We start from the raw sequence: 60,948 nt of genomic DNA, 5'->3' as shown, positions 1-60,948 counted from the left end.
CCCTTCTGCTTGTGATGTTTTCCTGCCTCTTTCCTGCTATTTTTCCCAGTAAGACTTCTGGCGTTATGTCAGTGGAAAACAAGCAAACAAATAATCAAACTTAAATCAAATTTAGCTTCAATTTAAACAGGCTATTTGTACTGAAACATTAACCATTAAACAATGAGAGAATATAGATCTGGGTAATTCAAGTCATGATGAGTCTAAAATGACGCACCAGTTGTCTTATTGACTACATTGTTTAACTTCCTTTCTGACTTGATATTGAATTACTTCACCCACATGACTATGGAATATTACAGTATTACAGTGGATGTTTGACTGGAAAAGTTTAGTCACACCATACCCATTATTGACCACCACAAGCTCTTACACCTGTGCTGTGGCTGCATGTGAACCACAGCTGCATGTGAAGTCCAAAGACTACACACAGAGGAGAGCAGAATTTGGAGAGGATCACCGTGTGATTGAGGGAGGGACTAAAAGTGTGCATAATATTCCTTCCTCTGCGGGACTCGCTGCGAGGCAGGTACAGCATCTCTGCAGTCCACCGCTCAGCTGTCACACTCAGCTGCCCAGGCGCTTCCAGTTTAAAGGAAACTTCTCACACCGCAGTCGGTAAGTGCAAAGTTTTATTGTACCAAAAAATGAACTGTAAACCTAATATGATAAGAGGATGTGTGATATTATCGGTGCTCGGCGCTTCTTTGATGCATCAGGGTGAAAGTGTTGGCTTTAAAGTTTCTCTTTCTCCCGTCAGGAATTCTCATAAAGCGTGCAGCGCGCTTTTTTTTTTAATTGAGATGCGCTGCTTTCGACCTGTTTCATCTCTTGCTTATTTTTGCGACCTTGCATTCGCGCGTAAAACGTCCCAAAAAGCAAAGCAAAGTTGCACGTACATTTTAATCTCTTTTAAAAATGAACTTTACCCCAATATTGTTTCATGTTTCCTCACTTTGTGGGCTTGAAGCTGCCTTCAAGTGGAGCACTCCAAATATAAAATGTGTAAGCAGAATCTATTTATGTAGCAAAAAATGCACAGTTGATTGCTTTGCTCTTTTATGTTGCATTGATTTCTTGTTTTGTTTCCCCTCCACCAAATCAATGACATTTAAGTAAAAGCCTAAAGGTAGTGCATGCATTTGAATGACAGAACTGATTTGCACATTATTCACTTTGTGTATGGGGACTTTTTTTCCCCCTGAAACAAGAGCATCTGAATCGTTTTGAGCTGATGAACATCTGCAAGCATTGAGCAGTGGCACATCTCCCCTCAGTCTGTCAGCAGCTGCCACAAGCTAGATATGCCAAATTGCTTAACATATGAATGTGAGGAGGATGGGACATGCCACTGCCCATATACACCATTCCTCCTCTAATGTAATCCTTCAGCTCAGTTTCCAGTCTCTTTTGTTGATGCTGCTCCAAGTAAACAATGTTAAGTGATAAGCAAAGTGTGTAGGAGGGGAGGAAGGAGAGGAAGAGGAAGGAGAAGAGGAGGAGAAAGAGGAGGAGGAAGAGGTGAGGCAGATGAGAGGAGGAGGCAGGGATTCTTTTGCATAAGGAGAGGGGAGTGATACGGTGAGAGAGAGACGAGATGGAAATGTTGACAAGTCTCAGGATGGATGGATTTGCTTCAGCTCATTTTTCCCCTCATAAATATCAGCAGTTTTTGATTTAAAAGAAATACATCAAAACACTCCTGTAAGCCCGAAAACCTGAATCAGATAAAGATTGTCTTGGGTGACGTGTTTTTAAAAAGCCCCAAAGCACAGTTTTCCTTCTAAACTGTGGAGCTGATGTTGCAGGTTATTAAAACCCGGCTCAAATGTCTCACTCTCCCTCCCCTTTCTCTTTCTGACCCCTGTCTCTCTCCCCTCTTCTTTCTCTCCTCACTCATGCACCTACATGTCCACACACACACGCACAGCATATGCCACACACTTGCATGCAAAGTGTAAACAGCTTGTGATAGATAGGTGGGTCCACCCTGCCCCGTCTGTTTGTGTGTTGATCCCTTCAGCAGGCCCTGCTTCTCCTGTCCACAGCGTCAGTGATGAGTTACTACATGGATCCAGTTTCTTCCTACCCGGCCCTTCACCCCTGTGACCGTCTGGGCGCAATGGTAAGACCTCCCTCGTAAATTACCTCCGTGTTAGGGCTGCCTCAGCTACCTGCCACACAGCCGGCCAGCAGTGTGAGGGAATGAGTGTGTGTCTGTGTGTGTGTGTGTGTGTGTGTGTTAGCTGCACTGCAGGAATGTATGCAGGAGCATATGAGCAGTATGTGTGTGAGCAACTCTGGATTCCATCACCTCGCAGGAGCACGCTCTATCTGAACATTTTCCTGTTGAGTTTAGTCCACCAGAGTTGCACTGATAGTGCTTGTATCTGTACACGCTGTTCCGTATGATTTTGTCCGAAGTTAGGAAACAGAACTGTTGAACAAGACAATTTTCGTCAAGGCTGTGAAATCGCCCTTTTGAACTCCCCTGTGTTGCACAACCACCCCGCCTCAAAGATGCACTTCTCTTTAGCAAGTAATATTGTAAATATCATGACCTGTAGGCCTCCAACCTTGCCACTAACTGATCAAATTGGAGTCAGACCATCCCCACTGAATAACATTTCTCTCAGCTGACAGATCTTTGCAGCAGTCTGTTTGCAAGAACACCAAGGCTCTTAACGCTTTCCAAATGAGAGAGCTGAATACAGAGTCAGAGACAGTGGTAGTCGGGAACATTGGGATTCCTGTCAGATGAGCATTTGAAGGGTGAAGGCCAATGAGCGGCAAAATAAATGCCTCCATTTGTATGCAGAGCGCCAGCATATTAGGATAAGAGACTGAGGTTATATGCAAATGGCAACCCCACCCTGGCCTGATAGAGAACATAGAAGGATACAGCTCTCTGGGTCCTAATTGGCTCAGGTGCTGGGGCTTGCCTTTGAAATTGAGACTACTGTATACTGGGGCAGACTTGGTCAAAAGGTGAGCCCGGATCACCTCGGTAGCTCTATTCTCTTAAATTTACATGAATTATCAGCAAAAGGCAGCACGGCCTGGTGTGTTTTCTTGTCTGTGTTTACACTTTAGTGATTGCCAGTGTGTTAGGCTTCACAAAGACTGTGTGCAGAGAACGCTGGGAGAAAAATCAAGGCTCCCAAGCAGGCGGTAGCAATTAGGAAGAAAATGCCAGAAGCCACTTCACTACTAAGGTGATCTTTGTTTATAAGAAATTATACAACACAGTGTGAGGCTTCCCCACTGTAGTACAAGTAACATAAGCAACACATTTTTAGCAGAGCGCTCTTGGTTATGCATGTTTGGCATGACACACTGTCCACCCTCTGGTTTAGTTTTTTCTCTTAAAAATGTTCTAATATAAATACAAACAGCATCATAGCACTCCTCATAGGTGTGCAGTGCGAAGAGAGGCAGCAGGTGACTAAGACTGTGGTCATTATCGCTCCTTAGTTTGCTCACTCATTATCTCCTACAGTGACACTCGGTAGGTTACTTTAACGTAAGTAGGAGTAAATTATTATTTGACATTTATGAATCATCATCATATTGCGTCATCACTAAACTAAGCATGCAAATATACTGCACTACATGGTAAGTAGAGTGTGATTTTAGACACTACACTGGCCTTTTTTTATGGCAGATATTTAACTTTGTCATCGCAGAAAAAGCACAGGTGTCACTCATAAAACTAACGACAGAAAGCTCAGTTTCATAGTGAGTCTGAGCCGCTTCAGAGCCCTGATGTAATTATTATCATTAATCACACCTGTCCTTCTATTTTTTTTTTACCTGTACGCTAACTGTAGACACTGCACTTCCGTCTTAGAACCATTAGGGGGCATTAAAATAAACACGAGACAATGAATGAATACTCTAAATTCATGCAACGTGGCATGAGATCAGTGAGTCACAAACGTCAGAATTAAAAATGGTTTCATATTCCATTTTATGTTTCTTTTTTTATGCACACTCAATTCACAAATACTTTTGTGTGTGGTGTCACTTAAAGCCTCAGTGGCATTTAAGGCCATGCTGTTGTCTGTATTTTGCTTTTTTCACTGTCGCAGTCGAGGTTAGAAATGAACAAACAACAACAACAAGAAAAAGCATGCCGATAAAATAGAATAAATAAATGACACTATTTGCCCAAGATGAAGGTCAAAGTTTAATGTTAATATGATTCAAATATCTAGCTGATTTATACTGCAAATGCTTATTTATGGACAGTATTCATACTATTAGTTCAAATTGAAAAAAAACATTCAAGGCTCTTTAGGTTGTCGCTAACTGTCCCTGCTCATTTTTTCAAATTATAAGAACAGCCTCTGCATCAAAACTTACAGTTGAACTGATCAAATAGTGTTATGGTGTCACTGCTATCTCCGCTGTTATCTATGTCAGTCTCTCTGTCTAATCCATAAATCATCCGTGGGTCTCCCTCCATGCCTATCTAACTTTCCCCCCGTACTGACGGGATTGATAGGAGAAGGCAGCGTCCCACGCAGACCTCTAAAGAACCTCATAAACTGGCCTCCACGATCCTCTGGTCATGTTTGCCATCCATAAAGCTAGCCGGCTACTGATAAATGCTGCAGTGCTTAAAATGGGGCTGCTTATCAGATCAGCAGTCACTCTGTCAGCCAGTCTCTCAGTTACACATATGATGTATAGCATATGACAGTCTAACGTACCTCTTAGTGGAGGATACGTTGACGGGACTGACTGAAGCATTGCTTTCAGTGAGAATGAATTATTGCTCTTTAAATGACTTTTGTGAAATGATCAAATAAATGCAGATTACACAGTGGGTACACACATGAGGATAATACATCACTCTAGTTAGAAAAAGCACTTTACAACTAGTTAGACACACTCTTGTGAGAAACATGCCAATCCCCTGTTCACATCACTTTCACACAGAAAGGTCCAACAATATCTATTGAGTTTTTTTGTTTTTTTGCCACATAAAGGCTTTGATATGCTTAAAATGACCAAGGGGCTATCTTCCTCCCCACTATCTCTCATATCCTTATAGAATTTCATATCTCTCCTGGCTCCCCTGTCAAGTGCTGACTTTAGACTTCCCTTTTGGTGGACCTCTTACGTGAACGCTGCTCTGATAAGCGGGATAAATCAACACGGCAAAGATAAACGAAATGAGTCAAATTTAGCCACGAGGGTTATCTGTGCAGGAAAACAATGGGGGAAAAAAAAAGTTTTTCAGCTTAATCTTTGTACGTAAATAAATGTTTTTCTGTGTAAACAGATAAAACTTATTTGTGACGTGAAAACACATGCTGATTTGTTTTCAGAACAGTAAAAACTCAAGCAAGTTGCACTGGAACTGAGATTCAGCTTTATTCAAGCTATTTGAAGCATAGATTTTCCCAGCTTGAATTCAGGTCCGCATTCAAGTCTTTGTTTTGTCACTTTCACATCTATGAGGTGTGCAAAACTGCTCTTCAACAGCACTGTTACGCAGATAAAACCAAGCAAATAGAGGTAAATAAACTGTGTAATAATATACAGTATCTATTCATGCACCTCACTGCATTGTCGCTAAACCTTACTGTGTGTTTTTTGTCTCTAGAGGCATAGTGGCGGGGTGGCAGTGGGCCCTCAGACCCACCTCCCAGGTGTGGTTCACCCTCAGCAGCAGTACTACCCATCACAGCCTCTTTACATCCAGGACATACCCCTGCAGGAGGTGCCCAACGGACACGACTTGTGCCCTGCAGGTAAGAAATGGACACAGACAATCTGACCTTAAATATGGTGTGAGGTACTGGAAGACGAGGCAAAATGCACATTCATTCATAGTTAATAGTTACAGATATATCTATAAAGATTTTTAAGTGTTAATCTATAATAAAAGAACACACCTGGCTTCTTTTTTACTTGTACTGTACGTGCCTCAATAAATAATGGTTAAAAAATAGTCAGTAGTCCATTGTGAAAACACAGCTTAGAGCAAACAAAAGACTTTGTGTTAACTGGATTTTAAATGGGCAATCATTCACACTCTTGCATTCATGTCTGCAATGTTGACGCACACATCGAAACTTGCTCATTTCGTTTGCTAGAACAAACACACACACGTGGTGTCGACTTGGCCTGTTGCCCTGCTTCCACTGCGCAAGGGATGTTGAAGATGCTAACCCCGAGGGCAATGCCTTTACCAGATTCACCCCTCTATTCACTTTTTCTCTCTGTGTCATTCCCTCTTTTTTCCTGGAGACAAACAAATGCTCTGCATTCTTCTTCTTCCAATCCTCTCTTTCTATTTTTTCCTTTCTCTCTTTTTTTATATGGGTTTTATTTTAAACTGGAACATTCTTTCCAGAGCATTTGCCTGTGTTTGACTTTGGCCTCTTCTCGTCCTCAAAAGTGATTGATGCTGGCGGACTGGGACGCACGCCACGGGAGTAGGGTAGGGGTGCTGGGGGGCACAAGCTTTCTTCCGTCACCTCCCTGAGCTGGATGCAGGGGGCAAGACAGGGGGCCAAAGGGCGGCCATCTTTTTCCCAAGCCTCTGGTTTGGTCTCTGGAGAGGTGGAGGGGGCCTGGGTGTGCATATGTGTGTGTGTGTGTGTGTGTGTGTGTGTGTGTGTGTTTGTGTGTGTGTGTGAGGGAGTCAGGATTTGATGGGATTTGCTGATGTTTGTTGCCAGAGACACACTCCTTTGGAGCCTTCACTTCATTGCTCCCAGCGCTAAACCGTTGACATAAACATTGCTGAGTGGAAAAAAATGACCGAGCCTTGACCTTTTTTTTTCTCATCCTCCTCCTAAGTCCTACACTATGCAGACCACAGGTCTAAGAGCATTCTCGCCACCTGGAGATGTTCTTAGAGTCATTTAGCCCTTGTTGGTAGTGTCTTAAAGAGCCTCTGAGGTTTTTGTGCAACCAGTATATGGCATTATGAGTCTGTGCTAATTTTAAAAGCAGCCAAATAACCTCTGACACAGTCTCCACACCCTGCACACCCTGCAGCCGTTGCTTTGACTCATATCTGTCAAACTGAAAACACGGCTTCCCCTTGAATATATTGCACTTGCAATTTCAGAACGCTCATTCAATTTGTATATAATTAGGAATGGAGGCACAAACTATTTCAACTTCCCCCTGCTGTTTAAGTGATTTGGCACCTCGGAGATTTCTACTTTGAAGTCACATGTGCGCACCAGTCATTTTTCTAACCACTGAGGTTGTACCAGTTTTTAATTATAATTATTTGCTCATTAATTAAAAGTGAACAAGTGTTTTATTTAACCAACCAGGAAGCATGTATTTCAATCAACTGAAGATTTGTTGGCATGTAATGGAATATAATGACTTGTAGGGCACCCTTTTTAAGTTTACTCTGTTTGATTTAGGTGTGTAAAGGTAAAACTGTCATCAGCAGCAGTGCATTCATGAAAACAAATATGTGTAAATACAAACTGATCGTACTCTTTCCCTTAAAGCTGCCATAACTGATTTTTTTGGCCACCTGGGGGCAGTGGAAACCAGTTATGAACACAACATTGACATGTGATCGCCTTGATACTGCCTTAATACTAATCGATACTGTAAACTTCTTAGCAAACAGTTTCTCATTTACACATCCAGTAGTTTCTCTTTTGAAGTTGTGTTTCAACTTCAAAAGACTTGTGTACATCATGGATGTATAAAGAGAACTGGATACAGAGCTCAGGGCAGGTCCCCATTTATGTCTATGAAAGTTGCTCAGTGGGGCATGGAAAAACGTCCGTAGACTGTCGCGAGCTGAGTGGCTGCAGTCCACTACATAAATTGGCTTCAAAGCCTGATGCACCTCCTGGGGGCGTGGTGTGAGTCAAATATTCACCCTGTTTTAGCTTTGTTTTTGGTCTCCACCAACTCCTGGGGAAAATATCTGTGTCTTTGGCTGCTAAATGCTCAGCTGTGCTCACCAGCTAGTTTCTAAAGGAGTCTACCTGCTGTTTACTGCTGAATGGGTAGTATACAGTAGGCTTTTAGTGCGTTTTCACTGACAACAGCTATCTGCTGTGAGCAAAAATGTCACTATGAGAGCAGTGAGAATGAACCTAAACAGTAAAGTTGTGGGCCAGAAAGCTAAATCAGGATCTTAAAATCAGCTATAAAGCTTTGTAAATTGGAGGGGAGCTGCAGATTAGATTCAGGTGGTAAGTCTTCCTTGTTATTGAGAACAACCTCCCCTCCCCAAAATATAAACGTGAAAGTAGGAGGGACAACATTAAAAGCATTTCCATCTTCAATTGATAAATTGATGTAAAAAAAGGCAAAAAATGGTCCACAAAAACTCACCAGAGTGCAGGAAAGTGAATTTTTGAAGCTCAAAATTTCCAGGGGGATGAGCCCCAATCCTCCAGTTTCATTTGTCTCCTCTCTCCCAATGTTGAAATGAAATCTTCGCCCTTCCATTACTTACATATAGATGCTTATTATAGCCACTCTTAGTTTTCAGTGAAAGTAGACCGAAATTAAAATTCTAACAAGATTTGTCAGCCATTTCAACATCATATATTAGCGCAATATTTAAAAGGTGATAACCACATAATTAGAAAACCAGTTACTTTGTTAAGTACCACAAGTCAGTTAGCTGACAACATTCCCAGCTATTTCACAAGCTAAAATCCACTTTCATCTGTATATATGTTGATATAGTTTATTTAACTTTTATAGTGAATATGTTACATTGGATTTTACAACTCAAGTCACTTCTTGGAGAATGGATTGGGTGTTGTTAAAATGAAATGTGTTAGTGTGAGAAAGAAAGAGAACAGAGCAGATGTGAGGCGGGGATGTTGGATGTTACGGGACCATCGCATGTTTGGCCCAGAGCCCAATGTCACACACACTGCTTCCTGACAACAGCCATGCCATGGTGATGTTTACACTAAACCAGCTCTACTCTTCACTATCCAACACTCACACCACAGGGTCTGCTGTAAACTCCCATCATTGTGGAAATTCACTATTTGTGTGTGTGTGTGTGTGTGTGTGTGTGTGTGGGAAAAAAAGGAGTGACTGTGCGATCTCATTGAAATCCGGGCGCAGATATCACACACATGCATACGCACTCCACCAACATCCTGCAGTGATGCACACTCCACATATTCATTCATTAAATTCACACCCTGCACTCTGGTGTGTATTGTATTACAGCATCCTCTCATTCAGTAAAGCAGGCACATACGCACGCACAAACACAACACAGATACACACACATACACACGCTCTCACACACTCACACACATCCACTCCCAGCACTCATGAGTTCACTGTACATTTAAACATGCCCTCCCATTTAGTACACGCAGACACAGCTGTGATCTGGCACTCAGGGACCATTGGCCTGTGTTTTATTTGATGTGATTTGACAGCTGGACATTTGGAAGAGGAGGGGAACGGGGTGGAAAGCAAAGGAGAGTGGGCGGAATACAGTTTGAGGAGAGAAGACGGATAAGGAGAGGGATAAGTCACAGGACTGGGACTGGGGTTGGTGGGAGAGGAGGAGACAAGGGGTGGGGAGAAAGATCTGGAGCCTTGAGGGGGGGAGTCGTGGGGTTTTGCCTCTGATGAGGGGCACGTCCTCACGGGCGCAGGCCCATTTTTTATTTCTAAAAGTAAACAGGCAGCCTGCGGGGGTCTGGGGGGTTATGGGAAAGGAGGAAACAGTGATGCTAATCAGGCCGGCGCACACTTCCCCCTCCAACAATAAAACAAAACAAGAGTGGAAACACGGAAAAGCGACAGACAACTGTGGAGGAATGGGCTACACCACCGCCATGGTCCTAGATTTAAACTGCAAAGTGTGATGATAGTTCTGAGGCAAGAGGTGTTAGTCAATAAACAGCGGAAAGAGGTAATCTGTTACAACTACACCGTACATTTGTGGGTTTTGAAGTATTTTTAGAAATCTGAACTATTTGGGTTTCCACATCAGGCTTCTGAGAAGTGGTTGCATTGTGCATTGAAATCGGGCATTTACAGTAGAGTCACTCTGGAATTTCTAACTCATAACTCAAAGTGCTGCTTTGCTGAACTAAAAAAAGAAACAATCTCAGTGAATGATATCTGGTGAATATACTTATCCTTTTGATGAGCCATTTATTTGAGTGTTTTTTGAAATAAATGCATTTGACCTTAAGAAATGTCTGGATATTTTCCCTCACTATAAGCTACTGGCTATGTGCCCTGCTTGAAGATACACCTCTTACTCTCTCGTTAGCTTTTTTAAAGATTTTCAAAGACGCTCTGTTTTAAACTATCAGCCAAATACCCGACTGTTAAACTTCCCTTTCCCGGAGTTCTACGAGTTTTATTTCTAGGAAATATTATTGTGGTAAGTTCCTCTCAATAGTGTGGTGACTAATTACAAACCACTTCAGTTGGAGAACATGCAGTTCTGAAACGCCTGCAATCACTGATGGCTGATGATGCAACAGATGCCAGCTCATCAGGAAAGGTGGCGCTTTAATGAATCCTAAGAGAGACCTCCTATTGTTTAATGTTTATATCATGAACTTAGCAATATTCACACACTGTTAACTACAATGAGTGTACACCGGTAATGGTAAGAGTGAATACCTCTTGCTGTGTCTCGTAATGTGCGTTCATAGTAGAACTGAGTCCATCCTAACATAGGTAAAGGAAAATCCTTCTCTATTATCACTTAATATAAAGAACATTTATTCAACAATTAACAAACTACAACAACCAGCAGCTGTATTATCACAGCCAGATCACCATCGTTCCTACTTATTATAATGTATAAATATTATTTGTTCAACGAGAGATGAATTTAAAACCACAGACTGGCATATTTTTGCCTCAGCTTCAGGCACTAGTGGAGCTTTATCTGAGAGCATGGTGGTAACAGAGAGGAGGGAGGGCGAGACGAGAAGAGGGAGGTCTGGGAGGCAGAGAGACTCGGAGGGGGGTGGGGATAATTGAATTATCTGCACAATGGAGTGATGGGGGGCACGTGGTGCTGCTAATGGAGGAAGAGATGTCCTTTTTAGCGAAGCTAATTGTTCAGAAAAGAGCTGAGCCTTTGTTCAGGGAGGCCCTGCTACTTTCCCAGTGCACTTACATGCACACAATTTAGCAGAGCGCACACACGTAGACACATGCACTCGCTGACACACTCGCACACACGCGGTCTCAGAAGACACTTCGGAATGCGAGGCGCAAGAGAAAGATGCACACAAGTACAGTACACATGCATGAGCACACACACAGGGATACACCACTTCTGTCCCAGCTAACCCTCTGATCTCAGCAGGAGTGCATCCAGCCTGTGGCACCTCAGACAGCATTCACCGCAGATAGAGCTGAGACTGAGCTGCTAGACAGAGGCCACAAGGACCCCACTGTTTTACTGTCTGCTCTGTGTGTATGTGTGTGTGTGTGTGTGTGTGTGTGTGTGTCCATCACCCCTCTGTGTGTGCGCTTAAGTGTCTGTAAATGAGTGACTGATTGATTACACGCTTAATGCCGTCTATTCACACAACATACCAAACCTGTCAGGCCACATCCATTGTCTGAAACATTTTATACGTAGTCAAGTCATTATTTCAGATTTTATGTTTGTAAAAGTGAAAGAAAAGTATAGTGTTGAAATCTAAATACTCTTGTGCTCCTGCTGTGAGGGCACCGACATCAAAGACAAATATCACTTGACAGCTGTATGGATTGCTCTAAATCGAATAACCTTTCAGTTAACTCTGAGAAAAGTAGCAGGTGCAACGGTTACATTGAGGGATTATAGACGGGCAGACAACACAGATGTGCCAGCGAGACACAGACAGCGAGCAGGAGAGGGGAGGCTGCTTTAGCTAGGGGTGCTATGCTGCAATGCAAAATGAGTGAAGCCAGCTAACTGTCAAAACCATGGCAACAGCATTTACCACGTGAAGAGAAGAGACACTGAAGGCAAAACTTGTTTGATCTGGGACATATCTCCTCGAGAGTACTGGTACACACGCTGTGTGGTTGTTTTATGAGTGCAAGACAATTAACAATCTCTTTGTCTAAATAGGAAATTACGTAGTTTGTTTCAACAATAGTTGTTTTGTTGCGTTTGTATTGTGCAAAACTTTGACACAAGCAGTTCCACAGTTGATATGGAGATCTTGATTAAGATTAACTGAATGTTTAGCATTTCTTTCTGTTTTTTCTAATGGAAACCATTTTCCTCATGTCAGTGTCCTGTTCATGAAAATGTGTTTGTCTTCAAGGTCATTGCACACCAGGCTGTGTAAGGGTAATAGAAATGGTCATTGCTCTGAGAGACAGATCAGTAACACAGTGTTCTAAGATACAAGAACAGAAATATTCACGTTTCCTAGAAACAACTGCCCTCTTACAAGTACAATTTTACTTTTATAGTTCAGTTTTTATCATAAAATGAATTAGTAAAAATAAATAAATGTTTTATTATAGTACTAAAAATATTGGATACAAAGAAGTAAAGACCGGCAGAAGAAAACCCCAAACTGAAATGGGCAAAGTGACGCCAGCCCAGATATTAGTCAGCAACACCATTAAACCCCTAATGGCTGCCCTCAGGCACCAGCGACCCGGGCTGTCCTTTTAAGAACAGATACGAGGGACTTCATTAACAGAAAACAAAGAGATCCAGTCAAAGAGAGACTGACTGAGTGACTGAGATGAAGTGAGAGGTACTGTTCCCCCTTCCATTCTTCTCCTCCATCACCCCCCTCTACTCTGCCCCTGGTGAGGCAACTCCTCTCACCGCAGAACCCACCAGCACTCTTCCCAGACGAGGCTCCTATCAGGCCAATGAAACCTGATCCGAGGCTGCTAATGGAGCCGGCGAAGTACCACCGGTTGAAAAATCCATGTGTGATCAATATCCCTGGCTCCCCAGCCTCCATACATGCATGCGTACAGTACATGCAAAAGTATTGTATCGATGTGCATAGTAGGTTGCGCCATATGACTCACTCTAACAAGATTGCTCATGATGTGGTTGGATGTATGGGAAAAGAGGGCTAATGCTTTAGAGAAAAACCATTTACATTGTTTCATTGATGAACAAAAGACCTTACCATCCCTTCAGTACTTCTTGCCGGAGCTCAATTTTCTTGCATTTGTTTAAAAGCAGCAGGTTCCAGAGGAACTAGTGTGAGAATCACGTTTATAATTTGTTATTACTCTCTCCGTTGCCATGGGAGGTGTTCCCTAATGGCAGTGGTTTGCTCCGAGTGGAGCCTTACTGTGGGTAAAAAGCCCAATCTTTCTCTTGTCTTTGTTCTTTTCCAGTGGCAGAACAAATTCTTGATTCAATTTCCAGTCAGGCATGGCCATTGTTCCTGATTATTGTAGATAAGAAAGTACAAAAGTATAAAAAAAAACAATGCAAACTGAAAAATAGAACGGACAGTTTGTCCTGTTCAAATTGAATTTTCATCGAGGGTCTTTGTGACAGCAGACACACTTTGATTGATTTTGTATCCGCACAACTAAACTATTTTTAAACCATATACTCTATACCTATAGTTTCCATGTAATTTTGTACCTATTTGTGAAGACACACTGATACCTGATGCAACTGTGTAAAGAAAGAAAAAGACATGTTGCTTTTTATTGATCAGTACGAGGTGAACAGGAAATACTCTGAGGTGTTTATGAGGGTGAGTTACAAGTTATGAGGGAGCCTGGTCCTGCAGAATATAGGACACAGACAGGCTGGACTCTCCTTTTAGCTCCCTTTTAGTGAACAGTTCTGCACACATACACTACAGCTAAACTGTATGTAGCTGTTTTAAGATCTAAAGACAGCCTTGAAAGAAAGATACATTTGTTTCTTAGCTTAATGAATCAATATACTGCTCCTAAAATGGTCACCATGCTGTTTTTGTCCCATGTAGTTATGCTTGTAACATTTCAGTACAGTTCATTGAGTGTTATATAATTTAATGGTATTTTAAAAACCTGTTTAATTTTTCTCATGAATTTATTATTTTGGGAAGTGATATGGTTGAGCATTAGGCTACTACAGCTCTTTATCAGGCTTCTCAGCAGCTCTCACAGCTCCAGAGGGTTTCTCATCCCAGTAAAACGGGAGTAATTTGCGGGAACATGAAGACTCCTAACTGCGTCTGATGACGTGAAGGGGTCTTGGTAGGTTCTCACAGAGACACGGGGGAGGTGGTAGTAGTGTGTGCGTGCGTGTGTGAGTGTGTGTGAGTGTGTGTGTTAGGGGCATTGTAATTGAATTGTGAATCAACTGGCAAGTCAGCCCCAAACACCGCCCCCTTCAGCTGTCGTCGCACTCCAGCTCTTGCAATGCAACGCCCATAGCCAGAGATAGAGAGGAAGAAGTGAGTGAGTGTGTGAGCGAGTAAGAAAGAACGAGGAAAAGAGGGAGTGTGTGTACATGTACCGAAGAGGGAGATAGGGAAAGAGAAAAGATAAGTTAGGAGTGAGAGAAACTGAATCTCATTTCAGTGTGAGGGCAGAGGTAATAAATAATAATTTACCGGCGCGCCAAAGGAAGAGAAGATTTTCCCGTATATTGTGTTTTTTTGGAGCTGTTAGAATAAAAGAGGGGACGCGGCGTTTTTAAGACACGCTGATCTGATGATCATGACGGCAGCTGTCGATATGAAACCGACGTTAACAATCATAAAGGCTGAAAAGATGGACGGTGAGTAATACAACTCTTCTGTGAGCGCTTGACAGTTAACACGAGACTAACATTACTCCTGAATGTTTCCTTGTAACGCAACCGGCTGCTGGCAGATTACGTTGATGTTGATAGTGAGAATTCTCGGTAATAAGATGCGCTCAGAGGGACACAACGTCCTGAACGTATTTCAGTGTGAAGACGCTGCTGGTTGCTCAATATTGGACAACACGCAACACTTGAGAACATTGCAATCACGCCAGAGGCTACAGTCTATACAACCGGTGTGTGTTTCGTATTTTTGTTGAATGAATCACACCGGCGTGCCTTCATAATTAACATATGATGATGTGTGTGTGTGAAACAAGGGGACAATATGGAAAAGTTATTTTTTATATATTTGTAGACACATCACAAAAGTAGACAGGAAGAATAAATTGTCACACAACATATATGTATATAATGTTTTCCAGTGGCATACTTTCACAAAGTCAGCTTTGTTTTGACATGTACCCTTACACACTTGGGTGAGTTAAGTTTGGTCATATTCTGCTCAGGAGGTGTGTTGCTCAATTGACTATCTGTACATGCTTTGTAGTTTTGATTTCTTCCTGCTTTGATCTCACTGGGGATCTTTCTCCATCTCTCCCTCTCTCCCATCTAAACACCCATCTCTAACCCTATATTCAATGCCATAATGGGAGAGCCAGGGCACTCTGCCCAGCCGGCATGGGAGACAGGCAGTAGTGCCTAATCACTGCCCTCCCCACCAACCCCACTGTCTCCTCTCTACCTCCCCCTCCCCTCCCCTCCTTCTGTACCCCCCCCCCCCCCCCTTCTGCGGTGGTTGAAACTGACTTTCCAGAGGGAAGGAGAGGCAGGCTGAGGTGATGAATCTGCAGTGCTGAGGCTTGCCTCTCTGACCCCGCTGCCTGGAAGACTTGGCTTGCTCCAGGGGTAGTCCAGGGCACGTACAGGGAAGCCCACAACTGTGAGCTGTGTTTGGGTTTAAACGTTTGTGTGGTTTCACTTCTTCTTCTTTTTTTTTTTTTTGCTTTTGCACAGAGTGGTGTTACACATGGTGGCATGTTTGGGTGATTTGCATTTAGCAGCTTTTCACATTAACAAATCCCCTGTGCTTTTGCAGCTCAGGTGGCATTGAGCCTGTTCTTAGAGCAGCAAGCAGCACTGGTGCATCATGGAAATTTAATACTAATTGCATGTGTTGACCCACTAAGGGGCTGTGACTCACCACATTAACCACCTTCCCCTCGCTGTCAGTACCTGCAGAGCGTAGATTCCCTCATACACATCTCACAAACTCACAAGAAAAGTGCTGACAGCTGCAGTTAAGTTGCCAAAGCGTAGCGCTATCTTGCAAAACCGTTTCGCAATGCTCGCTCCCGCTTACCCTTACTTGGGTGCACTTGGGTCAGGCTGAGACTGCCAAGGAGCAGCTCACAACTTCATACAAACACATCTTTTCTCCACCTCGCTCTCTCTCACGCACACACAGACACGCTGTTCTGTTCACTCCTTGTTATTACCATGCCTACGAGATAAGAGTACTACCACTGTCCAAGGCTGCTCCTGATCTTAACAAGACACAACAGTGATGTTCAGCGTTGCAAGCATGTAAAGGCCCACGACAGACTCTTTGCTTACAGACACAAGTGCTACATACAAAGCCAGAATGCATTTATTGATTTGTTGGATTTGAGAAAGCAGCAGCTGTCCCAATGGGCATGGCTGCTCGGCTTTTCACAAGCAAGCTCAGAGCTATTGCATCGTGGTAACAACAGTCTTTTTTTTTTTTTTTCTTTCTCCAGACACCTGCAACCACATAATGTACATACATACATACCCCACTAACCAGCTTAAGTGGCTTCTACCCACCTTGCTATATTGTTTGTTTTCCTTTGCAATGGAAGTGCTGCCGGTCTCAGCTTACCCAAGGCCTGTCCTCCATCTCTCTCCCTCCAGTGGAGATAATTCCTTTTAAACTCACACTGTGCCAGGGTCAGAGGTGCACCCAAACAAGACATCTAAAGTTCCACAAAGCTTTTATTCCTCTGTTCAGTAATAGTAGTCAATTCCTGACACAGCATACTTACTTCTATGTAACCCAGACTATGATAGCTTATTATTGAAGACGTCATGTAGCCATAACAAGACTGTCAGTTCCACAGAAACGAGTTCTGAAAGATAGTGAGGGCATTGCTCAACCGGGAAGGTGTTTGATTGTGAAATACATACATGAAAGTCCAAGTGCTCTTGTGTAGCTTAAGTTCTTTTTGAGTGTCAAGGTATACTCATGTAACATTGCTCTGAGGTTACCCAAGTAGTACTCAAGATTTAATATTCCTGAGAGTTGTCAATCATTTACAATAGAAAGATTTGTCCGCTTTGGACTTGAGTGAGTCGTCCCCCTTTTGCTTTCTCTCACTGTTCATCAGGCCTGAAGTGTCAGGGTTCACTGACTGACAGGCATGTTTGTGAGCATGCCCTGCTGGGTGGCATGCATAGAGGCATAGTGGGAGCTTGAGTGGGAGGCTCACTTTTTATCTGATCAAAAACTCTGCTGTTTGTTATAACTGGCGTGCCTGGTGCTTCTTTTAAGAGCCCTTATAAGGCATCTCCTTTCAGCGCCCGCTACATGCACTATGCATACAGGCCATGCCACACGGATGACTCTTCAAAGCTTCACTGATTTTTTTATTTTTTTCCAAGGTGCCTCCCATGTTGGTAGGGTGTGGAGAGGGGCAGCATTTGTCAGAACAGAGGGTGTTACATAAGCCTAAGGTTTTTGCTTCGGTGTGTTTGTGTCAGCACTCCTTCAGTAGCGCAGTGTAATATATGCCAATGTTTGAGTGTGCGTGGCTGCCTGGCAGCTGTGCAAACACTGTTTGGGTGATCCAGGCTTCTCTTGATGTGGTCTGTCAATGAATCGGGCCAAACAGAGCAGACCGGTCCGTTTTTTCATCTGATGTGTGCCGTGTCAAACTGAGGACGATATGGTTAGCAGGATCAAAATTTGATTAGTAAGTCCAGTGTTCTCTTCAACACCCAAATGTCATTAGTTAGTGTTTGACCAGGCCATGTCTGTGCCTAGAAGGTAACTGATACCAGCTTGCTCAATGGGTGTCCCTGTGCTGGTCAGAGATGTCATCAGACTGGGCGGATACCTATGAAGTAGCTGTGAGTTTCCACAATGACCTTGTTTTTCTTTCTTTCCCGCGTTTCTCAGTGATGCCACTTTGTTACATCCAGTTACCCCCCCTCCTTCTGTTCGGTCGGCATTTCATTCATTGCTCCTTCATTCAGCCTGTCATCTGCTGTGTTGCCCATATAAACATAAAACCATTATACTGTGTGGGTCCTATCTCGACGCTTCCCTGGTGACTACACGCCTTAATCTTTGCTTATAAAGCTTAGTCATAAAGCAAGGCGTGTTAGCACCAGATACAGCATTCTGCTAAATAGTAAGCATATGGTGTATGTGTGTGTAAGAGAGAGGGGGTGGGTGTTTGAGGGATGGAAGAAGAAAGGCCTTCCAAGGTGTGGCCGATATGATGGTTGAGAATAGTCCTTGTTAAGCTAAACAAGATTTAGAGATCAGAATGATTGGAGCACTTCTCCTCGCGATCAGTCTTCAACAGCTTCTCGTTTTACTTGCATTCCACAAAAAGCCAACAACCAAAACAAAGGAAAATATGTTCCTTGGCTGGGGAAGTAAGGCATTAGCAAGCTTTTTTCGTAACAGACAACTCTTTTTCAATCATCTACCCGCCCACTCGCACAATTCCTCCTCAAGTGTTCCTCCCCCTCCTTTCCCTTTCTTCCTCTGTTTCCAGTGTCTTTCTGTTAGCCACATGGGTTTCTCTCACGACACCTTGATGTGGTGTGTAGTGAGTTCCTGGGGAGTGCACTTTGTACCATCACCAGTCATTCCTTGCTTGTAATCCCTGAGTCATGGCAATAGACGCCTGCTGCACCACACGCCACTGGCTGTCCGACTGTGCGTCTGCTTGGCTCGCTTACTGGTTTCTGCCACCACAGGCCTACATTACCAGTCTGGCTGTGAACCCGAATTGGCCTGAAGCTGCCTCAAAATGGTTCCACAACCTCCCACGCATCTCAACATTGTCCTGAATGCTTTAGAACTTTTTTTGTCCTCTTGCTCTGTTGCTGTTTCTGTTTTATGGTTCCACATTTAGGAGCTGTGTTTCCTATAATGGGATGGAAACTGAGCTGGTTTAGAAACACGCCTGCTTTGAGAATCAGTCTACTGTCCTGAAAGGCAGCAGGTTTTTTTTTCACCACGGATGTTCAGCTGTCCTCAACGAGGCCATGTCACTCATTTTGTTCAGTGTATGTTCCAGATTTTCTTCCCTTGTTTTCTGTTTTGTCTGCGTTTGCTGCACACCACCTGTTTTTGGAGTCAGCATGCGTTGCGTGCTGCTTTTGTAATCAGGTGAACAAATGGGGCACAGCCGCAGACTTTGTGTGTATCAGACCTACAGCATCAGACCTGTATTGATTGATTGGCCTGCCAAAGCAAAGGAAGATAAAACAGGGTGTGTTTGCGTGGGTGGCTGGCTTTGCTGTGTAGGTGCGACTCAGTGGCGCTCATGATGAGCTGGGCCTCAGTGACGCAGTCAAATGGGAGGCACATGTGTTCTGGCAGCCATGGAGGAGGTCGAGGAATGGGACTCTGTGTAAGTTTTTAGACTGCCTCTGGAGTTTAACTATGAGAGTAGAAGCAGCTGGATTCCATTGTCTGCCTAGCCTGAGCTCCCTCGTATCTACATGTTTTACACACTGAAGTGAGTTGCCCTTTCTGACAACATCTGCTGTAGGCCCACATATTCAGAACATAATGAGAACTTGACTTTGGCAGCAGTCGGTTTCAGAAATGCCATTGTGTTGGTGGAAAATGATCTTTTGGCTTCACAGAAATGCTCATTAGAGGTGCTCTGTTTGTTGCCCATAACATCTTTGTTCTACACATAGTTACAGAATAGCTATGACAAATTTTGAGTCACTGAGCAGGAATTTTACAAGATATGGTCACTGCTTTCATCATGACCAGTCACATTGTCAGTTGAAGCAGCACGATATCCCCTGAAGTCCAGTCATTCTTTGATGGAGTGAGTCACGGTCTGTCTGTGCGTGCTTATGTTTGTGTGAGTGTGTGCCTGAGTGAAAGAAAGAGAAACTGAGAGAGGCAGATAAAGAACACAAGGTGATCATGAGTTTACACATCTGCGATGATATGCGCATGCATTTGAAATCACTTCCATCTCCTATTGCAAAACACTGAGTTGTAACTTTCCAGTTATCAAACCGCAGTTAACATTTTTTTAAGCAGCCAAGTCAGCCAAAGCTGAGGTGCTTCACAGCGTCATGAAAAACAACACCCATATCTTAAAAAAAGATAAAGAAGGAGGAGATGTTGCCAAATGTTTGATGTTTTATGCTTCTATTAGCTATGGAGCCTACGCTGAGCCTAAAATAGAAGGATAATTCATCATCTTGAGCTGAAACCATTTTGCCACTCAGACCACAAGTCATTTTTGGTCGCATTAGAGGAAAACAAGAAAGCTGTGAGAAGCACATTAGCGATTGTAAAACAGAGGTGGAATGTGAGGCACGCAACATGAAAACACTGCGGTCTGGGGGGAATTTATTTATCAAGTATCCATCTGTTGCCCATAGCTTGCCTTCAAACAAGCAACAAGCGCTTATATATGTTTGATTATATAATCAAATCCAGCCACTACAAGACCTCCATGTGTATGCGTTGCACAAAAGAACGGTTGAATGGCGAACAATTCCATCGGTGTGTGTGCGTGAATGTGTGGCTGTGCCACATAATTCACACTTAGATCAGGAACCTGGTTGTGGAATGTATCAGTTTGGACTAAAAATGGGGGAAGGCATAATGTTTTGTGGAAAAAATGCAACACAGAGAGTAAACTGTTTGTCAGATATGTCGTGTGTTTGGTTTAACGCCTAAACAGTTCCCCCAGAGCATCCCCTGTGTGTTTACAACAGGGACGGAGCCTGGGAGGCAGCTAGCCTGGATACAGCTAAGCTAGCACCACCTGCACTCTCCAATGCTGTGCTTGCCTGTCAGTTCCCTTTTCTCGCCACCATGCCTAACACTGGTGGATAAAACAAAACAGTCAAATCCTTTTGGACTAAGTAGTACTTTCATTATAAATATTTAACATGTATGGAGGTCATGGAAAACCTGCAAGTTGTGTGAGATTTGTCAGATTGCTTCTGTTTGTGTAGTGCTTTAGTGCATGCTGGGTTTTTCCCCCAATATTATCCTCAAAGTAATAGAGAACTTGAAAGTTGTGCAATGGGCTGTTGTAAGAAATACATTACTGTTGCTCAACCATTAATACTTGAAGCATACCCAAAAAAACAGGCCTTTTCTCACTGTTAAAGATCACAGAGCAACAAGGCTTGTAGGCAGTTAAATAAGCAACATGGAGCCAAATCCTGCTGAAAGCGCCTCGTCTCTGTTTCCCTCGTTCTTCTCGAAAGGAGAGAATTTCCATCAAGCTTTTAGCAAAAATATGTTTAGCGTCTGTTGGCGATGGCGCGTATCATTTCAAACTCGGAGGTAATGTCATATCAAGCACTGAGACTTTGGCATAAACAGTAGAGTTAATGCACTTTTACATCACAAGCTAATATGATTTCAGAGATGGAGGGAGTGGAGGAAAGAAAGACGGCAAGGCAGCTATGGGGTATTAGTCTCACTTATTGTCTGCTTCAGTAGCCAGTATGTCTGTGGTGGTGATGATCCTGGACAACTCTAGCTTCATGGCCAAAGACAGATGTCAGCAGTAGTGGCCTCGTCCCGTACAGCTGCTTTACACCACCACAGGCTTGTGCTTCAGGAGGGCAGCCAGAAGCCAGTGGTGGAGACCTAAGAATAAAACTAGTGTTTCAGCACTGTTGTCTGTGATGATGGGATGGTACTGGTTTGTGCATTGGATCTCTTGCAGTTAACACTGTCCTGTGCTGCAGTAGGCTTGGGTCTAGGTCGGGTCTGGCTTCTTCAGTTTGGCTTGAGCCAGGCCTACTCATCTATTTCTGGTCCCTGGCATTGGGATGGAAATCTAAACAGCGGGGCGGCTGGCTGAACAAGCGGCCCTCTCAAAACCAGACTGCCACCCCGTCCTCCTCCTCTTGCTCCACTGCAGCCCTCAGCCACCACTTTATCACCCCGTGGTGCTGAATGGGCCCCCTTCATGTTAGTCGGGTTTATGACCCTGCATTCTCAGACCAGGGGTTCAGATACGGATCTCCATCAAAGGCTCTCTCAGATACTACTGTCACCTCTGGTCTGCTGTGGGTAGACTGGTCTGCCTTAAAGAGACGATTATAAGCCCTTGGCAAGTAGCCAAGACTTCCTCCCTTTTTCTCTGCACTGTGTCATGACCCCACTGACATGTACCTGTATGCATGTTGGAATATTCAGGAAGGGTATGACCCTCACCTGAACCCACAGCTCACCTCACTTCCCACAGGAAGTGGCAACTTAGCCACAGGAAATGGACTCTTTTGCTGATTTAAATAAAGCCCACCATACACTCTGCCACAGAGGGGCATAGAGAGGGAGACATGATGCTTTGATACTCATATAAATAAATGACCATTTGACCCTAAAGTGTTTAACATTTAAAAAGCTCAGCCCTGAATAGCCTTTTTGATGTCATCCTATTTTTTTTTTTAAATCACTGACGACTCTCTTTTCCTCACGCCAACACACACCCACTCACTGGATAAACTCTATAGGGCTATTTATAGCTCAATCGCATGATGGAAAGCATATTGTCCATTATTTGTTGGGTCTGGTTGCCTGCTTTGCTTGTATCGTTGCATCATTCTGAGAGGAGGCAGCAGCCCAGGCTTTATGAATGAAGCAAGTCTCCGCCAGAGGCTGGAGATGGCACTGATCCCACTGTGATGTCACTCCAGAGACAAGGAGAAGAGAGGGAGCATTATGAGACCTCCCATTCATTCTTCTGTCTCCCTCTCTCTCCCCGCCGTGCCCACCCCTGGTTCTCTTGTCCTGTGATGGGTTCATATTACAGGCTGGTGACTCACCCCCCCCCCCCCAACTCAGTCACCCCTCACCCACCCGGGATGCTCCCTTGTTATCTTCCCCTGCCCTGCCCTGCCCAGCCTTGCTTGTTCCAGCCCCATAGACTTTGGCCCCACTCGCAAGAATCCCAATTTCACGCCCACGCTCTGGCGCACAGGCGAAGAAGGCTGCTAATTTAGTTCATGTGTGTGTATGTGTGTTCATGTGAGAGTCAGTTTAACAGCCTAAGGTGCCGAACAGAACCTCCATCTAAGGTTGGGGGCTTGGTCGTAGGGGCAGGCCAGTGAAGGTGCACAGTCTGTCAGTGAGAATCCCTTGGGAGGAAATCTGGTCGTCGCACTCTGCAGCCTGTCCATTACTCATATCATGGCAAGCGCTGAGTGGCTAATCAATACCTTTTACTGTACATGCAGACTAAACATCAGTCTCACTTCATCAGTAAATCTTAGAATAGATGGACTTATTGTTCCTTCTACATCATTAGCAGAAATTGGTTTCATTTCATACTTTTCACCCCAGACACTCTTTTTACTCTTGTTAGCGAAATGCCATAATGTTGCCTGTGATTTACACCCACTCCCACATTTCGTGAGCTAAGTGGATGGGACTCATTTTGCGGACAGACCCACACCGTCTAATGTGGAAAGTGATGACTTGTGGATGCTCTAACTCTCAATACACACTGACCATTCTGTATCTAATGGGACTCGCAGGCATTGAAATCCTATCAGGACTTCATCATTTACTAGAGATTGGCTAGATCCAAGCTTGCCTCTCTTTCGCTAATGGATGCACACTGTACATTAGCTCTGCCGCAGATAACTTTCATATGGATCACTCACCATGGAGGCTGTGCTATTATCATTGCACTTTTAGGTCTTTTGTTTGCCTTTCAGCCTTGCTGTGCCCTCTGCTTCATGTCTTTGAGATTTCAATTCACAAAAATGCAACACTGCAACGTGCCTAGATATAACAACATCCTACTAGGAAGGTTTTGTTGAAAGTGCAGTTTGTCTTTGTAGATTGTTGCACTGTGACCAGTCTAAACTTAGAAGATATTTGTTGTGCTTTGAATTGTTGCAACATGGTAAACAAAAACCCACTTCAGACTCATTTTATAGGAGAAATGAGTAATCAAAATAAAACACAATAGAAATCACACAAATTGCAGTTCACATTTTAATTTGCTCTATAATCATGGTTCACATATTTCTCTCCTTAGAGTGCCTAATGGTAGTTCTCATGCACGATGGTGTTGAATGTCTTTGATGGAGGATTTAGTGCTAAAGTGGATTCAAGTCTGTGTGGGCAAGCGCAGGCTGGGGCCGGGTTGATAAAAGCGATGGAGAGGGAGGGGCGTAAGCGGTTCGAAAGTGCAGACAAACTCCACTCGATCCAGCTTAAATAAACTGCCACATTTCGCCCCTGCCTTCACATCAAAGCGCAGACTGTCTGAGCCCCAGTCCCATCTCAGTTTGCAGCCGTTTGCAACATGTACGTTTTTGCACTACCAACACTACTTAAAAGAGAAATGAGCTCAGCAGAGGCCTAGTCAACCCTTCTGTCAGGGGCAACTTGTATACAAAGACAGCTCGCTCAGGTCTTACTTTCATTGTGAAACTGCACAGTTTATTTTGATGTGCGAACTGCGTCTGACAATAGTTAAACTGAGGTCTTATGTGAGCCTGTAAAACAATGTTTATTCTCAGCTCTTCTACCTTGCCTCTTCTTCCAACTTGAATGAACAACTTTCTGTTTGTTCACCAGTGTAACAGAGAGCAATATATTATTATAGGCCTAATTGAATCACATGAAGAACCAAAGAGCTCTTGTCTGTCCTCTGTCTTGGGCCGGTTGTGAGATTTCTTTCTTTAGAAAGAGGGAAAAACAAGAGCCAAAGAGAGAAAAAAGAAACTGGGAGACCTAATTTTACAAACAGCCAGACAGACATTGGTTACATGGGCGAAGGAGGGACAGCTGCTGTGCATTCCAGACGAGGTCGAGACGTCAGCGAGTGGTGAAAACAAGCGTGAACTGTATGTTGCCCCAGTGTACTGCTGGCAGATATAACCGCCAAGCCAGTGGAGATGCCAGAACATCTAGGTCCGACGTATGGTGGCGCTGTGAGAGGAGTGACACAACTTTTCCTTTATCATGGTTTTGCCTTCGGGACATGCCTTTTGTGATCTGGTTTTTAATGGTTTTAATTGACGCGCAACAGAGACAGACAAGAGGGATGAGCTAAAGGGAAAGACATGCTGTAAAAATCAAAGTCCGATTGAACTCTTGATTTTATGTGCACCTTAACGCCCCAAGATGTTCAAGTTTTGCCTCACGCACTTTACCCCCCCAAATTGATTAGATAAGATAATGCTTTTATGTCATGCTGCAGACTCTAACAGATCATGATATATGTCTGTCTTTGTTGTGCAAATGAGTGTGGGCGCTTTGTAGAATGAATGATAAAGGCATGTCAGTTAATTGGATTCCTATAAGGGCCCTTTTTATGATCTACAAGTCATTTGTTGAGTCTAGGCCAGATTAGTTTTTAGTCTATTCTAGTGTTAGTGGCCCCGGGGTCTTTCCCCTTCTCCCCTTATCATTTCCCCTGCTTTGCCCCCTCATCCCACACTTCTGCAGCTTGGTCAATCTAATTAGATCAGTGCGAGTCATCAGGCACTGTTTAAAGCCATCAAAGGGAGCTCTGTTCAGAACTGGGTGCCCACTGGCTGTGAGCAGAGAACAGTAAGTCTAGTGTGTGACTGAGACCCTTGAGACAGCCCACCCCCAACTCTCCTAGCCACCCGCCAGCAGCCGCGGTGACATCATCACCTCATCCCTCGACCCTTGACCTCTCAGAATGTTTGACCCCATGCTCGGTCCGGTGACAGTAGGCCCACTGTGTAAGGGCAACATGGTAGGAGGGCTAGCAGGGGTCACGGTGTCACTGATGGGCACCAGGCACTGCTCTCCCACCCAGGATGTGTGTGTGGGGCAGCGGTTAGTGTTTGTAGTATTTGCAAATAAACTTGTGTGTTTATTTTAATGCAGAGTGCCAGGCTAGTGGGATTTGCCGTATAGGACCCTGCCTGGAATACCAGAAACTGTACTCAATTGTAATAAAAACAAAACAAAACATACAAAAAAGGAGTTGAAAGCCACATGTGTGACATATTCTGAACCGTCCCCACTCAGTGCATGAAACTCTATGGGTGCTACTCAGGTTAGTGAAACCTGCACACGTGTCTCATAATGCAATAGTAGTGCACGTGCAGTGTTACCTCCATTTGTAAGCAGTTCAGATCCAGCAGTGTGACAGCTCCTGTTTAAATAGATTGGATCTGATGCGGAGACAGTGACTGTCTAGACGGGATGTAATTGTTGAGCCATGTTGTTGATCACGGTCAGATACAACTGTTGATTTTGTTTGTGTGTGTGTGTGTGTGTGTGTGTGTGTGTGTGGGGTAGGGGGCATATGTGTGTGTCTGTGTGAATATCTAACTGAACCACATTCACAAGTCCGTCTTTCCCGCCCCCTTCTCTGTCTCAATTTAATTTTCCATTCAGTAAGCTTTATCAGCATGAAATACAATACAGGATGCATTGCCGTAGCTCAGGTTGTCAATACCAATTAAAGCAGTATATAATATTAGCATATTAGTAATTGCAATCCCAAATGAAATAGATATTGATACTTCTCAAAGTAGCATCATAATCAATGGTCTTTGTCATTTGTGATCGGCAGATCCGGAGTGTGGAGATGTGCCCTTGCTAACTCCAGGAAGTAAAGAGATGATGTCCCAGGCTCTGAAGGCCACCTTCAGTGGCTTCACGAAGGAACAGCAGCGGCTGGGTATTCCCAAAGGTAAGACTGTCAGCTGCTTGTATTCTTATTAACCCCTGTTAACATTTTCATTGGGAAAAGGAAATCTTATCAGGAAAGCATGAGCCCTAGAAAACACCTCACAGTCTCACATGTCAGGCATGCACACTCATTAGATCACTTCACATTATAGCCTGCTTTAGATCAGTCAGTCAAGGCATCTCTTAGAAGGACTGAAAACAGGGAGACACCCAGTTATTCCACAAGTGGCCTTACATTACATACATTTCAGTCCAGGCAGACTGTCTGACTGCAGTATCCAGAGAATCTAGACACAGACAGTAAAATAATGAGTTAGCTTCTTAAATGGATGCTGACCAGAGGCTCGTCATGCTGTTTGGAAGCAGCAGGGCTCGACAGTATCTGTCTGTGTAATCGCACTATATCTGCAAACCATGGTTTGGGCTTGTCATTACCACAGCTGTTTACATCCACTGCTGAGTCCCTGTTTGTTTTTGATTGACTTGCTATGGGTAGATATATTTACCACAGAGGCGGTGTGAAAGTTGGTGGCATAACCAGAGATAGGAGTTTTCTCACAGTGAAAACGGAGCATACAACAGAATGTGCGGCAGCTCATAGCGCATGTTTAGTATAAGCACCTCAGTCTGAATACACATCATGTAACTTTAACAGGAGGATTCAACACATTGCATAAATGTGAACAGTGAAACAGTGAATATAACAATTGTGATCCTCTTCAGATCCCAGGCAGTGGACAGAAAACCACGTGGCTGAGTGGCTAACGTGGACAGTGAACGAGTTCAGTCTGAAGAATGTTGACTTTGACAAATTCTGCATGAATGGAGCCAGTTTGTGTGCGATGGGGAAGGAGCGCTTCCTGGACTTAGCGCCTGACTTTGTGGGTGACATCCTTTGGGAACATTTAGAAATGCTTCAGAAAGGTGAGGCCACATTCATGTTGATTGTTTATCATACTTTTTGCATCATTAGATAGTATTAGAAGCCTACACAGAGAATGTGGGTGACATCACTGCTCGCACCTATTTAGAATGCTGTTGGTATTTGCCATAGTAACAGGAGCCAAACAGGAAGACGCAATTTAGCTCATGTCATTAATTTTTGATAATGCTGGATGCAGTTACACGATACGTGAAATCAATGGCGAGGTCACTGACGCTCGTTCTCTATCTATTTTTCATGAAGAGGATGCAAAGCATTACCCCATCAATGGACTGACCTCCAACTTCCAGGAATCCCGTTATACCTCAGACTACTTTGTCAGTAAGTACTCATCACACTCAATCACTCTGTGTAATAGCATGAGATGTGTGCCTGAAATCTGAATGGAAAAAGAGGAGGGGTTTGGTGTTGTGAATAAAGGAGAACAATTGATCTTTTCCAATTCAACATTTGGATTTAGATGTCTCTGTGCGTTGACTGCATATCATAGGGAATAATCACTGCAGGTTTTTGCTAAAGTTAGGTACATGTCTAATCGATAATCTTGCCTCAAATGTAAAACTCATCTCATGTACTCAGAGCTGTGTTTTATTATGGGCTATTCACACAAAGCATTTGGGCAGCAGTTCAGCACAAGATGGATAATGACTCCGCTCTCCTAAGATTGATCTTCCTCCTCTGCTTTGCTCCTTGCTTTCCATCTCTGTTTTCTATCCACACTCATTTCCCTTTGTGTCTCCAGGCTACGGTGTTGAGCATGCTCAATGTGTCCCTCCTTCTGAATACTCAGAGCCCGGCTTCATCACAGAGTCTTACCAGACACTTCATCCCATCAGCTCGGAGGAATTGCTGACGCTCAAGTATGAGAGTGAATACCCTTCTGTCATCCTACGGGACACGCCCCTCAACCCGCTGCAAGGGGACTACTTCACTGTCAAGCAGGAGGTGGTATCCCCTGACAACATGTGTGTGGGACGCCTTAGCAGAGGTGAGGGGTCACACACCAGATATGAGGAGTATAGCTGAGGTTTAAGCAGAGCGTTGCAGGGAAGAATGTGATGCATTTCTGTTTTAATCAACAGTCTGTTTGGATTGACTGTTGTGATAAATGTGTCCACATGCGTGTGTGAGTGCATGTAAATGCTTGCGTGGGTGTCAATGTGCGTGTGATTGTGCTGAGGCTACCAGAATCTTGTCATGCCACATCAGCGTGCATGTATTAGAAGAGAAGAAAAGCAGGCCCTCTGGTTGGTTTGTGGTTTAAGCAAACCCGCCTCATACACTCTAGACTGGGTTGGGAAAAAAAGAAAACTCTATTGTTTTTGTCAGTGTGATACACGAACCAAAGCCACAACGTGTTCTCTTCTCGCCGCCCGTCCTTTATGTAAAACAGTTCAAGTGGTGTAACCTTCAAGAAAGTTTTTGTTTTCTTTCTTGTTGCTGTTGGCCTCTTTTCCTCGACTTCTGGGTAAGGAGATAGAGGTGTCATCCTCAGCTAGCGCGCATGGGGGTTTTCTCATGAAACTGTTTGCTTTTCTGAATGCGCAGGCTTGTTTTCTCTCCCAGTGATAGTTTACAAAGGAATTAGCAGCATGGTTTACATTTATAGCCATAAAGCTAGGATTTTCTTCTCACAAATCCCCAGCTGTATAAATGAATAGCATGTGCCATGTACACTATGTAAGCCTCCCTGCCAGTGCTTCAAGCATTTGCCTGCAAGGTATGAGGTCCAATCCTCATGCATCACACATACCAAGCTTTTCGAGCGTTGCGTTGTGCCCTCTCGACATGGGAAAGTATTTTGCAGCACAACTGATGTCCACATGTGGCTTCAATTTCAACAGTTGAAGATTTCGGCATCAATCGAGGGGCTGCATTATCTGTCATTTGATAATGACTTGCCATTGAAAGGCTCCTCTTATCTTTCCCAAGTCCAAAAATAGCAAGGCAATTTGTGAGATTGTCTTCCATTTAAAATCAAATCCAAATGGTGGTTGTAAAAGGGAAATGAGGTGTGAAATGGAGAGAGATGTGGCGCCGTACAGCACAATATAGCTTAGTGAGAAGGAACATAATTTACTGCTAAGGTGTTGTTTATGTCACTTTTATAAATGTTTCTCTTTTGTCAGATTCTACAAACATGCAATAACAATTAACATTCTTATGCAGTGAAGTATCAAAAGCAAAGCAGAGAAAAGCAGAGTGAGAAAGTCAGACATAATACAAATTTAACCTCTCTTGGAGTTTTAATAATGTAATATGCTATAAAATTTTACAGTTTGCTCCTTTGTGACAATTTTATTTCTCTCTTTCTCTTGCTGCTACCCTCTCAGGTAAGCTCGGCGGCCAGGACTCCTTCGAGAGCATTGAGAGTTTCGAAAGCTGTGACCGATTGACCCAGTCGTGGAGCAGCCAGTCCTCATTCAGCAGCCTGCAGCGGGTACCTTCGTACGACAGCTTTGACTCAGAAGACTACCCTACTGCCTTGCATAGCCACAAGCCCAAGGGCACTTTCAAAGACTATGTGAGGGAGCGCTCAGACCTCAGCAAGGATAAACCCGTCATCCCAGCGGCTGCACTGGCAGGATACACAGGTAAGATGTCTAAAGGCCAAAGTTTATACATTATAATTTTATACAGAGTTGAAAAGTGCTGGAGCTTTTTATAGACCGCTCTCACAGCAGACATTTTTTAAATGTCAAAGCAGGGAAAGCAAGAGTAACCAGCAACATTAATCAAAGCTCTGTTCCACTGAGGTGTGCCAGTAAGCTGGCAAGCATGCACAATCCCAGGGCTGTGACACAGGTACACATAAAAAGAATCCATCTGTCATTAATTTTAATACTTAAAGAATGTAACAATATGTAGAAGTATATTATTCACTTATATATAATCATATTATTATTAACTATACATATGCAAGTGAGCTTAAACATGGTAAGAGGTAAAGTGAAAGCATCATATTGGTGTCATATTGTGTCTGTATGCCATCAGTAGACTTGAAGTCTCATAAGGAATAAGATTCAGTGCAGCTATAACATACTTGTTGATGCTCTGCAAAAGCCCCAGATGTGTGATGTGTGCTTTTAGAACAAAAAAAAAAAGAAAAACACCTTTTACCCTGGCAGCTCGCGTCATGCACATTACAGGAAGCAAAATAGATTTTGCTCGTACCTTCTTCTCTTTCTGTCTCTCCTCTCTGTGTGTCTGGCACTCTTTTGTTCTGTCTTCACTTCTCATCTACCTCCTTGTTATCTGCAGCCCGCATCTCAACCTATTTTTTCCAGGTCGTCCTAGCAACGCCGCTGAAACATAGAAATTATACCTGCTCCTACACATAGCACCAGAGAAAGAAAAACACAATCTCTTCATCTCATGAGGCATCTTCATACTTGTACACGCTCAAAGAGCCGGCTTACGTATGTTCTCCAAGCTCAATAAGATGTGGAGATATGTGCAGCCTCTTCTAAAGCTGGTTGTTGGTCTGAAAAGGGTACATGAAAAGACGGCAACTGTTACTACTTTTAACAGTTTACTTGGATGTGTTCGGATGCCTTCCAAATCTTGTATTGCATAAGAAAATACACAACCTTTGCAGTCATCAGTAGACGGTTTAGATCTTCATGACATACACTGCTGTTTAAAAATTGGATTGCAGGGACAGCTGAATTGCTTCTCACACCAAAGTGTTTGGGACTTTTTCAGCCATGTTTAAATTATAGTCACAAGGCTGCGAGTTTGCCAGCATTTGAAAAGGGGAAATCCAAGCAAATTTCTCAACGTCACTAACAGTGCATACATGAGATCTCAACAGACTGTCCTAAAGTTGGTATGCACAAGTTAAACGGTCATCTATATGGTTATCAGTTCAAAAGCCACTTACAGAACAATGAGTCATTCACTTGTAATGATGTTGGAAGATGTCGTAATGCACACTTAGTCGAATAACGAAGAGCCAAAAAGCCCCTCTAGTAGCCATTAGAGGCTGCGTTGCTCCATGTGCCGTGTTTGACTCAAGTGAACCAAGAAACTACAAATAAATAGATAAAAATAAATATGATGCATCATCTGATATGACAGCAACTACCTTTTATATAATGAGCTTTGACAAAAATCTGTATGATATCAAAATGCGAACCTAAGCATGTCGAAATATCTTCTTTGGAAACCTTTTTAAATGTACACACCAGCATTCGGACTCCATTCAATCTTGTATGTGCATCAGATGTTACGACAGGATAGATGACTCCAAAGAGCTCGTGTGTGAAAGCCTGGTTGAGTGTGTGCAGCCTATTGCGTAGTGATGTACTCTCGCTAAAGAGAACGTGCTTCCTTTGAGCTTTTTCGCGACGGAAAAGGGGAAAGATGAAAAAAAAAAATCAGGCTAAAATACCCCAATTTTCCTGAAAGAGAAAAAATGTCAAGCAGCCTGCAGTCCAAGCTGTTATTAGGAGAGTGTAGTCCTTCAAAGATGGAAGCTTTTTTTTTTTTTTTTTTTTTGAGTGTACATGTGTGTGCGGGCCCATGCGTGTAGGTGTGGGTGGAAGAAGAAATAGAGGAGAGAGACGAGAAAAGACAGAGAGAGAAACCACAACCAAAAAAAAAGAAAAAAATTTGTAAGATTCCAAATTGATGTTTATGACAGCTTGCTCTGCTCGGCTTCCTGTCTCAGTCATGGGGTGACAGGTGACACTTGACAGAGGGCCTGATAAGGCTGCAGAGAGATAAGTGAAGCTCCAGTTGTCATCTTAGCGGTTTCCTGTGACAATTTGCCATTTACACCTCTGTCTACAGTAACACCAGGCAGCCATACAAAACGATGAACTCTTTACTTTGTTGTCTCTCTCAGACTCCCTGTCTCGCAAGTACAAAAATGCAAATGCACAGAGGCATAGGTGTACGCTACCTAAATACCTAGCTACCAGAAATTTTAACAAACAAACAGGAATTCCTTCAAAAAGGTTAAATAATAAAACCAGTAAAAAAAAGTAATGTAAGCTAGCATAAAGATTCTAAAATGACCCCAAAACGTGCATGCGCCTATCAATAATGCTTTCTTTTTGTCCAAATCGTCTTTATTCTCTTTCTTCGAACTTGACAACACATATGAGCCGTTAAAGTCCAGGGGTTTATGAATAAAGTTAAAGGTGCTGTATGTAAGAATGTGGCCAAAACGGTTACTGCACTCAAATTCAAAATACTGCCGCGAGTCGTGTCCACCCCCCCTCCCCTACAGATTCGAGGTTGCTGGACAGTGGCACGCTGGAGACTGATTTGTTTGCCCATGGGCAGCTGCCGTGGCCGGGCTGCGTCGCCGTGTCCTTGATCTTCGGTTCGAGACCGTTCGAGCAAGTCCGGCTTCTCTGCTGCTAACGCTGCTGCCGGGATACAGCTGAGGAGACTGCTAATGCTATGTACCGGGACACTGCTAATGCTGCTTGCCGTGCTGCTGTAGCTCAGTCGTAACTGTAACTGATGCTGAGACTCTACTCACTGCGTGACTGGTAGACGGCGGTGGGTGGCGCAACAGGCCAAAACACAAATTCAAAACATAAATATGATTTGCGGACCGTAAAATTTTTTTTTAAATGCGAATATTCTGGCTGTACTGTTGTTGTCGGTGAGATCAGTATGTTATATGAACATTATTCCTTAGTCTCTGTGACATATTAGGAGGATTTCACGACTATTTGCTTTAGATTTCTTACATATAGCTCCTTTAAATAAATGAATGTGTATAAGTCAATAGCTGCCACATGCACTTTTAAAGAGATTATACCTTCACAAAAATGACGGAAGAGTAAATCACGATAAATGCAGGGATACCACTGAATGAGAAAAGCTGATCTACAGGAGAATCTACAGGAGAATGCCTCACTGCATTATATGTTTTCAGAGTTTGAATTGTATACCCATACTGTGTTTTCTTTAGCATAAATAAAGACATATCCACCATAAATTGGTGCAGGAAGTCAAGTGTTTGATGCTTAAAACATCCCCTAGACCCCAGACCCTATGTCCTTACACAGACTTTATTTGTATTGCCACTAGATTTAGTCAAGTGGTAAAATATTGGTAACAAAATGACATATTAGCTGGTTTTGGTTGGGTTTGAATACCTTTTGAGTCATCATTTTTTAACATTAACATCCATCAGTCCTTACTTGCGGCCTCAATCACCACCCAGCCTACTTGCTTTAGCTGCACATGCTCCAGACTCATTTAGCAGCCCGTGGGTCAGATACTTAACTCTGCTGTGAATGCAAGCCCCCACCCTTTTGCCACACTATGCTTTTTCAATGAGGCCCATTGTACATGGAGACTTGTAACATATTTTTGGAAACTTTTTTTTTTTTTTTTGTCAAAGGGTCGCCTACATTCTGGCGTGAGAGCACAGGGGGCTGGTAAACGGGCACTGTATCACCCTTATGTGGGCTCGCTATTACAGTAGCAGACTCTTGGAATGCAAGTCCCAAGCTTTTCTGTCTGAAAGAAGCCCAGTGTTGAGCAGCACACTTATTTTCCAAAGTCTTGGTGGCTGTTGTCATGCACCTTCTCCAATCCTTAGCGGGAGTAAAGAGAGCCCACAAGCTACATTTAAAGTCTGCAACCCACACGTCTATTTCCCTGAAAGCTTTTGTTTGTGTTGTATAAAGGTACATTTGGTTTTTCTGAGGCACTCGAGAGGTGACTTTAGCGTAGCTTCAGTTTTGCTGAGGCGGTGTGCTGCATAGGCAGGTGTGATTTCAACATACAAGCCTCAAAAGTGGGTGGGTTGGTGTATGTGCTGAAAAACCACAAGATCAAAGTGTGCTGCAGTGAATCTAGTTCATAGACAAGACCAGCCCTTTTCTTTTGGTTCTGCTTTCCCTCCTTTTTTTTTCTACGAGATGTAATAAAGCTGTTGTAAGTTCACTTTGAACAGGTTATTATATTACTCCTTATTCATAAAAAAAAAATGCAGTACACACATACAGATGTCTTAGCAACCACTCAGTCTACAGTCTGCATTCAGCTCCCAAAGACGTGTTGCTGAGGTCTAAAGGCACCCCCTCTTATTTTAAACTAGTGATTTCATCAGTATGGAACTCATACAGACACAGACTCTAGATTCAAATACTGCACAGGGCAACTGCCAGACAAGGGAATACATGATGAATGGGACTGTTGTATTTAGGAGGACATTTGGTTCCACTGCTGTACTTCAGTCTGACCCAGATTAGAAGGTTTACTTTGTCCCTCCTCAGACACAAGTGAATAATTGGCATGAATATTTAACACTGTCGTACATAGCAGAATTAGACAAAATAGAGACGCAATATATGCCTCCTTTTGATTTGGGATGTTCAGCCTCCTCTTATCCTTCCACTCATATACGCAATACAGTACTCTGGACCGTCTTTGCCCCAGCCTCACACTTACTAACTAAATCTGCACCAACAATAATGTGTCTTCTCAGTGTGTTTCATTTTATTATTATTATTATTTTTAATTCACACCCCCTGTCTCTCTCCTCTTTGTTCTGCAGGCAGCGGCCCCATCCAGCTGTGGCAGTTTCTCCTGGAGCTGCTGACTGACAAGTCTTGCCAGTCCTTCATCAGCTGGACAGGCGACGGCTGGGAGTTCAAGCTTTCTGACCCAGATGAGGTGAGAGGTCATGACTCTGCTGGTCACTGGTGCACATGCTGGGAGGTCCTAAGTAGCTAGCCAGATGAACAAGATGTCTTTTGCCTGTGTGAAAACATTTTCCATGCCTTGTTTGGCTCCATCAATCTTTCTGGAAGATGCTGCTGGTTTTGCATCATCGGTGTTTCATTTCAAAATGACTCATGAATGCAAAAAAAAAAGTAGTGCTAATTGTTTAGTTCTGAAAATGTAGATGATTATGACCTGGCTTTAACCTCTTACTAATTTGCTACCTGTTTACAGCACATATTGACATGTTTATTTCCTGCATTGTTAGGTTGCTCGGAGGTGGGGCAAGAGGAAAAACAAGCCCAAGATGAACTATGAGAAGCTGAGCCGTGGCCTACGCTACTACTATGACAAGAATATCATCCACAAGACATCGGGGAAACGCTACGTCTACCGCTTTGTCTGTGACTTAAAAAGCCTGCTGGGGTACACTCCCGAGGAGCTCCATGCAATGTTGGACGTAAAGCCCGATACGGATGAGTGAAAGCGAAGAAGAAACATGAAGTGAAGTCAAAAGTTAAGGAGACACGTGGACTGGGGCTCATAAAGTGGTCTTAACTGTTTTGATAGAGTCGCTAAACCGTTTTCTGGGGGGACCAAAATGTTTTTAATGACTAACTGTGGTCTTTGTCAACTTCAAGCTCCTGTCTCTCAGACCATGTTTTAAAAAGAAGGCACAAGCCAAAAGCCTGTATTCATACCCTGTTGCATTTGAGATGTGTGTGCACGCATGTGTGTGTGAGCGTGCGCGTGTGTGATTATATACCGGTAGTATTTAGCAGCTCGGGGCAGATGGAGCGCTATCGGGTAGAGTTCAGGTTCCCTGCTGCCTAAGTAGCACAGTGGGGAGATGAGAGGACCAAGACAGAAAGTCTGACAGACGCGAGAGAGAAAGAGCAAAATAATTGATTCATTTCATCGCTGGGGTAGAGCGGGCGGAAGGTTCCTGCTAAGAAAAAAAGGGGTTGCCAAAATGTAAAAACCAAACTAAGGAAGGTATAATGACATAGTTACATACATGCTCACTGTTTCTCTTTGGCAAAGAGACAGAGAATTCTCAGCTTGGACCAAAAAAATGTCATTTCTGATCTGTTGTTTGAGGAGTGTATGCTTGTGCCAGTATTATATTATTGATGTTGAGAACACCCAATGTAAACCTACCAGGCATATATTGGAAAGAGTATTTTTCTTATGTTGTCAATGAAGGTATTACAGTGGAACCAAACGTTAGATGCCAAGTTTATCTGTTCTGTAGGAGCCTTTAACTGAAATGTGCTGATTTGTTATCAGACAACACTATAGACACTGGCCCTGTGCTTTGTAGGGTTTTGAGGACCTGGTGACATTACTCATACCAAGAGTGTCTGATAGACAGACAACTGAAAGCAGCCGTTGCTTTTGAAACTGACGCTTTCACCTTTACGTTGATGTTTGCCACCTTGTTAGAGACACACATTGTGACTGAAACTTATGCATTTTTGCATATACCACCAGTATTAGAAGACTGTAGACAATCTATGTGGGGGAATTCAGGAGTCCTCGGCGAGAGGAGTTGTTTAATGTGCAGATTAGATGCATAATTTTGTCGGTTCACTGTCCATGTGAGTGTTGCTTTAGTAGTGTTTGAATAGCCTCCTGTCTGTCTATACAATGAATTCATAAGTGAAATAGCTGAGGGAGTGATTTTACAGAATCCTAAGAATGTCAAATTTTTTAATTTCTTTTATTATGCAGTACATTTTGGCCATAACGATGCAGCTGCAGTGTAGTGTGAAGGTACAGTGTAGGAAAAAGGGACAGGCAATAGAAAAATGTTGACGAGGGAGAATCAGAGGTTGTGTGGGATAGATGAAGGTGACTGAGAGGAATCTCCGGAGACTGCAGGTGATGATCACTTGTGAGGTCCGACAGAGAGACGGACAGAAACGATGCAAGTTGGCGCTGCTCGGAGGTTTGCATTACATGGGTTTTGTACTTCATTTTCCACTGCCAGCGTGGTTGGATGCATGAGTGCAGCTGAAACCTCATTGCAAATAGAGGCATTTTGGACCAGTGGCAGACATTTGTATTTAATTTTGTAGGTTTGTGAGTTACTTATCTATGATCAAAACAATGCTCAGGTCATAGTGAGTAACTCATGTATGATTCCACCCACACTTGTGCAGTGTGCTCAGAACACATGCATAAAGATTCACTGTTACATTTGAGCAAATTGGCAGCAGTTTCCGTCTAACAGTGGGAACAGTGGCTGTGCACTGGCCTTATGGGAAATGCCAAAGTGGAATATCATCTTAGAATACAATGTTATTGTTTACAGTGGCTGAATGTTACCCATATGGATGAAAATAGCTTTTGAGATGTCTATTTGTACAGATTGTATTTCATAATGCTTTATTGAGACCCAGATTACACAAATAAGCAAGAGACAAAGCAGGAATAATAACCAAAACCCATGTGAGGTCTTTGGCCACGGTGCTTCGGGTATCATCCACAATGTCGGAAGACAGGGACCAGACTTCTCTCACATTCTTGGAAAGTGTTGACTTTCTTTTATCTTTTGTTAATATGTTGAAAAGCACACAGCTTTAGAAGAAAGAGAAATGCCTTCACTGATCTGGGTTTCCCCCCTGAGTGCAGAAAAGAAAAGAGATGCTGGATATGTTCATAATGTTCAATCGGTAACAAGCTTGGCCACAATCATCAAGCACTGACTCACCAACCCTTACCCGTTATCGTCATCTGACACAAAGTATTCAACAAATTAATTAGTAATAAGCTGCACTGTACTTTTTTTTCTTTCCTGCATGTTGTTGTCCAGGTTTCAAAACACTGTTTTTTTGTTTTGTTTCGTTCAGGTTCTTTTTCTGATGTCAGTGTTTTATGTTAGAGAGCTTTACAGTGTTTTTTTTAAAAATGACTGTAATGACTGTCAGTGCCCTCGGAAAAGTTATTTTTTATCATTTTATTTCACCCCACAAGATCATAATATCTGTACGGTTGGCTTTATAAGGTTATCGTGCTCAAAGAAAACATTGTTACCTAAAATGTTAGTGTTTTGAAAATTATTTTGTCAGGAAAATATACTGTTGTTAAGTGTCACAGATTACAATCTACTGCAGGTCTTATGTATTAATGAATCTTAGTCGGGCAAGTGTATACACACACCAGTAGTTTGTGGCATATGCATATCTCAGAATGGATTCAGAAGGAAAACCTTTTTTTTTTATTATTATTTTTGTTTTGGATGTTGTTTTTTTGTATATTTTATAGTGTCTCCGTATTTTTGTTATGAGATCATTTTTATTGTATTTAGTTCACAAACATTTGAATATTTTTCAATAATTTATATTTTATAAAAGACAAGAAATGCAGACAGCTGGTGCTTTCATGGGAATTTAAAGGTAGCGCAGGACAAAATAATGTAGCGATTTGTTTCTGTTTTTGTTTTTTTATTCTTTTTTGTTTTTTTTATATAGAAAATAGACCTGTCTGCTAGAGAAAAAAGGCTGATGCTGGCCCATCAATGATTTCTGCTGGAAAGGTTTTATAAACTGTAGCTTCTATTTCTAAAATGTACTTAATGTACTTCAAAATGTTATAAAATATATGTGAACAAAGATTTCATACTTGTGTGTGGTGTTACTGTTTCAAGCCATGAATTCACATTGTCATTATGTCATACTATATAACACTGACATTTATCAGTGCCATAACAGTATATACTTTACTCTTATTATACTTAACAATTTTGCTACACTATTTAAGCATTATGAATATTATCACTGTTGTAGTAAATGTTACAGTTTTGTATGGCAACATTTTCTTGCTTAATGATTATTCTGCAGGAAATCTTGTGGTCTATGATGTGATGTTGACTCATCAAGCAGTGGCTCTTTAATATTGTTCACCATCAAAAGTCATCTACAGCACAAGTAATTCGCGGAGCAACTCTGAACAGAACTTTGTCGCTGACTGGTTTTATAAATAGACACATACATAGATACAGATACAGGCAGTCTAAGTGAACAGTCGCTCTGCTCTGCAATAGTTCCACACTAAAAGTGGCACAACTTAGTCAAACAAATCTGTCTATTGTTCAAACCACCACACTCTGGTCCTTCAAAGGAGGCCTAGTTCCCTTTGAAATACATGCGGACGGTGGAGTGTCCCAGTTTTAACAAGTGTGTCCCATGCGCACTGATGAGGTGACGTCAAAACAGAACCAGCACACTGGGGCCCATTCATGTGCTTGTAACCCCGGGCTCATATAAATTCCACTGTAGATAGAAAACATACAGGGCCATGGCCTGTTGCCCCAAACAGCACAGCTGTTTGGCCCCACTGCAGTAGTCGAGCAATAAGGCCAAAAGACACGTCCAGTAGGCTGTTTTTCAGTTATAGAAAGTCTGAATGTAGAAACTAAACACAATGTACAACAAATTTTAAATGTAGATGCAGTTTTAAAAATGCACATTTAGTTTGGGACTGCTTTACATAAATGACAAATGTTTGTAACGTACAAAGCAACGTAGAAATGACAGTGATGCTGATCAAATAAGACATACTGTAAAAAAAAAACATGAAACAGAAAGTACATACATGACTGATTTTGCATACTTCACATGTAACCCCAAAGCACACATGATAGGACCGCCCTCTGAAACCGATATTCTCATGTTGGACCTGTTGGTGGTGTTCTTGGCAGAGGGCAGGCTGAGGTTACCCAGGTGGTTCTTCTCCTGTTCCACCTCCCTCGCTCTGACTGGAACTGATGATCCAGACCAGACATGCTCGCTGGGCAGGTTTTTTAAATACCTGCCAGGCCAGTGCACGTTCCAACAGACCTGGAGCAAGATCGAAACCATTATGATACCACTCATACCTGCTTATTCCTCATCCAAACCCAGACACAAAGCTGGCTCGAGCAGACACCCCCCCTATTTTTTCTACCTATGTGCCTCCTTCAAAGAAAGCCTCCACTGATTTAAAGCAGTGCTTAAAAGTGAAAGACAGTAGAGAGAGACATAAAAAGAAGAGGAAGTCTGTGCAGAAAGCGAGAACATGTCACACCTGGCAGTCGCAAGAAAGATGTTGGATGATTTCTGCCTCTCCCTGACAAAAAGTATCACCTCCTGTCGTCAACAGCTTACAGCTCTCTTGACACTGGAATGTGGCCCGTTTGTCAGATTTCAAACCTAAATATTTATCTAAAGGGTCTTACCAAGCTACATCTGTCTCCTGCATGTAGTCTTAACATGACTGAGAAAGACGAGGCGGGAAACTAAATGATCCACTGGTGCAGCCATGAATTTTGGAAATACTGGCTGCATTGCAATACAAACTTGAACCTCTAGAGTGAATTTATTAGGTGAAATTAATAAGTCATCATAGCTGCCTCCTGGATCCAGCTTATCAGTCTGTTGCACTGAAGGATGTGTGTTTCCTAGTACAGGGTTTTGTGCATACAGATGATGAGCATTTGTCTTTATATGTCTGTTGGGTCTGACTCATTTTAAGCAGAACCCATTATCACATTAACAGCACATGCAGGGTATATACTATGTACTGCATATGCTTTTTAGCTCTTTCTTTTTCACACTTACTTGTGTAGTGCCACTCTAAACTATAGCAGCTCTCAAAACTATATAGTTCAATATAACGTATCATCACAAAAAAAAAGAGAATGGTTAGCATTTCATAGTTTAAGAGTTATCAATTCAATTTAATTTCATTAATATAACCCAGTATTACAAATCACAATTTGCCTCAGAGGGCTTTCCAACATGCAACACTCTCCGTCCTTGGACCCTCACAGCTGCAAAGTCCCCCTGCAGACTACGCATATCAGCCCAACTAGGGGCTGGTCCAAGGCAAGCCTGAGCCAGCCCTAACTATAAGCTTTATCAAAGAGGAAAGTCTTAAGCCTTATTCTTAAACATAGACACCTTGTCTGCCTCCTGGACCAAAACTGGATGATGATGTTTCCACAGAAGAAGAGCCTTGTATGCAACTCTGTAACGACTGTACTACTGGGTTTGAGGAAGCCAAAAGAAACAAAGGGTCTACTCCAGTAATCACTTCTTTCAGATGGCAATGGACATCCAGGTCTCACTACGTACTCGTCAAATACCAATGCTTGGTCAGTGGTCCTCAGCGCATACCAGCAGCACATTCTTTAGCTCAATGACATGCACTGCTGCTTTTCGGACACTTCAAACAGCTGCTGGCGGATTGGCATGGAGGTGGAAATTCTGGACTTTCACATGGGAGATCGCTGTTTGTGTGCATTGTAAAACTAAAAGTCAAGTTATTTTAGTGTGTGCTAGCATGTGTAGCATACTACACTACTGATGTATGTCATGTGAGATTACACTAGTCACAGATGTACTTATTTTAAGCCTACTATAAATTCATTTTTTAAACTTAACCCCTGCTTTTGTTGCGTACACCTAAAAAGGTAAACCTAAAAACTGAAAAGAGACTGTATGCATTCAACGACTGGAAACTGTACATTTACTGTAAAAACAGAAGTTGTTTTTTTAAAAGACACAATGTGTCTAATGCGCATAAACTGACATGCTGTCCCTACGCATTCAAAACTGTCACCAAAGGGGCACCAAAGCATCATAGTTTGACATGTAGGGCCAGTGACAAGGCATTTGGTATTTGGGAGTGAGAATAGCAAAATGACACATCAAAATGAGTTTGATGTAAGCACAATCTGTGTTTCAGGGAATTCTGAAGTGCAAACTATCCGAGGAGGGAATGAAAACTGATTTATTAATGATGATTGACTGCAGCAGCAGAGCAAACTGCGTCTGTGATTGAAGGGCTGGAAGAAGCACAAGTTATCAGAATTTTTTTTTGTTGTTAAATTACCCACCCTTTATCAAGCTGACAGCAGTACCTAATGCTATTTAAACGTTTCAAGCTCAGTAGCAGAGCTTTATGTTGCACTCCATTGCTTTCCAGACATGCACACAACGTGTCCTTCGCCTCAAGTCTTAATTAGTAGCATAACATGCAAATGAAATAATAGACAGCACTGTGGCTGTGACAAATTACAGAATCAGTCTTAACAAATGCTAAATACTGAATTGAAACCATGTGGCAGTTAGCAGCACAAAGTTTTGTGGTCCTGACAGTAATTTGTAATAGATTTAGTAAATCTGTCCTGAGCCAGTTACACTAATCACGACTGGTGAATGGTACCAGAGGAAAGTGCTTTTGTGGTGAAACTGCAGTGTATGTACACCATAAATCTCCAAAGAGAGTTACACAAATCTCCATATAAGAATGTTACAGTACATGTGTATGTCATCAGAATGAATTATAAAGATCAGCACAACAGAAGTGGTATTTTAATGACACTGAATCAAAGCCTGACTGCTCTCTGGTCTCAGAGGAAGTGTCATGTACCATTTTTTTTATTTAAGTGACATTTAAAATACAAAAATCTCCAAGGGCACAATATTTCAGACTGTCCATACTGCAAAATCTCTGTCAGCTTTTTCACTTGTGATGCTTTAAGAGTCTACATAAAGCGAGTCCTTTGCTGCGATTAGGATGGAGCACGACTGCATCCATCCCTGCTGCCCTAAATGAACATCCTCTTCACAGAGAGAGAATCCCTGTGACGCACAAGAGACCAACTCAGTGGTTCCATTACGCAGAGAAGTTGTGAAATATGACCATTATGTCCCTGAGGGCCCTGATAGGCCAACTTAAGACACAGTTGCCTTGGGATATATTTGCGTCCTATTGTCCTTCATGGTCGGGATGGCTTTGGCCAGTATGGACTCCAGTGGTGTCCAGGGACTAACATAAACAGAGTTAGATCTACCGTGTCCTCTCAAATATGACCCTTCTCATGGTTTTTGGGGGAAGAGAGACAGAGTTTATGATTGATAGAGGTGAACTGTCTTCTGCTTATTTGGTCTATTGGCGTGTCAAACATAGCCAACATCCCGCGGACCAGAACTAGCCCACCAAATGGTCCAATCCGGCCCACTGGATGACTTGCACAACTAATATTGATTGATGTAAAATTCTGCTTCAGAAGCTTTTTCACTCTGACCAGAATATAGTTCCCTGATAAACAGTGACTACTTATTGTAGTTATATTTAAAGATACTGAATATTGTGCAAAATATTGTCAGTCAGCTGCTTCAGTACAAAAGAATCTGTATCATACTTCCATTTTAAAACAATATTGGTGGAACCCTTTTGCTATATTTACTTTTGATTTGTAAGTGGTTTGTAAGGCAGGACATGTTTCCTCAATAGCTTACACTTATATCTGGTGTGGTAATGTCAGCATCACTACACAGGAGTGGAAATGTATGGAAAAATGCACATGTAATGACAGAAAGTAGTAGACCAGATGGATGTGGAAAATCTGAGACATATTGATGAAACTGCATTTATTTTTCTTAAGACATCTCAGACTGTTCATAATCTGTTTTGTAAACGGACTGTTTAATGAGAACGTTTTAAGAATTGATTTTATGTCTTTACACCAATAGAACGGGAACAATTTGGAGGTGTTGTTGTATTTATAGGTTATTATGTGATGGTTTTAATGGTCCAGTCCACTTGAGATCAAACTGGGTTACAGTATAATGAGTTCGACACCCCTGCTGTAGGCAATGGACACTAGTGCACTGGGCTTGTATGAATAACTCGTTTAACCTAACTTAACTTAACTTAACTTTTTAATTGTCCCTTCTGTCTTTATAGTAGACAGTGATGCCCCTCCCACTGTCTTAGGGGCTGTCCTGACCAACCTCAGCAGTGACTTGGGCCGATCAAATGATCCACTGAAAACAGAATCGTTTCTCATTTTCGTTTTGAAAAAAGTTGCACGTTTTGATAACAATCGCCGTGCACATGGATCGGCAAAAATGACCATAAACGCTGCAGTATACATGCCAGGCCAGTAGTTGGCGGTGTGATGCTTATGCTTTCTTCTACAGAGCAGCGATCTATAAACAAACAAAATGGCAACCACACGAACGTTTGTCTGGACGGACGACGAGGTGGAGTTGCTACAGTAAATCTACACTATGGTGGGCAAGCGTTGATAAATTCAATAGGGTAAGCAGCACAAGCAGAGCTCGGGAGTCCGCCATTGTTGTTGTGATGGTCGACTTTCTCGCGCATGCGTAGAAACTGGAAGCGTAATGTATGTAAAGTCTCCGTTTTCAGAGGAACTGCATATTGCAAGTTTACATGACAACGGAGACGGTGCCGTTCCCAAAAAATTGCACTCTGGAACCCGTTTTCAAAACATTGCGTTTTCAGGCACCCAAAACGTTGCTGTCGTGTAAACGATCGGCCAAAACGCAACTAAAGTTTACCGTTTTCAGTTGAAATTGTTGACGTATAAACGAGACCTCGGTTGACACGAGAGTGTCGTCTGCTGATAAGACTTACCTGGTCCTTCCAGACTATAAAAGCTGGTCCATGTCATCACTCTCAGGGCTTTACCAATGGGACTTATGGCTGCACAGAGTCAAACCACTCTGTGTTGATATGCACTTTCAATACCAGTTTAAATCCACCAGGTTGTGCCAAGTCAGGCCAAGTTGCGCCACACAGTCATCTCTGGAGTTGGGTCAACTGCCTCCAAGTTAACAGTCAGCATTACATGATGATTCATGTAAATAACCTCCGCTATGCTATTTCCAGACATTGCAGATACTTCATCACTTTCAAGGAAAAGATTTTTACCAGGCAAAATCATAACAACAGTTTGGCAATCCATGATGGTAAGGAGCTGGCTACCAACAAATGTTGCACAGTGCAATAATAAATAGAAGAACTCAAGATAAGCTTGTTATCAGTTAAAGACACACCTTCAAGTAGCCCTGTTGTATGGAGATGCAAATCCCTGCCATGCTGGGGTGATGACTGAGTCAAACTGACTCAAGCCAGCACATGTATGGAAAAGGGCTTTATGCCTCTTCCTTCCCACAGCTGGCATCTACCCTGCATCAAAGTCTTTTGGTTTTGCACCTTCAACACCATCACAGTACAAGGCCACACATCAATGCACTGCTCCCATTTCTGACATTGCTGATCAAAGAGCTCCATTGTTTGTTTTGTGTTAACCCTAGTTTTCGTGTTGGAGTGGCATAAAATGTGGTACTGTGCACCTTCAGCCTCAGTTGGTGACAGCTGCAGGACAAATAATAGTGTACAAAGTAACATGCAGTGTTTCAACATAATGATCAAAGGTCAAAACGCTGCATCAATTAAAGTTTTGGGATTGTGCATATTTCTGCAAAATGGCATCTCATTTCCTTTATTGTCACATTGCTACCCAATATTTTGAATGATATAAACACACTGATGCCCCTATTTTTGGCAGACGCCTTCACCTTTACTTAACATATATGACAGAGAGGGTTATTTTACATATAGCTGCATGAAAGGTCAGGCTTACTCTCTAACATTAGTGACTCTAGACAAGCTTTCATTTAGACTTGGCTCTCACGTCTTTACTTCCAGCTGTTTGTCTTCAAGAAGCACAAGTGACTGGGAAGCACTGGAATTGCTATGCACTTTAAATACCAGTGCAGATTTCTTCATAGGATTAACAATCTCACTCAGTACTTAAAGAAATGGTGAATGATGTGTATGTCTAGTGTCTTTAAAAGCATTAAATTTATTATTAAAGAGAATACAAATCAAATATAGAATACAGAGCTATCTGACAAGCCAGTAATGGCTGTCACAGCTATACAGAACACCTATGGTCTCAATTTTTGTCACACACTCCATACCTCTCCCGTTCCTCACCTCCTCTAATTCTTTGTATTGTTGTGTCTGAGATATGTTGAACCACATGTCTTGGCAGGTGTGGTGACTGTATTATCCAGGCTTATGAAGGGCAGATCCAGGCCATCCCCTGCTTTGGCTGGTAATTTGCATTTTTATTGCCGTTGTCGCATCCTCAGTTAATACACCATTGACTTCCAGAGCCACCCCTGGACCTAACGGCATCACCTTGCTATCCCACCTGAAATGAGAGTGCCTGCTGGCCCCCGGATCTGCATTGGCTGAAGCTCAGGTACCAGTCGACCTGGCATTCTGGGACGGAAATGGAGTGTCCTCTCATGTTAATGTGGACTTTCCATTAGGAAAGATGATTGATTTGTGCTGTGCTGTTGCTGTGAATAGGCAATAGACTGGCACAATAAAAGAGTGAGATGGGGCTTTGTGTGCAGGTGAGGCCGTGTGTGAACTAGAGTGTGACTGAATCAGGGTGCTGATGATGGGGGGGGGGGGGGAGAGGTGAGAGGGGGAAAGAGGGGGTTCGGGGATGGAGACGGAGAGAGATGAGAAACAGAATGGAAGGTTGAATACGGGAGGGTGAAGGTTAGGGGGTGAAAAGGAGTAGAGGAGGAGTGGAGGGTTTAGAGGTGCAGAGGCATGGGGAGATGAGTGGTGGGAGATGGCAAAGGTGTGGAAGCTCTCAACTGCATTCATTTCAAACATTGTCTCCAAACTAGATAAAAGAAGACAGCAGAAAAGAGAGAGGTCTTAAAGTCAGCGTTCTTTCCTTACAAAAGATTATTCTTAGGTTTCCTTTTGTGTGGTGATTGAATAACGAACCATCTGAGAGCCAATTCATCTGAAATTTATAGGTCTATATACATAGCTGGGGCATACAGAAACATTGTAATAGTGTTTGTACAAGCACTACACGAGAGAAAGAGAGGGAGATTGAGTTCAGCTGGACTTAAACAGGTTTTGGTCACTGTCCAGTTGAACAAGCAAATGTTTTCGCTTTTATTTTACTGTGAGTCGACTGGGATTCAGCAACTTTCCCAGGACATCTGCTCCCAACGCCCACGTTTGAATCTCCATCCAATAGGAGTGCTTCTTTCACCCCTAAGACCAGTGAATGCTGCGCAGTGATTGGCTGCCTGGGCCAGGGCCCAGAAAGAGAAGGCTGAGCCCTGAGAATTTTCCGAAACATTTTCTCCTCTCTCTTGGCTTTCGCCAACATCTGCTTTCAATCAGCGTCAGTGAAAAGACCGCTTCTCTTTCTCCCTGCTGTCTGGGTTACACACACACGCACACACATGCACACACACACTTACACTAGACAACTTTTTTTCTGCAGCTTTCTTGTTGTAACTGTCAGGCAATTTTGTGTTTTAAGCTACATTAAACATGCAGTATGTACATTGTATCAAAGGTTTATTCTGTTTGTGTAAATTATGTCTTTATGGATTTTTTTCTATCTTTATCTATGATAGATTTAACATGCATTAAGTTGTAAACATTTGACCACAGAGCATGACACATCGTTATTCATGAATCAGTTCATAATTAAAAATCTGACTGAACTGTTTGGGAGCCAAAAGGTCAGAAGTTGGTAAAGAGAAAAATATTTTCACAGGCACACACACTCAAACACACATTGAACACCCTTGTAACTGCTGCCCGCAGCACTTCATCCCACCCTTTTCATGAGAAAATAGCACTAAGGGTCAACTTCCTTGACCACAAGCATCAGTTTCTGCTATTCTTTCTTCTTTACATACTTTCTTTCTTCCATTCACAGCTCTTCCCTCCTGTGTGGCCATTACTGTTGCTCCTATTGCGTGACTTTCAACTACAACAAGTCAACAAACTGCAGAAAACCCTGCTTATTATAGCAGGTACTTTCCACAGATATTCAGAAATAAGCATGGTGATTCACTGCAGCCAAAGAGAAACACACAATGTAAGCAGCAGTTACTCCAGTTCTTAGCAATAGCTCGCTATTATCAGTAAGGCTGACTTTGTTGTTTCTGCCAGTAAACTGCTTAATAGGCTAAATAATCATGGGAGAATTAACTTGGAGGTCATGAGGTAAGTTGAGTGAAATTTGAAGGATATTAATAACAGTACTGGAAAGGCTATCTGTAACAAATCTGAACATTTCTCACATGCACAAATAAGGAAAACATAAGGGCTAGCTCTAAGAGCTACCTATGGTATGATATATGATTAAAGCTTCCATTTTGAATCGCACAAAACCAATAACAGCCATACTTTCCACTTAAAATGGTCATCAGTGTCAAACCTACCACCGTAACTTAGTCGCGAATGAAAGAACGGTGGCCTCAAGAGTGGATAAAGATATAACCAGTGGCTTCCTGATTTTGAGCTTCCTCCCCATTGACCTTTGACCCTTAACACCATTGGTTTTGTGGTTCTGCTCCTGCTGGGCAAGGCCTGATTTACAGCGCAGTAGTGCTGACTAGTCTTCAAGAGTAATCCTGGGTCAGACCGAGCTAATAAATCTGTAGTGTGCCACTCGAGGAGAAGGAAGGACTAATACAACGTGTGCTGCAGTTAGGGAAATGGGTGTTCCTCCTTTCTTTGATTCTTTTTGTTTGTTTGTTTCCGTCTTTCTGGTCAAATCTATTGAATTGCACTTTCCTGTTTTTTAAACCCCCTTTTAAAGGTTTACATGCAAAGACACTCTCACCTAAAAATGTTTTGACGTCCAACGTTTTATATGACATCTGTTACAGAGTCAAAACAGACTCTGTAAATCCTCTTTGCACCAGGTTACAGTACCATGGGGATAGTTTTCTGTGCCATTAAATGCTCAGACTCAGAGCACATGTAATTGATGTTAACCAGACATATGTGCTAAAGTGAAACTTCACTTCTTGTGACGAGTGGGCGGCAGGGGTGGTGTCAGAAAGCAAGTTCTGCACCGCCCAACATAATCATTAAAAAAAACGTGCAGAATCAACAATGCATTTACAGAGAATGAATGCCAATCAAAGCTAATAACACAGCTGTGGAAGAAAGATTTCATATCCCAGCTGACTGCTGGCTCTGTAGAACAGCATATAATCACACCAATTACACGTCACATTTTCACTCAGCCTTTATATCTCTGTCAGTCTCTCTTTAGCCTGCATTACAAACGCTCATTTGCAATCACCTTTGCTCATACCAGGGGTTTTCTAACTGACTACAAAAAGATTGAGGGGGTTGATGATGGAGGAAGAATGGAGATGATGAGTGAAGGGAGGGCTGAACGCTGTGTGTTAACAAAAGTCAGTGAATGTCACCAAGGCTAAATGTATTCATAAAAAGAAAGCATGTTGTTCAACTAAAGATGTATAATCAACATGTTTTTTTGGTTATGTATTACTTCAATTTGCACCAATTGTACATTTAAGCTTCAAGATATTATGTAATTTTGTGTTTTAGTAAATAATTTTGGCTTCGGTTCAGTTTGAATTTCTCACTTTTTAGTGTTACAGTGTAGATCAGATGTCAGGATGTTTTGGTATTCTCACTGGCATTGCCCTTTTTTGCCTTTGGCCCGTGCATGCTTTTTGCTGCTGGCTGCTTTCTGGCACTTATCTGGCTTTACTCTCTGTTTCTCTTGCTTCTTCTGACACAGCTCACTGGGCAGAGCACAGCAAACACAGAACACAGCAAACACAAAATGCGGTCCATGCAAATATGGTTCAGTGCAATGGAGGAGGCTGTGAAAAGCTGAATCTCAGCACCTGCTGTCCCACTGTTTGCAGTGAGTCATGAGAACTGGCCGGTGATGTGCCTCATGACATGTTGCATTCTCTGTTTTGGCTTACCTTTGGCTGAGTGATTGCCTTACACAGATGAGCTAAGACTATGATCTTCACAAGATAAATCTCAATGAAAGGTTGGAAATAAGGGAATAGTAGTTTGGCGTATAATCAAAATTCCTTGTTCACTGAGTGTCTTGGTAAAATTCCAGTGAAGTTCTTTCTCATTAGAGAGATTGAAGAACGACTAAATATCTTGTCCCCATGAGGAATTTCAGCAAAGCCCCTCCTTCAAAGGCCACAGTGAGTGAAGTAAGCTGTTTCAACCTTTGGCACTTCAGAGGTTAAAGTTTTGTGGGAAAGGACGGAAAAACCCGGGGTTTGTGTGAAAGCATATGTATACAACATGAATGAACTATTTTTTTCTAGTAATAACACAGTGAGTACATTTGCTCAATCTGCAGAGAAAAGAAGAAGGGAGAGAGAAGTGAGAAGGACAGCTCCTGGGGAGAAGGCCGCTGAGGCCAGGGGACTCATCAGAGATGTGAGCAGGCCAGGAGGGGGTATCTTCAGAGAGTGATGACCGAAAACAAAGGTGTTAAACTCATAATTTATTTTTCTAGTTACAAGAGTTAAAAACGAAGATTCCGAATTGTAACCCTAGTTCTATTAGCAGAAGTGGAGCCCTCTACTGGACTTCTTGGGTAATACTCTTCTAATCACGAGCATGCACTCGCACACTGACAAAAGAATAAACTTAGCTGGCCAATCAGGATGTGCCTACCCAAATCTCCGTCTGTGCTAATAGAACTAGGGTGACAATATCGTAACCTTCATTCTATCTCACACATGCTCTGCTCTCTTCTGGACTCTTAGGGTACAGTTGATGGAGCCTTGTTGTGATGCAACCCAGCCACACTAAACCTGGCTGGCTGTAGGTTAGTCAGTGTAGCCCGCCTTTTTCTTTATTACCCACACCATTGCAGCGGAGATGAAGGGGCCCAAACCAACCCAGGTGGTGAGATACAAAACTGGGTGGAGCTTTGGCTTACCCTTGCCGGGATCAAAAGACAAGCGTCAAAAACCCTTTTCACCAGTCCTGTGTCATTTCTGCGAGCAAAGACCCTGAAAAGGAGCCCGACACGCCATAGAGATAGACTCGTATGAGTCAGGACCATGTGTACACTGCCCCCGTACATATGTCTTTGACACTCACGTCGCTGAACAAGGCTGCCGACACCATGTGTGGAGTAGACTCACAAGTCAGTCTTTAGACGCTTTGCTTAACTAAAGACTGATGACTTTCTCCCTGATTTTGTGTTTAGATGGGCGGATACAATTTCAGAGTTTAAAAAAACTCCCTACGTTGCAGAACCAATAGCAAATCTGCAGGGCGGTCCTTCGGTGGCTCGCTGAACTCTTGTGCTCGTAAACATAGTCCAACTAGAAACATGTATAGCGGTACAAAATGGCTCAAGTCGCTGGAAGTCCTTCATTTTCACAATCTTGTGGACTGAGCACACGTTTGATAAAACGGAGTTAAATCTCTTGGCATCCATTTCCAAGCTCTCTGTGTGTTTGTTTCCTTGTGGACAAGAAAGGGGGGAGCACACATTTCCGGGAGGGCGTGTCCTTTTCAAAAATGCAAGAGGCGTTGCTTTGTTGCCGGCCGTTTTCGCCAGTGTGTCCCCAGACTATCAGAAGGCGGAGATCTCTGATTGTCTGGTGGCGAGACTATGTGTGGAGTGTGCTTAGACCACGGTGGGAGGGTCCCTGCCTGCCTGCCTGTAGGCTTGGGAGATGCGCTAACAAAGCCATCTTGCAAGGTGTTCCTTGGATAGGGCCTTAGCAGCCGCTAAAAAGCTATTCGGGGCATCTGATGAGGGCAACATAACATTCCAATGTACGAACTGGGCGGAGCAGAATCAATTTTGCCTCCATGTCCGCCTGGAGGACAAAAAGCATCCAACTGCAATCCAATGAACTACTCGTCATTGCTTAAGAGGAAAAAGGATGTCCCTTCTTCTTCTTCTTCTTCTCCCTATTTACTGAGGGTCTGTACATATTCGGTTAGGCACATTCTGAATGGCCAGCTGTGTTTTGGGAGTGTGACCCAAAGAGTCCAGAAGAGGGTTGAGCATATTGTAGCCTTCACAATAAACATGCTAAATATCAGCATGTTAGAATTACCACTGTAAACATTTAGGCATGCTAATGTTAGCATTTAGCTGCTAGTGATGTGCCAAACAACCCCAGAGAGCTGCTAGCATAGGCTCTTAGTCTAGTTTCTTAGTGTAACTATAATTGAATAATTGAGACATTTTATCATTTAGATTCTTGTTGAACAGTAAAAAGAAACTTTCCCAGGCTGATAACGTTTGTGATGATTTTTTCTTTATTCAAAAACAGTCTGATCATGTTCCAGCGTGTGATTTGTTACAATTACAAAGCTTCAATAATTTTCAGTCAAACATGATTTCGCAATTTGACTGAATTGTTAACTAAATATTTTGTGACCAAGGAGGCTGTGAGGATCCAGTACCTGGGATAGACCACAGCAGTTGTGTCACAGCACCACTCTTTTTCAACACGCTATAAACAACAACTCCGGACTTACAGTAACAACTGTTCTGAGCTGCTGTGCTGAGCTGGGTTTGAAATGATGTAGTTCAAAGATATCATGTGATTCTGCAGTGATAATGGTTTTTGTCTCCAGATGTGTGTTTGTGCTTGGCAGCTCAAGGACCAAAGGAACTGCAGGACACAAGTAGCCAGTCTGTGATATCATAGAAAACAGAGAGCGCATGGGAATCCTGGGTAGGAGACAATTTTAAATTGAGTTTGAGCTTCTTGGAAAAGTCAAAATAATCTGTGACTCTGCTTTTTCACAAGTGTGTCAACAACAGTAACCTTCTGCATGTAATTGCACGAATAGCCTGTTGACATTTTAATACATTTTCTATTGTTTAAAGAGGCAACTTTGTCTTCATTACACAGCAGTCATGGGAAGAAACCATGAACTCAACTATTGTTGTCCAACTGCCTTTGTCTTTGCCTTTGCCTTAATTTTAGAGACATAACAAAAGGCATAATGCAATTCATGTGATTCACACACTGCCAGGCAGGCAGTAGTGATGTTCTACTTCTGTACATGCTGTAGCTGGAAGTCTGTAAAGGTCCGTCTGCCTTTTGTCTCATTTTTTTGAATTGTTTATGATAAAGCTAAAGTTAGAAATTAAAGTTAAGACATAAAATGAAGGACTTTGTCTGCTTTTTAGGTGAGCCGTATCAGCAAAAAAGTGTCTCCCTTTATGATAACCACAGGACAACATCATCACTATATTTTTACACGAGCAACAATAATTCTGGAAACCCACACTCAATAGTGTTTCACTTGTATTTACACAAACTGGCTTAAAAACTCTCTGTGGTTGCTATGTAATCATGTGTTTACTATGACTCTGCAACGGTGATGTTTTTCCACAATAAAACAATCTGTGTGAGCACATCCCCTTTTCTCTCACCATGTGAGAGAGAATAAAGTCATATGATGATGTGCCAAGAAGCTCTTGCTCACATAACCACAAAGTATTCCCCCATGCCCCACCCCGAATCAAACAAACACACACTGTGGCAGTCCATGCTTATGACAGTGCATATGTCACAAGATCCAAGACAAAACTTAGAGGACAGATTTTCTCTTGGCTGTCTTCCAAGTGTCCTTGTTTCAGGCGGTATAAACAGGACTCTCCTGGTGACTCGGTGCTAACGTAAAGCAGACACAGGGTGGTCTGCTGGTGCCAGCTGGTCATCACCTCACTGAGACAATGAAACCTAAAGATGACGAGAGAAAAAAATACAAAGCCATGGTTAGCATGGAGTGGTGGATGGGGTGGAAGGTGGGGGCGTGGGGAAAAAGAGGGAAGATAGTGGCTGTTCACACGCTGTGGAGGAGAGGAGCGCTCCTCAGGTCACCGAGTTTCCCATACAAAGATCTGCTCCCTCGCTTATGAACACTGAATCAGTGCAGCGGGTTGACTGGAAGAGTGTAAAACTCTCAGCTGAGAGATGGGTTTGCATGTGAACGTATAGCAGTCGTGATTTATGCCTCTTTGTGTATTTTTTGTGAAACTTGGAGTTTCAGAGCAGTTTTGCTTTGCTTGAGCTCCTCTTCTCACATGAAAGCATTGTGAAGGAGGAGGTGGAACAATACACATTCCCATGGCAAGAACCTCTGCTGGAGACATGCGAGGATCTTAGAATGATAATGCTCTCTAAGCCTAGATGAAGGTCAATGATCCCTCTTTATTTCTCTCTTTCCTCATGTTTTGGCACTCCTATCCTCTGCTGTGGTGCAAAGCTGTTTTATCTGCGCATGTGTGCGTGTGAGCATGTGTTTGGCTTGCTATATATGATTTGACACTACACAGATCCCCCTGCTCTTTATCAGTTTAACACACGGGGACTAGCCAGAGATTACTCACCAAGCCATCGTGCAGTCCCTCTCGCTCTGCATGGATGTTGTGTAATTCTCACATCTTAGCCCGGCAGCTGGATAAGAGTCATTAAAATGGCTGTTACAGTTTTAACAGTCGCTTGTTGCAAAAGCAGTAAAAAGAAAAAAACTAACACTAAATGAAACAATAGTGACGAGTTGGGGGAAAAAAGCAGAAACCTGAGATTTAAAGCTGGAGCTGTCAAAGCTACATCAATCAATGGCCCTCTTGTGACAGTCCCAAGCAAGCCAAACAGATGTTTACACAGATCTTTTTAAGTGGTAACAAGAAGTCACGACTCACTGGTGCATTTCACCCTCACTGACTCCCACTGCAACTTGTGTGGCACTTTCTGTTTGGTCTGAGGCAAGGTGAAACAACATGGCAAAGAAAACAACTCGTGAAGCAGGCTAACTTTAACAACGTTGGCCCAGGCCTGACTGCTGCTGCTGCTGCTGCTGCCACTGACAGGGCTGGAGTGATAGGTTTGGAGCTTGGGACGACTGCCTGAGCACGCTCAGTGGGACACCCTCCCCGGCTTTTCCCACATCACTGGGGGCCGGGGGGCCAGGGGCTGAGGCGAGAGGTGGGCTCCTCGCTCCACAGCAATCTTCTGGGCTGTGGCTGGGAAAGGCTACGGCCCACTGTTCTCACCATCTCCCCCTGTAGTCACAAACCCAGCAGAGAGTGAGGGAGAAATGCACAGGGAGAAGAAGAGATACCCTTGGCAAGCTTGTGGTCAGGGAATCAGCCCAAAGTACCGAGTCAGAGCACAGCTGACGTGTTGTGAGAGGGGGCTGGCTGTCAGGTGATGATTAACTGAAACAAAGCAGAGCAGAGTGACTGGCAAAAGTGACACTAGTCTTGAATTTGGGGCGGGGGGGGATTGAAATGTTTATTGTGATCTTGAAGCGATAGCAACTAAATTAGATTAACATCAATGTTTTTCTGTCGTGGAAGTTGTGTTTATGTCTGTTCCCATATCCAAAGCTAAACTGTAGTCATCCTTTTCAAATGACTCATCGGACAACTGCATAACATTAACAACTCAGAGTGCCTACGCAACATGTGGACCTCATGCTTACATTTCAGCATGCATTCTGTGTCCGGAGAGAAGTGACTTTTTCAACGCACTTCATTTTGTTCCGCTTATTAAACTCCAGTTATTGGCTGTCACAGCATGTAACGATGTGTTGTGAGGTATAAATAGATTAGAATCCATTCTGGTAAATACACTTGACAGCTGATCTGGATTAAAGTGGCAATCAACTGCATAAAATCCAAACATGTATCTGTTTGACGGAAAAATCAGTTACTGAAATCAAGTTAATTCTATTTAGTCTTTAATAGACTGATAACCTCAGACTGTTGCTGCACCGCCACTGCTGCTGATACTGGGGCTCACTGTCTTCTGTATTTGCACTTCCTGTTTTATATTCAACTGATTGTATTCAGCTCTAACCGTATTCAACTGTACAAATTGCAAGACCTGATTACAGACCTGATTGCTGTTTATACAGTACTGTATATAACATATCAATTACACTATTTATACTATTTATTATTTTCTGTCAATATCATAGCTACCATTACTGACAAATCATAGCTGCCATATATCGTACTGTACATGTTTTTTATGCCTTGTCTCGTCCTACTATTACTACCCATTGATTTATTGTACACGATATACTCACATTTATCTTAATATGCACTATCTGGTTAGACGCTAAACTGTGTTTAGCTTTACTGGCACTTACTTTGTGCAGTGACAATAACGTTGGATCTAATTAAATCTAACCTGGCAGTGCTTATGATCTCTCTTGAGATGTATTAATATCTGAGTGTTTCCTAACATTTATCTTCTTATGGCCCAGTTAATGAAAGTAAATATGCTTCCTGACATTTTAACGTGCAGTGTGAGTGCAACATTTAAAGTCCTCCTCCACTTGAAATTTTTTATTTTTTTTTATTATGTTTTTGTCCCCTCAAATGTCTGACCTTGATTATTATGACTTGTATTTGTACAAAAAATGTCACCAGAGAGCTGTTTTCACATATAGTGATGAGGGGGTGTCACTACTATGAAAGTCAATCGCTGCCTTATACAGGAAACACATTGACTTTGATGCAACAGCGACAAAGAAACCTGAAACCTCAAGCGCAGAGTGGACTTGTAAGTTCGGAGAGAGCAGAGTTTGCATTGGTACAGTGACAGCAAACATGGTAGAGTGTGCTGTTTTTGGACATAAAGCAGACCCTGGAGCTTCCTTCCGCTATCCACCGAAATCTCCATCGTAGCAGACATTGTATATTTCACAATTAACCGTCAGTGATGTGTCAGCCACTGCCAGTCAGCACACAAGCTAACATGCCAACACACTTACCTGTCTGACATGTTTGCTAGTCTCCAGTTTTGGTGCACAACAGACTCCTCACCTGAGTCTGAGTCTGAGTGAGATTCAAACATGTATGACTGAATCTTTTGATGTTCCCTCTTATGCTACTGCTCACCATCTTGATGCTCTGCTGTTACACTGGTCAACCTAATGCAAGGTGCGCTGGAGAAAACGGAAAGCGAAACTTAGTGCAAGCAGTGGAGGGGGACTCTAAATGTTACTTCTTAAATTATTTAAAGTGTATGCCCATACTTTCAAATATATTATTGATGATTATTATGTAAGTATTTATTTTGAAAATGTATGTAAATGTGTTTTGTTGGTCACAGTAGCAAAACTGCAAAATCAAAATTTCCATAAACCGATTAATTAAACTCAATATATATAATACAGCTGTAAAGTAAACTAACAAACAAACAAATGGGACAGGAAAACATATCCTCTGTCATTTCATGTACAGTTTGACTCTCTCTTGCAAGGACATCAGCAATCGTTCAGCAGTTTACCATAATGAAACCAGTTTGTGGGCATGATTGGAACTGGTGGAGATAAGTAAACCACTTACATGTATGAGTTGCCCTCATTATGACTGGTATAGTCAGTCTGATAGCATGTGCATGAAGTTAGACTTACATCTGGAGAAAGATCAACTGAATTGACTGTATTGTACAGTAGTAGGGCCACATCACCCTGCCGCATTTCGAGAATAGATCACTGCGAGTGATTTCCTGTTCTGATCAAAAGGCCAGTTGTTTGTCTGAAGTGATGGTGTAATGTGACTAACTGCTAAAAATACTGTCAAACACAAGTTAAATAGGAAATACTCCCACTGGGAGGAGTACAGAATTACTCTGAAATTCCCTAAGTAGAAATCACCGGGTGTGCAAAGTAACTAAAGCAGCTACAGCACTTTTAGTTTCTGCACTCTCAGGGCCCCCTCCCTGTCAGCAGATGAGAATGGGTGGGCGGCAGTGGCAGCAGAGATAAGGCCTGGTGAGCAGGAGGAGACGGAGAGAGGCGGTCTGTTTTGAGGGTCATTGGCCAGGCAACCATTAGCAACTTGCTCTACAGTTGTAAACACAGTGCATTAGAAGTGGAGTGGTCACACATGCATATCAGCACGCACAGACACACACACACCGAATGACCAATTGCTGATTTGACAGTCCTCTCCACTTTCCGTTTTGCTGGAAGTGCTCGCCCCAATAGCTCTCTCTCTCTCTCTCTCTCTCTCTCTCTCTCTCTCTTTCTAACACACACAAACACATGCTCCTTCACTAAAAGAAGCAAATACAGGAAACCACCTTTATCAGAAACTCCACCCCAGAAGAAAATTTTTTGCTGCACCCGCAAAGCTGACTGCCTTCAACCAGCTAGAAGTACAATATCAGCGCTGTGACGGCCCAGCACCACAATCCTCCTCTAACCAACTGTTCTGTGGAAAAAAAAGATACACAGATATTCAGAAACTCAGATATTAAGCACGTAACAGTGCAGCATGAAAGTTCAACTTGGTATACTGCTTGTGTAATGTCCCAAAACTATCATCCCTTCACTCCTAAAAGGAGTTGTTTTATACTGACAGGCCTCTAAACAGCAGTAACAGCCGCTGCTATGCATGATGGACAATGACTGATAACCCTCATGTGTAAAGTATTTTGGTTTAGATTCTGCCTGTGTCTATTTGTAAACCGTAATGAACCAAAGCCAACATCAAGCTCTGTGCACGGATGTTGGCACAAGTTTACAAGTAGAGCAGACCTGACCGAGCCAGCCCAACTGCCCAGCTGAGTGGAGGACACTAAATGGAGCTGTGGCAGAGAGTTTGTGGAGCTCGTCTGGGTTTTGAGTAATGGCAAGTTTAAACTACATGATTTTAGCCCTGATTTTCCACTCGCTGATCGCTGTCAGAAGCCCCAGATGAGAGGCACATCAGCACTTACCCTTGTAATCGCTATGTGTGAATTTGTTTGTTGCAGATGCCAGAGAGATATCTAGCACTGTAAATATGTGTAGCGTGTAAATTGTTTTGACCAGCAATGACAGCAGCTAAGACCCAATGCCAATGAGAGTGCAAAATACATGGTGTGTGTTTTGTTAACAAAATATAGCTTGGACACAAGACAGAGTTGTCGGGGTTTCCTTCTGGTGAAAAGTCTTGCAATGCGTGACTATATGCTGCTGGCCTCTTGTATGATGACAACTTCAGGATACCCCATTGTAAGACAGAAAGTTGTGTAATGTGATCAGTGGGAGCAGTCTGACAGCTCTGAAAGTCAGTAGTGTGTAGGTGCTATAAAGACTGTTCCCGTTCTCATGTTGACAACCATAGCAACCAAGGCATTGAGTGTATGTTAATAGCTGGTTCTGTGTACTTAACAACTTATTATTTTTTTGGTAGCCTACTACCTGCACTGAGCAGGTAGTAAAATGTAGCCGGGTGGGAAAAAGTAGCAGGTTACTAATGCCACCAGAGGGCACTGTCTCATGTGGGGGAACTGTTTAAGAGAGCGGTCCGGAAAACGGAAGTCGCCATCTTGTTTACTGCGGTGTGGACACGCTACGTTTTCCGATGTTTATGGACTGTTTTGGAAGATGCTGACAGATAAACAGGCTGCGTCTCATGATAGCCTTGAGAGAAACCCGTTGGATGTCATGTAGTTAACGTTCCGCCGTTAACACTGTTTGTGCTCCAGAACAGATGCACACGATCGAGAGAAACACTATAGTTATTTTTGTACTCTGTTGCCAGCCTGAACTATTCAGTTGTATTTTTGATAGTAGTCTGCAGAGATATTTTTTTTTGTATACTTTTGCACTAGACTGAAGACTCATTTTATATACTTGTGTACTAGCATCCTGATTTCAGTTGTCCACATTGGAGAGGGGTTAGGCACCAGTAGCTCAGGGTTATCAGTATCGCTACTGTGTGAATGTAACATATTAATTTAGGCAGGTCTTAAGGGTTACATGGTACAGAGCAGAGTGTTAGGGGTTACTGTTTTTTGTTTATCTACAGGGACTGCAGAAACAGCAGAGAACAGTCTGCTAGTTTTATTTTGAAACGCTCATTATTTATTTTTATTGTAACCGAACTCCACATTCTTTTGTTCAGAATAAAGACCCCCAAAAGATATTTCTGTGTCCTGTGCTGATCCAACTCCGCCAGGCTACAAATATAAACACACTTTTACCAAGAAGCCAGTCTATATGCTTTGGCAATAAATTAACCTTAACAGCAAGCTCAGCCCTGTACACGCAGCACACCAGAATTGTCCTTTACGCTGTCTTATAGTGAAGCTGCAGGTCTTGCACACACCCTGCTGAATTTTGAATGCATTACAGGCTTGGCAGCTAGCTAGCCAGTTGAGAACCTCTGGGGAAAAAATTAAGACAACATAGTGGTCTCAACAACTCCAAGAGTGAATCAATCCCCATAAAAGCCCATGTTAAAATGCCCAACATAACAGAAGAAATGATACGATACGATACGATATGATGCGATGCAATGCGATGCGATACGATACGATATGATACGATGCGATACGATGTGATATGATGCGATTCGATGCACTTTATTGTCCTGGTAGGCAAATTCGTGAACATGTTTACATCCTGGCAAGCTACAAACAACAGCTTTAATGTTATTAAGGCATAAAGCTATGCATAATTAAAGGTGTGGGCACTGTGAGTGACAGGTGGGTGCCATCTGTTGACAAGTTGCATCACGGCGCAAACGTTTATTAGGTAACATAACCATGTTGTAATCCCACATTCACAAAGCATGCATGTAGCCGAAGCTGTTGCTATTCCAGTGTGTTTTCAGTTAATGGTAATTTATTGTAATATTTTGGTCCCCTAAAAAAGTCTTGTTCAGCATTTGGTTGTACTTAAAGACTCAGAGAGTTAGAGTCAGATATTCACTTTTGGAACATCTGATCTCTGGTAAGTACTTAGTTCGGTGGTGTTCATTATGTTTTCAGTTTCTGATAATGACTTTAGTTGTTCTTTTATCTCAGACGTGTTAGGATGTTACATACCTTGACATGTTTCAGCGGAAACTTCTACTCTCTTACACTACCTATTCGTCAATAAAAAAAATCACATTGCTGCCCAACACTGGAAACAAGACTTCACCAGCTTGTCAGATGAGTAAGCCTATGCCCAGTTGACATGAATTGTGCATGT

At 42.7% G+C, this 60,948-nt stretch overlaps 1 protein-coding gene across 4 annotated transcripts; it reads left to right on the top strand.

Moving 5' to 3' along the window:
• The first annotated feature begins 493 nt into the window (after nt 1-493).
• On the top strand, nt 494-38,935 carry ets1 (v-ets avian erythroblastosis virus E26 oncogene homolog 1). 4 transcript variants are annotated; one of them, XM_033631731.2, is made up of 10 exons: nt 494-618; nt 2,024-2,125; nt 5,615-5,762; nt 26,560-26,679; nt 27,402-27,602; nt 27,865-27,942; nt 28,412-28,609; nt 29,955-30,215; nt 35,150-35,268; nt 35,585-38,935. In XM_033631731.2, exons 2-10 carry the CDS (start codon nt 2,057-2,059, stop codon nt 35,798-35,800), a joined length of 1,410 nt encoding a protein of 469 aa, XP_033487622.1. In that variant the 5' UTR covers nt 494-618; nt 2,024-2,056; the 3' UTR covers nt 35,801-38,935. The 4 variants fall into 4 exon arrangements, with proteins under 4 accessions (XP_033487622.1, XP_033487619.1, XP_033487620.1 ...); XM_033631728.2 differs by having other exon boundaries at nt 495-618; nt 28,364-28,609; XM_033631729.2 differs by having other exon boundaries at nt 503-618; nt 2,027-2,125; nt 28,364-28,609.
• Nucleotides 38,936-60,948: the final 22,013 nt, after the last annotated feature.

This window comes from Epinephelus lanceolatus, chromosome 4, assembly GCF_041903045.1.
Source record: "Epinephelus lanceolatus isolate andai-2023 chromosome 4, ASM4190304v1, whole genome shotgun sequence".
In the NCBI taxonomy this organism is placed as follows: Eukaryota; Metazoa; Chordata; class Actinopteri; order Perciformes; family Serranidae; genus Epinephelus; species Epinephelus lanceolatus.
This window is presented reverse-complemented; position numbering and strand designations above follow the sequence as displayed.

Bases quoted from the DNA above. Each gene is read 5' to 3' on its own strand.
- ets1 (XM_033631728.2), top strand. From the start codon at position 2,057: ATGAGTTACTACATGGATCCAGTTTCTTCCTACCCGGCCCTTCACCCC. The intron at 5,763-26,559 runs GTAAGAAATGGA...TGTGATCGGCAG, and splicing joins ACACGACTTGTGCCCTGCAG to ATCCGGAGTGTGGAGATGTG. The intron at 35,269-35,584 runs GTGAGAGGTCAT...CTGCATTGTTAG, and splicing joins AGCTTTCTGACCCAGATGAG to GTTGCTCGGAGGTGGGGCAA.